Raw genomic sequence first — 72,089 nt, 5'->3', positions numbered from 1 at the left:
ATGATATCATGGTGAAAAATCATATCAAACAAAACCTTAAGACCAACCATAAACATACCATCACAGGAAAACTAATTAATGAACAAAAATAATGTGTGAATTCAGTTGCTTCGGAAGGGCAGGTAGGTTCCTGCACAATAAATTATACCAATTATTTCGTTCAATGAATTATTCACAACGGCAAGGATGTTGTTGTTTCAATAACTTCAATGGTTACTGGTTTGTTGATATTGATATTTTTATTGAACTTATATCAAACTGGTTCTTTTCTATCGAGTTATTAGGTATATATGTGACAGTGAATTTGTAAAATCAGTGATCATGTAGAATCACTGGACAGTTTAGGGCTAATATATTATCACTTAAATTTTCAGGGATTATGTATATTCACTAGAAAAAACGTTAGGGATCATACATAATAACTGAAATAAAGAATAAGTTTTATTTACAAAGAAAATGAACAAAAGTTAAATAACTATTTTTGTAAAATCATAATAAAACATCATTATATAAAATGTAAAATGTTAAGCATAATACATTAAAGCATTCCTATTGGAACGAACTGTGCGCCTCTCCTTTATGACCTCTTCTTATTTTTACTGCGCTGAAGTACGTCCATTATTCATAGTTCATTATTCATTATTCAATAATGAATAATGAAATAGTTCACTATTCACTATTCAATATTGAAAAATGAATAATGAATAATGAAATGGTTTATGTTTCATTATTCAAATTGAAGCGGTGAATAGTGAAGAAAATATAAAAAAAATTGACTGTGACACTATAGCTATATTTGATTCGAAATGACCATAAGACGGTTTACGGAGGACCTAAATGCCACAATATGCGTAAAAATGAGGAAAAATAAAAAAAGATGTGGTATGATTGCCAATGAGACAAATATCCAGAAAGACCACAATGACACAGACATTAACAACTATAGCTCACCGTACAGCCTTCAACAATGAGCAAAGCCCATACCGCATAGTCAGCTATTAAAGGCCCCGATAAGACATTGTAAAAAAATTCAAACGAGAAAACAAACGGCCTTATTTATGTAAAATAATGAACGAAAAACAAATATGTAACACATAAACAAACGACAACCAATAAATTACAGACTCCTGACTTGGAACAGGCACATACATAAATAATGTGACGGGGTTAAACATGTTAGCCAATTTTGAATAATGAAATGGATATTTTGAATAATGGAATGGACTGCTGTGACCCTTCAGCCCTAATTACAGATATATATTCTACCTCAATCGAAAGGTTATTAATATTAAGAGAGGAACAAAATGTATATAGTCAATATGTTCCGCAACCAATATTAGAAGACCTAAATGCCAAAATACGCGTGAAAATTAAGAAATAGCCAATTTTGAATAATGAAATGGATATTTTGAATAATGGAATGGAGTGCGGCGACTCTTTAGCCCCTAATTGTAGATAAACTTTCTACTTCATTCGAAAGCTGATTACAAGAGGAACAAAATGTATATAGTCAATATGTTCCGCAACGAATATTAGAAGACCTAAATGCCAAAATACGCGTGAAAATTAAGAAATAGCCAATTTTGAATAATGAAATGGATATTTTGAATAATGGAATTGACTGCGGCGACCCTTAAGCCCCTTATTATAGATAAACCTTATACCTCATTCGAAAGCTGATTACAAGAGGAACAACATGCTTATAATCAATATGTTCCGCAACGAATATTAGAAGACTTAAATGCCAAAATACGCGTGAAAATTAAGAAATAGCCAATTTTGAATAATGAAATGGATATTTTGAATAATGGAATTGACTGCGGCGACCCTTAAGCCCCTTATTATAGAAAAACCTTATACCTCATTCGAAAGCTGATTACAAGGGGAACAAAATGTATATAGTCAATATGTTCCGCAACGAATATTAGAAGACCTAAATGCCAAAATACGCGTGAAAATTAAGAAATAGCCAATTTTGAATAATGAAATGGATATTTTGTATACTGGAATGGACTGCGGCGACCCTTAAGACCCTTATCATAGATGAACCTTATACCTCATTCGAAAGCTGATTACAAGAGGAACAACATGCTTATAATCAATATGTTCCGCAACGAATATTAGAAGACCTAAATGCCAAAATACGCGTGAAAATTAAGAAATAGCCAATTTTGAATAAAGAAATGGATATTTTGAATAATGGAATGGACTGCGGCGACCATTAAGCCCCTATTATAGATAAACCTTATACCTCATTCGAAAGCTGATTACAAGAGGAACAAAATGTTTATAGTCAATATGTTCCGAAACGAAAATTAGAAGAGCTAAATGCTCAAATACACGTGAAAATTAAGAAATAGCCAATTTTGAATAATGAAATGGATATTTTGAATAATGGAATGGAGTGCGGCGACTCTTTAGCCCCTAATTGTAGATACACTTTCTACTTCATTCGAAAGCTGATTACAAGAGGAACAAAATGTATATAGTCAATATGTTCCGCAACGAATATTAGAAGACCTGAATGCCAAAATACGCGTGAAAATTAAGAAATAGCCAATTTTAAATAATGAAATGGATATTTTGAATAATGAAATGGACTGCTGCGAGCCTTTAGCCCCTAATTATAGACAAACCTTATACCTCATTCGAAAGCTGATTACAAGAGGAATAACATGTATATAGTCAATATGTTCCGCAACGAATATAAGAAGACCTAAATGCCGAAATACGCGTGAAAATTAAGAAATAACCAATTTTGAATACTGAAACTGATATTTTGAATTATGGAATTGACTGCGGCGACCCTTTCGCCCCTAATTATAGATAAATCTTATACCTCATTCGAAAGTTGATTACAAGAGGAACAAAATGTATATAGTCAATATGTTCCACAACGAATATTAGAAGACCTGATTGCCAAAATACGCGTGAAAATTAAGAAAAAGTCAATTTTGAATAATGAAATGGATATTTTGAATAATGAAATGGACTGCGGCGACCCTTAAGCCCCTTATTATAGATAAACCTTATACCTCATTCGAAAGCTGATTACAAGAGGAACAACATGCTTATAATCAATATGTTCTGCAACGAATATTAGAAGACTTAAATGCCAAAATACGCGTGAAAATTAAGAAATAGCCAATTTTGAATAATGAAATGGATATTTTGAATAATGGAATTGACTGCGGCGACCCTTAAGCCCCTTATCATAGATGAACCTTATACCTCATTCGAAAGCTGATTACAAGAGGAACAATATGCTTATAATCAATATGTTCCGCAACGAATATTAGAAGACCTAAATGCCAAAATACGCGTGAAAATTAAGAAATAGCCAATTTTGAATAAAGAAATGGATATTTTGAATAATGGAATGGACTGCAGCGACCATTAAGCCCCTATTATAGATAAACCTTATACCTCATTCGAAAGCTGATTACAAGAGGAACAAAATGTTTATAGTCAATATGTTCCGAAACGAAAATTAGAAGAGCTAAATGCTCAAATACACGTGAAAATTAAGAAATAGCCAATTTTGAATAATGAAATGGATATTTTGAATATTGGAATGGAGTGCGGCGACTCTTTAGCCCCTAATTGTAGATAAACTTTCTACTTCATTCGAAAGCTGATTACAAGAGGAACAAAATGTATATAGTCAATATGTTCCGCAACCAATATTAGAAGACCTAAATGCCAAAATACGCGTGAAAATTAAGAAATAGCCAATTTTAAATAATGAAATGGATATTTTGAATAATGAAATGGACTGCTGCGAGCCTTTAGCCCCTAATTATAGACAAACCTTATACCTCATTCGAAAGCTGATTACAAGAGGAATAACATGTATATAGTCAATATGTTCCGCAACGAATATAAGAAGACCTAAATGCCGAAATACGCGTGAAAATTAAGAAATAGCCAATTTTGAATACTGAAACTGATATTTTGAATTATGGAATGGACTGCGGCGACCCTTTCGCCCCTAATTATAGATAAATCTTATACCTCATTCGAAAGTTGATTACAAGAGGAACAAAATGTATAAAGTCAATATGTTCCACAACGAATATTAGAAGACCTGATTGCCAAAATACGCGTGAAAATTAAGAAAAAGTCAATTTTGAATAATGAAATGGATATTTTGAATAATGAAATGGACTGCGGCAACCTTTTAGCCCCTAATTATAAATAAGCCTTATACCTCATTCGAAAGCTGATTACAAGAGGAACAACATGTATATAGTCAATATGTTCTGCAACGAATATTAGAAGACCTAAATGCCAAAATACGCGTGAAAATTAAGAAATAGCCAATTTTGAATAATGAAATGGATATTTTGAATAATGGAATTGACTGCGGCGACCCTTAAGCCCCTTATTATAGATAAACCTTATACCTCATTCGAAAGCTGATTACAAGAGGAACAACATGCTTATAATCAATATGTTCCGCAACGAATATTAGAAGACCTAAATGCCAAAATACGCGTGAAAATTAAGAAATAGCCAATTTTAAATAATGAAATGGATATTTTGAATAATGGAATGGACTGCGGCAACCCTTTAACCCCTAATTATAAATAAACCTTATACCTCATTCGAAAGCTGATTACAAGAGGAACAACATGCTTATAATCAATATGTTCCGCAACGAATATTAGAAGACCTAAATGCCAAAATACGCGTGAAAATCAAGAAATAGCCAATTTTGAATAATGAAATGGATATTTTGAATAATGGAATGGAGTGCAGCGACCCTTTAGCCCCTAATTATAGATAAACCTTATACCTCATTCGAAAGCTGATTACAAGAGGAACAACATGCTTATAATCAATATGTTCTGCATCGAATATTAGAAGACCTAAATGCCAAAATACGCGTGAAAATTAAGAAATAGCCAATTTTGAATAATGAAATGGATATTTTGAATAATGGAATGGACTGCGGCGACCCTTTAGCCCTTAATTATAGATAAATCTTTTACCTCATTTGAAAGCTGATTACAAGAGGAACAAAATTGATATAGTCAATATCTTCCGCAACGAATATTAGAAGACTTAATTGCCAAAATACGCGTGAAAATTAAAAGAAAGTCAATTTTGAATAATGAAATGGATATTTTGAATAATGGAATAGACTTTGGCGACCCTTTAGCCCCTAGCATAGATAAACCTTATACCTCATTCGAAAGCTGTTGACAAGACGAACAAAATGTATATAGTCAATGTGTTCCGCAACGAATATTAGAAGACCTAAATGCCAAAATACGCGTGAAAATTAAGAAATAGCCAATTTTGAATAATAAAATGGATATTTTGAATAATGGAATGGAGTGCGGCGACCATTAAACCCCTATTATAGATAAACCTTATACCTCATTCGAAAGCTGATTACAAGAGGAACAAAATGTTTATAGTCAATATGTTCCGAAACGAAAATTAGAAGAGCTAAATGCTCAAATACACGTGAAAATTAAGAAATAGCCAATTTTGAATAATGAAATGGATATTTTGAATATTGGAATGGACTGGCAGGACCCTTCAACCCCTAATTACAGATATATATAATACCTCAATCGAAAGCTTATCAAGAGAGGAACAAAAGGTATATAGTCAATATGTTCCGCAACGCATATTAGAGGAGTAACGACGGACTTAAATATCGAAATACACCTGAACATTGAGAAATAGCCAATTTTAAATAATGAAATGGGTATTTTGAATAATGGAATGGACTGGCAGGACCCTTCAACCCCTAATTACAGATATATATTATACCTCAATCGAAAGCTTATTGAAAGAGGAACAAAAGGTATATAGTCAATTTGTTCCGCAACGCATATTAGAGAAGTAACAAAGGACTTAAAGATCGAATTACGCGTGAACATTGAGAAATAGGCTATTTTGAATAATGAAATGGATATTTTGAATAATGGAATGGACTGGCAGGACCCTTCAACCCCTAATTACAGATATATATTATACCTCAATCGAAAGCTTATTAAGAGAGGAACAAAAGCTATATAGTCAATTTGTTCCGCAACGCATATAAGAGGAGAAACAACGGACTTAAAGATCGAATTACGCCTGAACATTGAGAAATAGCCAATTTTGAATAATGAAATGGATATTTTGAATAATGGAATGGACTGGCAGGACCCTTCAACCCATAATTACAGATATATATTGTACCTCAATCGAAAGCTTATCAAGAGAGGAACAAAAGGTATATAGTCAATATGTTCAGCAACGCATATTAGAGGAGTATAGAAGGACTTAAATTTTGAAATACGCGTGAACATTGAGAAATAGCCAATTTTGAAAAATGAAATGGATATTTTGAATAATGGAATGGACTGCTATGACCTTTCAGTCCCTAATTACATGTATGAAGTAAACCCCAATCGAAAGCTTATCAAGAGAGGACCAAAAGGTATATAGTCAATATGTTCCGCAACGCATATTAGATCAGTAACGAAGGACTTAAATATCGAAATACACGTAGACATTGAGAAATAGCTAATTTTGAATAATGAAATGGAAATTTTGAATAATGGAATGGACTGGCAGGACCCTTCAGCACCTAATTACAGATATATATTATACCTCAATCGCAAGCTTATCGAGAGAGGAACAAAATGTATCAAGTCAATATGTTCTGCAACGCATATTAGAGGAGTAACGAAGGACTTAAATATCGAAATACGCGTGAACATTTAGAAATAGCCAATTTTGAATAATGAAATGGATATTTTGAATAATGGAATGGACTGGCAGGACCCTTCAGCCCCTAATTACAGATATATATTGTACCTCAATCGAAAGCTTATCAAGAGAGGAACAAAAGGTATATAGTCAATATGTTCAGCAACGCATATTACAGGAGTAACGAAGGACTTAAATTTCGAAATACGCGTGAACATTGAGAAATAGCCAATTTTGAATAATGAAATGGATATTTTGAATAATGGAATGCACTGCTAGTGACCTTTTAGCCCATAATTACAGATATAAAGTAAACCTCAATCGAAAGCTTATCAAGAGAGGACCAAAAGGTATACAGTCAATATGTTCCGCAACGCATATTAGATCAGTAACGAAGGACTTAAATATCGAAATACACGTAGACATTGAGAAATAGCTAATTTTGAATAATGAAATGGAAATTTTGAATAATGGAATGGACTGGCACGACCCTTCAGCCCCTAATTACAGATATATATTATACCTCGATCGAAAGCTTATTGAGAGAGAAACAAAATGTATATAGTCAATATGTCCCGCAACGGATATTACAGGAGTAACGAAGGATTTAAATATCGAAATACGCGTGAACATTGAGAAATAACTTATTTTGAAGAATGGAATGGACTGTTGCAACCCATCAGCTCCTAATTAAGGAAAATAAATATACACCAAGTTAAAGCTTATGGATGGAAGAAAAAACTCTGTATAATCTATATTTGCCGAAATGACCATTACAGCGGTTACAGAGGACATCAATGCCAAAATACGTGCGAAAATTAAGAAATAGTCTATTTTGAATAATGAAATGGATATTTTGAATAATGGAATGGACTGCTATGACCCTTCAGCCCCTAATTACAGATATATATTATACCTTGATCGAAAGCTGATTACCAGAGGAACCAAAGGTATATAGTCAATATTTTTGGCAACGCATATTAGAGGAGTAACGATGGACTTAAATGTCGAAATAATAGATGAATGAATTGAGAAAAAAATAATATGTGCCGCAATGACCATTTAAGGGGTTACGGGGACCTAAATGCCAAAATTCGTGTGAAAAATAAGAAACAGTCAATTTTAAATAATGAAATGGATATTTTGAATAATGGAATGGAATTCTCTGACCCTTCAGCCCTTTATTACAAATCTACCTTATACCTCATTTGGAAGCTTATAAAGATAGGAACAAATGGTATATAGTCAATTTATTCCGCCGAGTAACGAAGGACTTAAATATCGAATTACGCGTGAAAATTTTGAGGGGAATTTATGCTAGGACCTGACCGAAAAATCCGAAAATCTTGCACGCTCGTTGACGAGGTTAAGAAGGGAAAACGTTGGTGGTTTGGGTTGAAGGGGAAAAAGTGGGGTTGTGGTCCTGGTAAAATGTATCTTTGTGGAAGAAAGAAAACACACCAAGAAACATCCGCAGATAGTAAACACAATGGATTGTAAGATTACAAATATGTCTGATTAGAGAGAGAATATGGCGCAAGAGGTAGAAATTTTGGAAAATACTGATGAGGAAACTCTTAGAAGTAGGTCAGGACTCACCCTGGATTGTCAAAGACATTAAAGATGTTAACACGAAGTGTGGGTTTTCAAAAATTATAACCTTGTGCTGGAAAGGGGAAAATATCCGCACTTGGGGATGTGAAAGACTAAACAAACAGCTGACCACCGTCGGGGAAAAGAGAGAGACTTATGGAACTGTGCAAATCGTGAGCTATGGGATGAAAAAAAAACAGGCGCACCGGCTATGATTACCACGACTTTTATATTTTTGATAAGGACGGTATGATTGGAAGTGTTAGGATGTGTTGTTTAAGCCTGAAAATCGGGTCTAAAACCATTGAATTTGAGATGGTGGGAAAAACCTAAAAGGAACATTTTGACAGATCCTCGCTGAAATTGGACACGGGTTGCTGCAGCTAATCTTTATGGTCATAGTAGTTTTTGAGGCAGGTGACGACTTTCCCAAACTCGACATCATAGATCTGTTCATCATTAGCTAAAGCAGAGCTCAACCAAGGACTTTTTGGACTTTGGCAATCGCAAGGTATCGTGGTCTTTCTTTTTTATTATTACATTCATTACGGTGGTAGCATTCAAGCAAGCTAAAAACCCCAGAGGAATTGTGGCTATAACACCTGTACCGGTCAAAGCTGAACCCAGGGTACTGCTGGTTAACACCAAACTAACCACAGAACAAGCACCCAGTGCTACAGATACAGCTTTGTCCGAACGTTTATAGGCATTCAAGGTATTTTGATACCTTCAAATTTCTGCATCGAGTTGATTCCACACACATTGACTATAGTCTGTCGGTACCAAGAATCTAAATCGTTCATTTATTTTATAGGAGCATACCGAGGAGGGGAATGTTTTTAAAGGGACTGTAAGCATCTAAATATAAGATCAGAACGGCTCCGTCGTGGAATTGCTGACAACGCTCCAATTAGAGTCCATACCCATAGGTAATCCGGGCGTTTGAGGATTTGAGGTAGAGACCGTTGCCACTGGGATTCACTGTGCAAACGCAAGAAGATGAAAACGGATAGTGAGATGTTCACCTCTGAGATCGATGAGCCTAGCGATTGCTGGTTCGCAAGATCACTGGCACGTATACTACCAATAGGTGCTGGGGGGTTTGAATGATTTTCATACCAGGACCGTCTGCGGGAACAAAAGCTGTAGATTGAAGACTGATGTGTACCATTTACATAACTTCATGGTTGATATCACTATTCACCAGAATGCTGTTGATTCTGATGATATTTACAATGTGCTACCCTTCTGTATAACCGTTTGTGATCATACCGAACGTGTAAATCTGCCACTTGAATCCCAAGACGGTGTTGATGTTATTGACAACTTTGAAGTCTACTTGAAAGAGTTTGGCGAGGGTCAGCGTTGCTTTTAGGGTCGCCCAGTTGGCATCGATGATGATCTTCGTTTTGTGTTTGTTGAGCCGTAGCTGTTGCTGGGTTTCATTGTTGATGTCTTCGATGTCATAGGAACCTGTGCTCAGTGCGATGAAAAATCAGTTGGCACCATCATCGGGAGAGTAGCGGAAGGAATGGTTACCTGTATGCATATGAATGTTAGGGATGGAATTATTGGTTTACCAGGTTTATCAATGCCATCTCGTAGGTCTTGGATTCCTTGAGTTGCAGTGGGGGTTGAACCGGGTAAGGATTTGGCTATCATTTCCAGAAACGATGAAGGAAAACCCATGATTGGGGTTGGTGATTTTAGCAATTTGCTGCAACCATGTGTTATCCATTTATTTATGGTACACCATTGTCACATATTTTTGCTTCCACTCTTCGATACCGCCATACTTCTCAGTTGTTTAATTAACTTCACCACGATCGCGTAGACTTCGGCATGGCGGCTGGCAAAGAGGAGTAGGTGAATTTTATCCATTTTTTTACTTTTTGTACACGACGTTCATCTTCTGACCATCGGATTCAAACTGCAGGATTCTGTCGGAAATCACAAGTGCAAATGCCTCGGTGTTTGCAGGTACTTTGGGCTCGAACTCGATCAGGATCTGAATGTCAACGGTCGACTCTTTAACCACTTGGACTGGTGACTCACATCAATGACAAACAGTGGATAAAGATCGACGAAATCGGAGGGGTAAATGTTGCAGTTGCTGATGAAACGGTCCATGTTGAACTAGTTAGAACTCTGCGACATTCTTGTACACTCTGGCGATCTTGGTTTGCGTGAAACTGGCATTGAAGTCTACCGCCGGGAAGCATTCTGCGTTGAGAGTGACGAAGATAATTCGCAACCGGTAGTGGTCGAACACGGCTTCATTTTGAGTCCGATCGTACTTTTATCGGTCTGAAAGGCAACAATGATGTATCTCGGTTTCTCCCGACCGCTCTTGGCAGACAAACGCCAGTGGAACTGTAAGGTTTAGGTAACACTTGTAGAATCACACTGTTGTATTCAGAAACCACAATCGATCTTACTCTTGATGGTCTTTTACAACCGCAGTTTTTTTTTCATCGGAAGGAAGGACGTGAGGAACAAACCTAGAGGTCTTACTCAGGTTTATTTTCGCCACGTCCTCAGGTTTATTTTCGCCACGTCATTGATGGCAGCAGCAGGATGGCATTGTCGTCCGAGTCGCGTACGAGTGACAATTCGTGCTTGAATCCATACACAATCTTGTTGTAATCGTCTGCAAAGCCGAAAATATATACTAGTATCAGGGGTATGGTGAATGAAAACGATCCTTTTATTGGCGGGCTTGGTGATAATATACCCATGACGTGCTGCAAATCCTGTGTTTTCGGCCTCGGTTTCGGTAGATGAATCTTTGTACCACAGACCTTGGGATTTGGGAGAAATTGTTGGGATCAATCACATTCCCAGCATAGTGATGGCAACGACTGGGTCGTTGATATGTTTGATCAGCTGGCCTGAGAGCTTGCATTAATTGTAACTGATAGTCTTGAAGAGATACATGATTCCATTGTGAATGAGAGACACTAGATTTGCATTAGCATATGCACTACCGTGGTTCTTTTACAGTCGCCACTCTACCAAGAGATAACTTTCAGCGGGATGGAGGAACAAGTCTTGGGTTTCGATGTTGATTCGGATCTCACCTGGATTATTCAGATTGGCACCAGCTTGAGGTTCGTATTCGTGAACCTTATATTCTTGGAGACTTTCGTCGAAGGTCAACCCTTCGGTGATTATAAGGATGTTGGACATTATGTATTTATTTATAGCGCTGCACAAAGTCGTGGATGGAAGCAATGCCAGAACCGGAGATCAGATTGTTCAACTGGGTTTGCTGCGGTTTGCTGCTTTGAACATTGGACTGTTGAGTGGACATTCTGCGTTTTCGGGGGCGGGTCACTTTATTAACCACATTATAGACGGCTTTGTGGCCCCTTTTTCAACACCTCTCAAGGCTGAATTGGTGTTTGCACTCACGGCCTTACTTCCTATGGTTTTGGTGGCAGAGGAAGTAAACATGCGTCCAGCCAAACTGGCGATTGTGTCAAACAGTCCTCTACCACCGTATGCGTACTTTCAGGCGTAACCTTTCTTGATTTGCAACATTCACTTATAGGATACTATGATGAAGCGCCATATTTTCTTCGATGCTGATATATCTACCCTTTTGCATAGCATGGATAATCGACACAATTTCGTTGCGCAGACCATTATTTCCTTCTCGGTATGCTGCAGCACACAGTTCCAAGCGATCGAGAAGCTGCTTGCAGTTGAAAAAAAAACACGGTTTGCAGATCACTGCCAAACTTATACTTCTGGTAGATGTGGGACACGATTCCCTTTCACTTGTAATTCTTATTCGCCTTCGGGGTTCTTGAAAAGATGGAATTGCTTTTATACATAGCACCCTGCATAGTCGTCAAGGTCGTTGTGCTCGATTCTGGTTTCTTTTTCACAATGACTTCCCAGAGGCCAAGGGTTCCCTTGTACTTCACAATATCCATGAACAAATTATCGCCGTCAAAAGTAACTGGTGAGCTTCCGATGAAGATACCATCGTTTTCAGATCGCAATCCAAAGGTGTGGTCAGTGGAAGTAGTCAAACTGAGCTGCAAATACTGCTGTGCTCGAGCTCCAAGGACGGTTTATGCAGGTGATGCAATGAGTAGTGGGTCGGCAAACTCGGGCGGCCGAGGAGGGAGGGCTGGCACTGTTGCAGGAAGGTCTGCGATCTGTTTGGTGATCTGTGAAGCTGCCTCTCGCTAAGCCTCAATCACAGGCTTGAACACCTTGTAAAGGTCCCGGCTAAGTTCAATCTTGTCCAGGCGATGCTGCATATTACATGTATTACTGGCTTGAATCTTCCGTTTGGTGTCTTGAAACTCCCTGACAAGTGCCTCACGCTGCTTAGGGTTGACAATCTTGATAAACGTCATTTATCTAATAGGATCGAATGCTGTTGATCGCCCCTAATAGTGGAAGATATTATGGACATAATTGTGCAAATCGTGATACAAGCATGAAATTTACTATAAAGGTTGACTAAATGCTACTTAAAAAAAAATCCGCTGCTGGCCAGAAAAAAAATCATTTTTTCAAAATGTCAACCACACATTTCGGAAATGGCGTCATTACAAATTGGCACTAATTCGTTAATCCTTTGAAAGGTGTGTTATATGTAAAATCAAATGTTAGATTTGATAAAAAAGTAAATGACAGTTCCTAAATTACGACTAGACAACACATGAATGAAACTAAAGGTGACTTCCGGTTTCAAAATGCCGGCAAAAAAAGTCAAAAATTTCAATTTTTATACTTTCAAGCAACTTCACAAGGGAAGTAAACCCTTGAAAGATGTGTTATAGGTATATTCCAATGTAAGTTATGATAAAACGTTAAAAGCAGTTCCTAAGTACGACAAAACAACACATAAATGAAAACAAATAGTGACTTCCGGTTAAAAAATGGCGACAAACACGTAGATAATATTTTTATAATTTCCATCAACTTAACAACTGATAACACTCTTTGTTAAGTTTAAATGCCTAGTTTGGCTAGAAAGACAGGTTGCTTATCTTATAATTATCTGATAGTTGCCTATACAACAACCCGTACAAGGAAGGCCAGAACGGTAGCATCTACAGTTACCAACACAGCTGGATTTTCGCCTCTGCATTTCAAAATTTCCTGACACGAGGATGCAACGGCAGTCAAAGAAGTCTAATTTTGGTTTCCAAATATCATTGATTCTTTCTTTCATCCAATCCCAATGTTTATGACTTGGTACATGTAGTACATGTACCTGTCGAATACATGAATCAGACTGAGCCCAAACAACTCCTCCTTGATATACTTCTCTTTTGATGTGCTCTGGAAAAGAACCTCTTGTAGGCGGAATTGCATCACAATGCCGCTGCCTCCTGGCAAACAATTCACATTGTGCCTCGCTTCATACTTCAGCCAAAAAAAAACGTCCTTTACATCTGGAGAAAGTTCCATTAGCCAAGCTGACCTCTTCCCTTTCTCAAGACAACTCGACAAAGTGCCACATCCAGTGAATGCATGGACGAAAGTAAGAACAGCTACACAAGGACCAAACTCATTTAATATGTCACGTACAGAAAGCCATCAAAAGTCGTTATTCCTCCCATAACCTATCCACAATTTGTTCTACCTAATTTTCCGATTGCTGCAATTACTGATACTATTACATCTGTGTCAGTACTACCTAAAATTACATTTTACAACACTTTTCATAATCATGACGAACATGGACAAACATTTGTGTATGTGATTCTTCATAATTACAAGGGGATAGATAGGAAGTATCTTCATTGAAATTGCAAAGAATATTTTCACCATGAGTAACATACACATTTGTATTGGTCTCTCAAGAAGCAATTTTGTCAGCAAAAACTTGAACAATTTCGTTTTGTTGTCATCTTCACAGAGACAACTACTACAAACCATTAGTGTCTACCAGAACCAACACCTTTCAATCTGCCACAAGAACCTTTAGTAAACATCAAATACAATGTCTACTTTTGAATATTTATCGATGCAAGATTTTATATAAGGCAGTATGACATCATTAGTATAATCATCAAATATTTTTGCCCAAGCTTGTGACCTGGAATTAACCATTGCTACCCCACCGACGATAAATGCTTCCGAATTTGGATCAGCAAATCGCAGAATGTTTCAAGTAAACCCATTTGCAGCGATTCAATACCACTATGTCAAGTGACATCCTGAGATAAAGACGGAGGAGCAGTTTAGTTTTTATGGATAAGAAATATTCCAAGTAAAACTGTCTACTGTGACAAGAAATGAAAGTCTAGAAAAGATATCGCAATCACTTTAAAGGTTCTCTAGCTTTGTTTTTGACAAAAGACATTTTGCATTTACTTCAAAAGATCTTCGTATTGTTTGGACCAATATCTTGGAGTTTATTTACATATCTTACCTGTTTCCGAATCAACAATTTCCTAGATGGAGTAAGTTTTTTAAAGATCTGACGACTTTTCTAGAAAGGAATTTCCAGACTCGGTCATCACTTTACAAATCCTTTAAAGCTGTTCAAAGAAATCTTTTTGTGTTTTCGTCGAGCCTTCATTATGTCGTTCATCTGTTGTAGAATGACCCAAACCACTAGAACTTTCAAATTCATATTCTAGTATACTGACTCCTGGTCCAGCTACCATCCATTTGTCTAAAAGTGATCTTTGGTTAATCCTATGGCACCAACATCGCCCTTCACAATTGCATTATTCTGTTTTTGTGCCTGATCAATTGTGTAATAAGAAAGAAATTTGCTGGTCTTACGTACAGTGAAATTATCATTTTCAAACTCCATCGCCACCTGTGGGTGATGTTCGGGGAGGGAAGTCATATCTCGGAGACGGGTCGGTAACGATCGAGCATAATTCACACGATCAAAACCTAAAACAATATGTTATCATGCTTTATATGGACTGTTTGAAAAGTACGAAATATCACTCATAAAATGAGCATTATACCAAAATCAAAAGAAGTTCTTAATTTATAATTGAACACCAGGAATTAAACTGTGGTCGAGATGACTCTATTTCCTTACACCATGCAGTCTTTTTAAATCACTGAACGCCAAAGAGTCATGACATAATTATATATTCTGAGTTTAGCTTTCATAATATGAAATTAACAATTCAAGCAAACTACTGCGGTTGTCTGTTGGGCCTGTCTAGTTCTAGATACATTTGAGCATATACATAAAAAGAATCTGCCGTTCTTGGTGTTGCAATATTGGCTTCAGTAAGACAACATGTCCATCCCCTATCACGAAATATATCACCCAGAGTTTTATAACAAGACATTTCAATGCGCAATTCACCAAACATGACGATACACTTATCTTTTCCGTACAAATCAGGCCATTCCCACTGAATTTCAAAAAGTGGCTCATCTGCAGTTACAATTGATGTTTTTTTCGGGATGAACCACATTTTCGCCTTAACCATCGAATACCTGAGAATTGCCTGGTAGTGCATACAAATCGCTCTTGATGTCTATAAATAGTTTGCACATGCTCAAAAGTGTTAAATAAAGGTGTATAATAAACTTGAAAAATGTTATTAAACCAATTCATAATATTATTAGAAATCCAAAAACACTAAATATATGGTAAATAGTTCAAATGTTTTTGAAAGAATTTTGTTACATTTTAGCGCATGCGCAAATACTGGATATGTCAAATATTCATTTTTAATAAATATGTGATGTTAAGAAAGTATCCACCGAACCTGGTAATTGTTTTTTACTAAAAAGAAGTTCAAAGAAAAGTTTTCCAGAAAAATTAGTATTTTCAAACTAAAAAAAACAGCCATTTTAGAAAATGGCCGTGGCCATCTTGAAAAAATCATTTTTTTTAATGGCCAGCAGTTAATTCTTAAAAATTATATGATAATGATGCTTTGTGGTAATTTTCATGCTTGTATCATCATTTGCACAATTCCCTCGATTTTGCTTGCTAATATCTCACTATAAGCGTTGGTGTGAACGCCTCTAATCAATGAGTTGCGCATGAAGGTATTACACAGCTGATATGGATCCCTGTTCTTCGAAAGATTCAAGTGTCATGAGTATATGTGCACTGGTAGCCTCAAATCGTCTTGGCAGGGCATTGGGGTTGAGAAAATCGCTCCACCTTACCACAATGGTGGAGTTCCATGCGTTGAAATCACCTCCACTGCTTTAGATAGGTCGAAGGATCACGCAACTGCATTTTCAACCTGGAACCCACTCAAAATTGCATTTAAAGGGCCATTCGAACTTGCAGGGCTGGGGTTCCTCTGTGTCCAGATATTCTTCATACTTCAGTTCCCTAAAGAAATCTCCGGGCTGATCATTCTTTATCTTATACCTCAAAGAACTCATTTAATTTGCAAATTTTCCATTGCCTTGGTGCTTGTAAAATCGATGGTTATAAATCCATGGGGCTTGGACCAGCAATACTTACACAGAGCGTCAAACTGTACTGTTCCCTGGTGAGATCGTTGCAGTGATCGCGTCGGTTGTGGTCGATATTCTTAGCATTCTGCTGGAAGAGACAGGGGAAGTTGGCATTCTCCCGGATCGACTGACTGGGCAGTGTGAAGTAGTTCTGGCACAGGTAGAAACAATCGACGTTGTCTTCACACGTGTTCTGTTTTCTCAGCATCAAGTCGTCGAACACCATGAGGATCACCATGAGGTTCTTGCGGCTTGTAGGAAATATCTTCAACGTTCATTTATTAAAATAAAATAGCAATGATTCTCTGCGTGAAAATCAATGATTCTCTGCGTGAAATTCATAGAAAGACGGACACAGTTAACACAAGCGAGGTAATGACCAGCAACGGGCGACGGAGAAAGTTGGCAACTGCAAGGTGTGCGATGCCAAGAAGTCTCAGTTTTTTGCTACAACCGGTACAGGGTTCATGAACAAACTAATCAACCGATTACCGATGGAAATGCATCTATACGGACACAACTTCACTGGGCGAGGGCCTAGACTTAGCAAGCGACTACTTCCCGATGGCACCCGAAGGCTTGGTCGAAACCCATTAATCAGGTTGACCAGGCAGCATATCACCACGATCTTTGTTACTGTGAAAGTACTTTAATTCGTGGGTATCAATTTTCGTGGTTTGAGCAATATTTACATGTTCGTGGTTTTTTAAATTCGTGGATTTTAGTTTTCTTAAAAAAAATAAAATTGAAAAATTGAAGCCTTTAGAAACGAGGGTTACAAATAGTCTAGATTGAAGGAAAGTGCAAAGTAAACATTGACCCGATTTACGTAGTGATAACACTAATTAACCCATGATACAGTGATCAACAGATTAAAGACCATCAAAGGTGTTAATTAGGCCATTAACATGTCACCTAAAGAAAACAGTAACATAAACAAATGCTATGAATTGCCAAATAATTCTTATCAAAATAAAGACCAGCAAAATTTTTTTATTTCTTATATGTACGAGAACTATGAGGATATAAAATGAACACTTTATCATACTAGCATATCAATACCGGAAATCTGACTTTCATTGATCAAAAACAAAAGTTGTACATTTTAGGTTATTAAAGATTAAATGGGTATAATCCTGCATGCGGTTGTAGTTCTGTGCCTGCTATTAAAGTATTCTCATAGTTGGTGCTATTCAATATCTTCTCTTAGACTAGATCATACATGTCATATCAGTAGTCAAACCTACCGATTGGGATCTTTCCAGGTCTTGATTTAGACAATGGTTATTTTATTTCGTTGGACACTTAAATTCGTGGATAAAGTCATCAACGAAAACCACGAAAATTGGTACCCCACGAATAAAAGTACTTTCACAGTATACCCAGCACAAGGATGCAACCGCACGCAACACCATCTGTGACGAAGCTATGCTAGCCTCGCTTAACACCATTCCCAACTCTATCACACACGAATGCTTGGACTGCAGCATCGTCGGACCCATCATCGGTACCAAAGTTCGATTCGGTCTGGGTGTTAAAAAACTGTTCGCTGGACCGATGAGCTAGCTGAGTTGCACAAACCAGTTCGACGCTAGTTTCATAAATAAAGGCAACAGTAGTATACCGCTGTTCAAAACTCATAAATCTATGGACAAAAAACAAAATCGGGGTAACACACTAAAACTGAGGGAAACGCATTAATATTAGAGAAGAACAACGACAAAACATTAAAATGTAACACACACAGCAACGGACTAAGCATTAGACAAAATCCGATGGAGAATAACCAATATAACATCAAAACCAAATACATTAATTTGGGATAGAAAAGTTCCGTGACACGTCTTATAGTAATGTGAATTCACACTCAAATATAGGAGAAAACAAACGACACAACGGTCATAAACGCTGTGTAGCGGTAGGTGGTGTTGAAGAGACCTGGGCGGCCGAACTCGTTGATATGAGTGACTTCTCCAGGGACAACCAGGGAAATAAATTTATCCTGAGCATTATCCATGTCTTCTCGAAATATGGCTGGCTGATACCACTCAGGAACAAGAAGGGGTGCGGTGCGGGATGCCTTCCAAGTGGTATGGTATGGTATCGATCTCTACTCCACCGAAGAGAAGTCGAGTATTGTCAAACGTTGGAACCGCACCATGAAAGAGAAAATGTTCAAATACTTTTCAGCAAACTCCACACGCACCTATATCGATGTCCTGGACGATCTTGTTCGCCAGTGCAATACCACCAAGCACCGCTATCAAGATGGCCCCTGTTGCCGCAAGTCTTAAGGAGCATAAGTTGTATTGGAACCTTTACGGCAGTATACCTCCCATTAAACCAATGCGATTTTCCGAATCACCAAGAAGAAAGGTACATTCGAAAAGGGATATACCCCCCGCTGGACCGAGAAAGTATTTACAATTTCACTAGTTTTGTCAGAGGTCCACCAGGCAATCTTTTCTACGATCTTTTCATTTATCTCCTCAAGGCTTTCAATCAAGTCCGTGGCCGCGGTGAAAATCTAGTTTCCAGAGTGAAAGTATCTTGTTCTCATCATCCGCCTTATCTGTTGGATTAATCTTTTCAAAGGTACAGTGCATGATCACATTGGTTTGCCCTTTACAATGCCCAATCTTCTATAAGTTCCACCCGTGACACCCGAGAGACCTTAAGGGAGGTCTGCACATCCAGGCCATGATGGGGGTCATATTCCAGGTAGTGAATACATCTTTAAAGGCTTTCTTCGGCGAATGTACCTCAATTGATACCCAATGGCTTTCCTATCTTCCCAAATCTTTTCCTGTACTTTCTTTAGCAGTCGATCTATCGACAGCCTGCTAACCCCTTTCAACCCAAGTTGTTTTATCTGGGTGATAATCTCCTTCCTCGTATGAGGTTTGGGACGACGATGAAATTTAAGATTTGTCTTCGTTTCTATTACCTCTCCACCAACTGATCTTTCCTCAACCGCGAATACCCTCGAAGGTGGTTCATTTTGGCTATACCTCTCAGGGCTTTGACGTTTTCAACTACTAACTCTATGTTCACTATTGGATGCATGTCTTTGTTCTAACAATAAAAAAAAATCAATTTAGGTCACCCCAAAACCACCATCCCCAATTCACTGGTTTTCAGACCCAGTTTTCGGGCCTACAAAACATATCCTAACACTCTCGATCCTACAATCCTTATAAAAAATAAGAAAGTCGTAAAACGTACCCAGTGCATCTGGATTTTTTTAATCCCATAGCTCACAAATTGCACAGCTCCATCGGTCTCTCTATTTGCCAAGACGGTAGTAAGCTGCTTGTTTAATCTCTCACATTCCCATGTGCGAAAGTTTCCCCTTTCGAGCACAAGGTTATAATTTTGCAGACCTTTACTTCGTGTCAACATCTTTAATGTCTTTGACAATCCAGGTTGAGTCCTGTCCTACTCCTTGCCATTTGAGAATTTCCTCATCATTGCAGCGCTGTTCTCGATTGGCCTTAACAGTGTCCACTTTTTTCAGAATTTCTACCTCTTGCACCGTATTCTATCTCTGATCAGACATATTTGTAATCGTAAAATCCACTGTGTTTATTCTATCTATGAATTTTTATTGTCGAGCCTGCAAATTTGTTGCAGAAAGCTCGACATAGGGATAGTGATCCGGCGGCGGCGGTGTTAGCTTACTTCTTAAAAGCTTTATATTTTAGCAGGTAGAAGACCTGGATGCTTCGTTCTTTATATATAGATGCCTCATGTTACAAACTTTTCGTCAGTCACATGTCCAATGTCATTGACCTCATTTTAATGGTTCAGTGACTACTTGAAAAAAAGTTCAGATTTTTTGTAATGCTAAATTCTCTCTTATTATTAGTAATAAAACAACTATATTTGGTATGTGTATACCTTGCAAGGTCCTCATGCCCGTCAGACAGTTTTCACTTGACCTCGACCTCATTTTATGGATCAGTGAACAAGGTTTAGTTTTGGTGGTCAAGTCCATATCTCAGATACTATAAGCAAAAGGTCTAGTATATTTCGTGTATGGAAGGACTGTAAGGTGTACATGTCGAACTGGCAGGTGTCATCTGACCTTGACCTCATTTTCATGGTTCAGTGGTTATAGTTAAGTTTTTGTGTTTTGGTCTGTTTTTCTTATACTATATGCAATAGGTCGACTATATTTTGTGTATGGAATGATTGTAAGGTGTACATGTCTAACTGACAGGTGTCATCTGACCTTGACATCATTTTCATGGTTCAGTGGTCAAAGTTAAGTTTTTGAGTTTTAGTTTATTTTTCTAATACTATATACAATAAGTTTACTATATTTGGTTATGGAATGGTTGTAAGGTGTACATGTCTAACTGACAGGTGTCATCTGACCCTGACCTCATTTTCATGGGTCAGTGGTCAAAGTTCAGTTTTTGAGTTTTGGTCTAATACAATATGCATTAGGTCAACTATATTTGGTGTATGGAAATTATTTGCATAATTATCTATAATATGTCAGTCGCGCAGGTTTTATTTGACCTTGACCTCATATTCACGGTTCATTGCTAAGTGTTATGTGTTTGTGTTTTGGTCTGATTTTCTTAATTTATAAGCAATAGGTCAACTATATTTGATGTATTGAAGAATTGTTAGATGTACATGTCTGCCTGGCATGGTTCATCTGACATTGACCTTATTTTCATGGTTAATTGATCAATGTTTCATTATCTTGGTTTATGTTGAGTTTATGTGACAGTTGTAATAAAGCTTTATATTTGAGACTATCAACATAATATCAATGATTAGTAAAGAAGGCGAGACATTTCAGCGTTTGCACTCCTTTTTTTTTTGTTGTGTGTGTTTCTTTCTTCCACAAAGACACATTTTATCCCGACCCCAACCTAAAAATGGGGGTGTGGCAGAACTCTCATACTGTTACTCACTTAATAAGCTTTCAAATGAGGTATAAGGTATATCTGTAATTAGGGGCTTAAGGGTCACAGCATTCCATTCCAATATTCAAAATATCTTTTTTCATTATTCAAAATTGGCTATTTCTGAATTTTCACGCGTATTTTGGCATATAGGTCCTCCGTAAACCCTATAATGGTCATTGCGGTACATATCGTTTACGCTCAGTTTATTCCTCTATCAATAAGCTTCAATTTGGTGTATAAATTTTGCCTTTATTTGGACCGAAGGGTTGCAGCAGTTCATTCCATTATTCAAAATAAGCTATTTCCTAATGTTCAAGCGTATTTCGATATTTAGGTCCTTCGTTACTCCTCTAATATGCGTTGCAGAACATGTTGACCATATACCTTTTGTCCCACTTGTAAATAGCTTTCTAATGAGGTATAAGGTTTCTCTATAATTTGGGCTAAAGGGTTACAGCATTACATTCCATTATTCAAATTATCTATTTCATTATTCAAAATTGGCTATTTCTGAATGTTCACGCGTCTTTTGGCATTTAGGTCCTCCGTAAACCCTCTAATGGTCATTACAACAAATATCATTTATACTCAGTTTATTCCTCTATCAATAATCTTTAATTTGGTTTATAAATTTTGCCTTGAATATGGACTAAAGGGTTGCAGCAGTTCATTCTATTATTCAAATTAAGCTATTTCTTAATGTTCAAGCGTATTTCGATATTTAGGTCCTTCGTTACTCCTCTAATATGCGTTGCAGAACATATTGACTATATACCTTTTGTTCCTCTCTTGATAAGCTTTCGATTGAGGTATGATATATATCTGTAATTAGAGGCTGAAGGTCATAGCAGTCCATTCCATTATTCAAAATATCCATTTCATTATTTAAAATTGGCTATTTCTCAATGTTTAGGCGTATTTCGATATTTAAGTCCTTCGTTACTCCTCTAATATGCATTGCAGAACATATTGACTATATACCTTTTGTTTCTCTCTTAATAAACTTTCGATCGAGGTATAATTTATATCTGTAATTAGGGGCTGAAGGGTCCTGCCAGCCCATTCCATTATTCAAAATATCCATTTCATTATTCAAAATTAGCTATTTCTTAATTTTCAAGCGTATTTCGATATTTAAGTTCTTCCTTACTCCTGTAATATGCGTTGCAGAAAATATTGACTATATACATTTTGTTCCTCTCTTGATAAGCTTTCGATTGAGGTATGATATATATCTGTAATCAGGGGCTGAAGGGTCATAGCAGTCCATTCCATTATTCAAAATATCCATTTCATTATTCAAAATTGGCTATTTCTTAATTTTCACGCGTATTTTGGCATTTAGGTCTTCTAATATTCGTTGCGGAACATATTGACTATATACATTTTTTTCCTCTTGTAATCAACTTTCAAATGAGGTATAAGGTTTATCTATAATAGGGGCTAAAGGGTCGCCGCAGTCCATTCCATTATTCAAAATATCCATTTCATTATTCAAAATTGTCTTTTTCTTAATTTTCACGCGTATTTTGGCAATTAGGTCTTCTAATATTCGTTGCGGAACATATTGACTATATACATTTTGTTCCTCTTGTAAGCAGCTTTCTTCCATTATTCAAAATATCCATTTCATTATTCAAAATTGGCTATTTCTTAATTTTCACGCGTATTTGGCATTTAGGTCTTCTAATATTCGTTGCAGAACATATTGACTATATACATTTTTTTCCTCTTGTAATCAACTTTCGAATGAGGTATAAGGTTTATCTATAATAGGGGCTAAAGGGTCGCCGCAGTCCATTCCATTATTCAAAATATCCATTTCATTATTCAAAATTAGCTATTTCTTAATTTTCAAGCGTATTTCGATATTTAAGTTCTTCCTTACTCCTGTAATATGCGTTGCAGAAAATATTGACTATATACATTTTGTTCCTCTCTTGATAAGCTTTCGATTGAGGTATGATATATATCTGTAATCAGGGGCTGAAGGGTCATAGCAGTCCATTCCATTATTCAAAATATCCATTTCATTATTCAAAATTGGCTATTTCTTAATTTTCACGCGTATTTTGGCATTTAGGTCTTCTAATATTCGTTGCGGAACATATTGACTATATACATTTTTTTCCTCTTGTAATCAACTTTCAAATGAGGTATAAGGTTTATCTATAATAGGGGCTAAAGGGTCGCCGCAGTCCATTCCATTATTCAAAATATCCATTTCATTATTCAAAATTGTCTTTTTCTTAATTTTCACGCGTATTTTGGCAATTAGGTCTTCTAATATTCGTTGCGGAACATATTGACTATATACATTTTGTTCCTCTTGTAAGCAGCTTTCTTCCATTATTCAAAATATCCATTTCATTATTCAAAATTGGCTATTTCTTAATTTTCACGCGTATTTGGCATTTAGGTCTTCTAATATTCGTTGCAGAACATATTGACTATATACATTTTTTTCCTCTTGTAATCAACTTTCGAATGAGGTATAAGGTTTATCTATAATAGGGGCTAAAGGGTCACCGCAGTCCATTCCATTATTCAAAATATCCATTTCATTATTCAAAATTGGCTATTTCTTAATTTTCACGCTTATTTTGGCAATTAGATTTTCTAATATTCGTAGCGGAACATATTGACTATATACATTTTGTTCCTCTTGTAATCAGCTTTCGAATGAGATATAAGATTTATCTATAATTAGGGGCTAAAGGGTCGCCGCAGTCCATTCCATTATTCAAAATTGGCTATTTTTTAATTTTCACGCGTATTTTGGCATTTAAGTCTTCTAATATTCGTTGCAGAACATATTGATTATAAGCCTATTGTTCCTCTTGTAATCAGCTTTCGAATGAGGTATAAGGTTTATCTATAATAGGGGCTAAAGGGTCGCCGCAGTCCATTCCATTATTCAAAATATCCATTTCATTTTTCAAAATTGACTTTTTCTTAATTTTCACGCGTATTTTGGCAATTAGGTCTTCTAATATTCGTTGCGGAACATATTGACTATATACATTTTGTTCCTCTTGTAATCAGCTTTCGAATGAGGTATAAGATTTATCTATAATTAGGGGCTAAAGGGTCGCCGCAGTCCATTCCATTATTCACAATATCCATTTCATTATTCAAAATTGGCTATTTCTTAATTTTCACGCGTGTTTTGGCATTTAGGTCTTCTAATATTCGTTGCCGAACATATTGATTATAAGCATGTTGTTCCTCTTGTAATCAGCTTTCGAATGAGGTATAAGGTTTATCTATAATTAGGGGCTAAAGGGTCGCCGCAGTCCATTCCATTATTCAAAATATCCATTTCATTATTCAAAATTGGCTATTTCTTAATTTTCACGCGTATTTTGGCATTTAGGTCTTCTAATATTCGTTGCAGAACATATTGATTATAAGCATATTGTTCCTCTTGTAATCAGCTTTCGAATTAGGTATAAGGTTTATCTATAATTAGGGGCTAAAGGGTCGCCGCAGTCCATTCCATTATTCAAAATATCCATTTCATTATTCAAAATTGACTTTTTCTTAATTTTCACGCGTATTTTGGCAATTAGGTCTTCTAATATTCGTTGCGGAACATATTGACTATATACATTTTGTTCCTCTTGTAATCAGCTTTCGAATGAGGTATAAGGTTTTTCTATGATTAGGGGCTGAAGGGTCGCCGCAGTCCATTCCATTATTCAAAATATCCATTTCATTATTCAAAATTGGCTATTTCTTAATTTTCACGCGTATTTTGTCTAATATTCGTTACGGAACATATTGATTATAAGCATGTTGTTCCTCTTGTAATCAGCTTTCGAATGAAATAGAAGGTTTATCTATAATTAGGGGCTAAAGGGTCGCCGCACTCCATTCCATTATTCAAAATATCCATTTCATTATTCGAAATTGGCTATTTCTTAATTTTCACGCGTATTTTGGCATTTAGGTCTTCTAATATTCGTTGCGGAACATATTGACTATAAGCATAATGTTTCTCTTGTAATCAGCTTTCGAATGAGGTATAAGGTTTATCTATAATTAGGGACTAAAGGGTCGCCGCAGTCCATTCCATTATTCAAAATATCCATTTCATTAATCAAAATTGGCTATTTCTTAATTTTCACGCGTATTTCGGCATTTAGGTCTTCTAATATTCGCTGCGGAACATATTGACTATATCCATTTTGTTTCTCTTGTAATCAGCTTTCGAATGAGGTATAAGATTTATCTATAATTAGGGGCTAAAGGGTCGCCGCAGTCCATTCCATTATTCAAAATATCCATTTCATTATTCAAAATTGGCTATTTCTTAATTTTCACGCGTGTTTTGGCATTTAGGTCTTCTAATATTCGTTGCCGAACATATTGATTAGAAGCATGTTGTTCCTCTTGTAATCAGCTTTCGAATGAGGTATAAGGTTTATCTATAATTAGGGGCTAAAGGGTCGCCGCAGTCCATTCCATTATTCAAAATATCCATTTCATTATTCAAAATTGGCTATTTCTTAATTTTCACGCGTATTTTGGCATTAAGGTCTTCTAATATTCGTTGCAGAACATATTGATTATAAGCATATTGTCCCTCTTGTAATCAGCTTTCGAATTAGGTATAAGGTTTATCTATAATTAGGGGCTAAAGGGTCGCCGCAGTCCATTCCATTATTCAAAATATCCATTTCATTATTCAAAATTGACTTTTTCTTAATTTTCACGCGTATTTTGGCAATAAGGTCTTCTAATATTCGTTACGGAACATATTGACTATATACATTTTGTTCCTCTTGTAATCAGCTTTCGAATGAGGTATAAGGTTTTTCTATGATTAGGGGCTGAAGGGTCGCCGCAGTCCATTCCATTATTCAAAATATCCATTTCATTATTCAAAATTGGCTATTTCTTAATTTTCACGCGTATTTTGTCTAATATTCGTTACGTAACATATTGATTATAAGCATGTTGTTCCTCTTGTAATCAGCTTTCGAATGAAATAGAAGGTTTATCTATAATTAGGGGCTAAAGGGTCGCCGCACTCCATTCCATTATTCAAAATATCCATTTCATTATTCGAAATTGGCTATTTCTTAATTTTCACGCGTATTTTGGCATTTAGGTCTTCTAATATTCGTTGCGGAACATATTGACTATAAGCATAATGTTCCTCTTGTTATCAGCTTTTGAATGAGGTATAAGGTTTATCTATAATTAGGGGCTAAAGGGTCCCCGCACTCCATTCCATTATTCAAAATATCCATTTCATTATTCAAAATTGGCTATTTCTTAATTATCACGCGTATTTTGGCATTTAGCTCTTCTAATATTCGTTGCGGAAGATATTGACTATATACATTTTGTTCCTCTTGTAATCAGCTTTCGAATGAGGTATAAGGTTTATCTAAAATTAGGGGCTAAAGGGTCGCAGCAGTTCATTCCATTATTCAAAATATTCATTTCATTATTCAAAATTGGCTATTTCTTAATTTTCACGCGTATTTTGGCATTTAGGTCTTCTAATATTCGTTGCGGAACATATTGACTATATACATTTTGTTCCTCTTGTAATCAGCTTTCGAATGAGGTATAAGATTTATCTATAATTAGGGGCTAAAGGGCTGCCGCACTCCATTCCATTATTCAAAATATCCATTTCATTATTCAAAATTGGCTATTTCTCAATGTTCAGGCGTATTTCGATATTTAAGTCCTTCGTTATTCCTCTAAAATGCGTTGCAGAACATATTGACTATATACATTTTGTTCCTCTCTTAATAACCTTTCGATTGAGGTAGAATATATATCTGTAATTAGGGCTGAAGGGTCACAGCAGTTCATTCCATTATTCAAAATATCCATTTCATTATTCAAAATTGGCTAACATGTTTAACCCCGTCACATTATTTATGTATGTGCCTGTTCCAAGTCAGGAGTCTGTAATTTATTGGTTGTCGTTTGTTTATGTGTTACATATTTGTTTTTTGTTCATTATTTTACATAAATAAGGCCGTAAGTTTTCTCGTTTGAATTTTTTTACAATGTCTTATCGGGGCCTTAAATAGCTGATTATGCGGTATGGGCTTTGCTCATTGTTGAAGGCTATACGGTGAGCTATAGTTGTTAATGTCTGTGTCATTGTGGTCTTTCTGGATATTTGTCTCATCGGCAATCATACCACATCTTCTTTTTTATATTTCCTCATTTTTATGCATATTGTGGCATTTAGGTCCTCCGTAAACCGTCTTATGGTCTTTTCGAATCAAAATATAGCTATAGTGTCACAGTCAATTTTTTTTATATTTTTTTCACTATTCACCGCTTCAATTTGAATAATGAAACATAAACCATTTCATTATTCATTATTCATTTGTCAATATTGAATAGTGAATAGTGAACTATTTCATTATTCATTATTGAATAATGAATAATGAACTATGAATAATGGACGTACTTCAGCGCGGTCTTATTTTTATATGAAACAGAGTTCCTTCCGACACATGTCAAAAACATGAAGAACAACGAAGTCAGGTTATTGAATTTCACTTATATTAAATTCTTTACATTAACAATCCGAACTTTTTCTGATTGGTTCCATTAATATATCCCCAAGAACTAGAAATTAAAGAAACAACAGACACGGCTTCCTCCGCTTCTATATAGATTTATACCTCGAATTTGACATACACAGTCATCTCAGTACCAGAATCTATGAAAACGAAACGATTTTAATTTTGAAATTATCAATTTCCCCCACCTTAGTAGCAATATACCAACTTCACGTGCATATGAGATATACATGTCCTAACTAATTCAGTATTCAAGAGCTTGAATAGCTCCTACCCACACTTTGTAAAACGTCACCAGTGTCTGAGCAGAAAGTTGATGAACCAGGGGTTTGTCAAAGAACGTCTCGTCCTTTTTCTAAAAAAGTTCATCGTAAGGTACCAAGACCTTGTTGATAAATATCCATTATCACCTTCACAAATAATACATGAGATGGTCTTTAAGTATAAATTTCTGCGTACTGACGTTATTTATCATCTTAGAAACGTGTTATAGTGTTCTTTTCTTTGTTCTATTATTAATATTACTTTTACTGTTTGGTCTGTTTTAGTGATATCCATTTGATTGGCTCTGTATTTATACATTACGTCATTGTGTTGTTTGTGTTGTCTTTCATGTTTGCTTTTGTGCTTTGCCCGTGTGCATTTTTGTCTATATATTGATCAGCGTGACATGTTATACTCAGGTCAACGTATGAAATATGATCGACTTCTACCGGCCGCGGGTTCCAACTGGCCACTCAAAAAATGTATAACAGTTCAGTGAAAACGGACGTCACACTAAACTCCAAAACATATATATGAACCAAAGTATTCTACAATCTCATACAAGTAATAAATGAATAAGCTAAATCCTAACTTTTTCAAATTATCATAAATATAGTCCGCACATCGAATCAATTGACTATATCGACCGTCTACTTGAATTCACAAGGCTTATTAAATATTTGCAATGAAATTTCAGCAATAGTAAAATAATAAAACGCTCATCTAAAGCGACATTCATTTATTTTTTCTATTAATAGCCTTTGAAAAGTACCATTCTTCTAAGCAGTCTAAAGTAAGTGGTTGAAAGTCGAGATAAAATTTGTTTGCAAACATATGAGGTAATCCAACTAAAGTCGGTAAATCTTCAATTCCGAAGATGCAAATGTTTCTCACGATTTTTCCATGACATCTATTACTATTCGTGTGAGCTCCACTTCCCCAAGATATATATACCACGAGGAATGACAGGTCGTTAGGATCTCCTGGAAAATAAAGAGCAGGAACGATTATTTTTTGTTTTTTAAAGTTTTTAATCCTCTAAAAGGATAAGTTATGATAAGTTTACTTTTCGCCATCTTCAAGTCTAAAATGAAAAGTATTATAAATCTACCATATAATATTCTTAAGGTTTTAATAAATTTTAAGTCTGGCAGACATTACTATCGACAGCTTTGCATGTTGTCCCACATTATTCATTAGATTCAACTTCTAAAGTTGAACTTCAGCAGTTGAATGCCAAACTGTAAAACGTTTGAAGTACATGTAGACCCATTTTGAGAATGGATTCCATCATTAATATTTAGCAATGAGCAAGGCTTTACACTGAAAGACAATTTGCTACAAATCGTTTTCTGTAAACATGGTTATGTTTGTAAAATATCTAATCTCAAAATAAAAAGTCTTGATGCATTTTGATATTGAATCAATTTCACGGGTCAAATGATTTTGTGACAGATATTTGTTTTTCGATTTTGTATTGTTTCACGACAATCCAGTTCTGAATATTGAAGAAAAAAATATATGATGTTTTTATGCTCGTTTTAAATATTGACGAGAGAAAAGATACCTCGTCTTCGTGCCGATTGTGTCAGTTAGTTTAATTCTTGAGTTACCTCTCGTTGGTTATGTTACAAAAATATAACAGAAATTTTCATTACAGTTCCAATTCACCAATTATAAGTTGAAGAAAAATGTTCTTAACGTAATGAGTATATCCTTACATCGCTCTACACGAAACACACATTTTCAATCGTCTTAAAAGACAACTACTTACTATTTAATGTTTGGTCAGAAATCAGCCGGTCTGTTATTTGTTCTGTCCTGTTGGACAGGACTTTCTTAGTCGGTTAACGTAATAGTAATCTAAACGTGGTATGTAAGTATGCTTATTTCAATTCTCAATTTTACTGTTTACGATGTTGTTACAATAAATAAATGTGTGTTCTGTTTTTATTGATATTTGATCGTGGTTTTTTACTCGATTGTATTGGCTCTAAGATGTCATTTAGTTACTGAGTGTACTCTTTAATCGTTGCTTTTTTTCATCTGTATTTTTGTTGTTATGTGTATTTTTGTAGTGTGTGCCAATCTGAAAAGTCATATCATCTATATATGTGTACTGTGTTGTGCTATTTTGCTGTTTGTCTTATTTTTTTGACGTTTACTTACTGTTTTGCTATACATCAGGTCGTTTTGTCTTATCTTAATTAGACTCTAAGGTATGTGTTTTATTTATTGTTGAAGGTATTGCATAGACCTATAGTTGCTTAAATCCGCTTCATTTTTGACTGACGGTTTGTAAAGTGTTGATACTGGTCAAATCATAAATGTAGCAGAAGAGCAAGGAAAATCATAATCTACAGTTTCACTAAATAAAATACTAATGACAATCAACAACACATTACGACATACTTACCAATGTATCGTCCAGGAGCTGGAATTGCTGCATTATAGTTTAATGTTGCCCAATAATATTCATCTGGACTATAGATATCTTTCATCCAAATTAACAGTTCTCTTGCAACTTTGTTTTCCAGTACAAATCTGACAAAATTATAACTGAAAGCTCCAATGGCCAATCCTTTCACAATTGCAATGTTTTTATTATGGAATGGAGTCTTTTTACCAAAGCGATGCAAGTCGTTCCTAAATGCAAAGAATCGATGTTGGTATCTGTCTTTGATTGTTCGACTTTGGTTTAGGATTCCTTCTACAATGTTAGAGCCGTTTAATTTTGTAAGCATTTTCACAATCTCAGCGTTTGTTTTTAACGGGTACTGTTGACTTGGTATATTAAGCACGTATTTCCATGAGGTGCTTCTTTTAGCAAAATCGGACATACAATTAATTTCTGCATTAAGCCTGCTTATATGTCCATATATAATATCAACTTTTTTGGATACTACAAAAATGTTGCCATAGCAACGAGCTATAGAATCGATAGCTAGGTGAGTTTCTTTAGGTGCACTTAGGTCAACATGAATACAATAATAATTTTGCGGTCTGTATATTGCTCTTAATAATCTTACGACTTGCTCAACATCTTTATACATTAATACAATGAAGGCAATTGGAAATTTTAATTCCTCTTCTGTAATTGGGAATTTATAGTTAAACATAAAATCGTTTAAAACAGAACAATTAGTTGCTAAATACGTGAAATAATTGTCAGGCGATATGTGGTATATATATTTGTACATGTGAGTATAGGCGAGTGTTATCTCGGCACGGTCTCTTTCAATTAGCTTTTTACAGGATACTTCATTTCTCCCTCGAAATTTTGGAACTCGTGTCCAACTTTCATTGTCTGTTTTATCATTCGTAATATTAAATATAATACTGTAGATATCAAAACACTTCATAATAGTTAAGATCAATAACAAGATAGTAATAGATTTATACGATCGTCGAAGTTGTAATGTTAGTCTGTTCATCATCTACAAAAAAAAGTTAAGCAATGTAAAATGATGTGTATCATACTAAGTACATGTCAATGTGTTTATAGTGTAGTTTTCTATCATTTGCCGGTCTATATATCATGCTATTTTTCCATGAAAGCTACAATTAAATAATTTTGTCAATAAAAATTTATAACAAACAAGACTGACCTATAGATGTTAATGTCTGTGTCATTTTGGTCTCTTGTGAGGACAGTTGTCTCATTGGCACACATCTTCTTTTTTATAAGAACAGATATAGATCTTTGTTGGCTTTTGCACTTTTCTAGTGTAATGCATTCGAACAAATTTCTGCTAATTTTCAAAACTTTCCTATTCCCAGTTCTAGACACACTTACAGATTCCACATTTAATAATAATAAAAAATAAAATCAGATGATACAGTTATTGGTTTTTTTCTCTCATTTGGTTCAGTGCAGTCATCTTTTTGATAAAAAAAAATGTGCTCACTTACAGATCTAGAGTGTCAGAGTGAAATTTTCTCCTACGAAAGCCATACAGATTGAGATTAGATCAAATTAAAACATCAATGAACTTAACCTTTGCATAAAAAACCACAAAGGATCTATATATAATACCTTCAATAAATAGGATATATACATTTTGTTCATGTAGGTTTATGAAGTGATTACTCTATATATAGAACCACGTGTATGAATCTGTTAAGAATGTATCTTCGCAAATCGTTTGCTGACTAGGGGACGCGAGTATACTTCACCATGCAGTTGTTCTGTTTTTCATTTTTTGTCATTTTCTCCCATAAATAACATGTTTATTGATAACGTACTAATACAATGGTGGCTTTTTCGTTTTTGAAATCAGACCCGACATATACTGTAGCCAATGATTAGCATGGTATATGGTGATACAAAAACAATTCGGTCATGTCAAAGTGAGACTGCTTTGATCATTCTATTTACTTTTCTACATTGGCTAGAGGTATAGGGGGAGGGTTGAGATCTCATAAACATGTTTAACTCCGCCGCATTTTTGCGCCTGTCCCAAGTCAGGAGCCTCTGGCCTTTGTTAGTCTTGTATTATTTTAATTTTAGTTTCTTGTGTACAATTTGGAAATAAGTATGGCGTTCATTGTCACTGAACTGGTAATATATTTGTTTTTGGGGCCAGCTGGGGGACGCCTCCGGTGCGGGAATTTCTCGTTACATTGAAGACCTGTCGGTGACCTTCTGTTGTTGTTTTTTCTATGGTTGGGTTGTTGTCTCTTTGACACATTCCCCAATTCCATTCTCAATTTTTTTTTTTTTTTTTTATTTATGTTTGATAAATTTTGATGCCTTCCTCTCCCACTTTTGATATTTAACTGAATTTTGTCTACTAATGACCTTCAATAACAAACATAATTGTTAATGTCTGTGTCATTTTGGTCTCTTGTGGACAGTTGTCTCATTGGCAGTCATACCACATTTAGTCATCTTCTTTTTTATATTAATCTGCCTAGAATAACCATATATATGATGTCAAGAAACAATCACTTTATTTATTGTGACGTCAAATATTTTGAATTGGGATGTCAAAATTTACGGGAACCTGTTTGTTTTTACATAATGGCGAATAAATTTGCATACAAGTGTATTGTCTATTGTAACAGTGATCCAACAATGTGTAAAATGTGATAGTAGTTTGCACAGGGACGTGCTTATTGTTGAAGACCATGTAGTTGACTATTATATGTTTTTTTATGTCGATTGTTTGCTGTCACATTGAGCAATGAATCATATTTATTGATACTGATAGATTATATATTTGTGAAGTTTATAGGAATACTTTCCATTTGTTATTCTTTGTTTCTTGTTTTCCTGCCTTAATTCAAGATTAGTGATGTGGTGTACAATGTATCTTGTTGTGTCGTTCTGATTCGGTGATTTTCGTTGTATCTCTTCTTGTACAATGGAGAAAAAAAAAAACGTAAAATAAACCTAATGGGCCAATGATGTATGGACACCAATCGATAAGGAAACCAGGGAACTAGAATAGAAGCTTGAATACACTTTATTTTTATGTAAAACATGACAAAATCTATACAAAGCCTTTCTTACCCAATATAATACTGAAGAAAATTGAGAATGGAAATGGGGAATGTGTCAAAGAGACAACAACCCGACCATAGAGCAGACTACAGCGAAGTACGCAGTTTGGTATTAACGTCGGAAAGCAATATTTGTCCTAGAATTTAAAATCAAGAATACGAATTAATGTGAAACAAATGGCGGAAAATTAGTAGCCTACATGGATATACGATTTGTACTGTGCCCATACCAAGTTAGTCATTTTCATTCAATATCAAATTGTCTACACCCCTTTAAATATCATGCCGCTTAATTCTTCTCTAAAAATTCAATCCCTCTCATATAGTCGTGATTTTGAATTCATAATATTACAATTTAAAATAGTGTCACTCATTCAGTATGATGTTTTACAATATATTTTAAAACATTAAAAGATAGGAGAAAGATACCGAAACAGAACTCACAAGTCGAAAATAAACTGACAACTCCATTATTAAAAAAAAAACAAAATAAACCCCCCCCCCCCCAAAACAATACACAAACAATCGTGCACAAAACACAACGTATTTATAAACTAAAGGCTGAGCAACACGAATCCCACCAAAAACTGGGGGTGCATGATCTCAGGTGCTCCGACAGGGTAAACAGATCCAGCTTAAGATGTGACACCCGTGAACATAGGCCTGAACTTATAATTATTCACAACAAATGAAGGTTGAAATTTGAAAGTTACTTTGAGTTGTATTGATAGTTTTAAAAGATTTTGATGTTATGTCAAAACAACTGAAAACTAATACTTCTCTGTTATTTTTTTGACGGAAATACACGAAGAATTGTTCAAAATGAAATATCACCGTATTTATAGAGCTACAATGTACCAATTGATTTTTATTGCGGAAGGAGGGTTGTAGTATAGAAAATTTTGTCCTCCATTTGATTTTATGTTTGTACTTACTTTCCTGCCTTTTTATTGTTCAATCTTTTCGTTCCTGCATCTTTTATTAGTTTATACTGACTTTTTTTTTACATAAACCAACCTAACCCTCCCCCCCCCTCATAAAAATCAAATGGTAGTTTCCTTATTACAGCTAAAAGAAAACACAAAATTGAAAAACTCACATCTACAGACTAGTTCTTTTACTTCTGCATTAACTGCTGTATGCTTTGAGTAATGCCCTGGATATTATCCTTTAAATATCCAACACATGTTTAATTAACAGATATTTTTGTATCCATATGAAAAATGAAAAGACACAAGTTTTAACGTAATCAGACATAACTGTAGTGCATATTTCATATTTATACACAAAAGATGAATAAATTGATTTTATCGATAACACTATTAATTTCTGTTCTATGTAAATATAAGTGAAGGCGATATCTTTTAAAAGTACCAAGCTGTTTAAAACAAGTCGTGTTGGGTTTTATCTAAAAGGGAATATCTTTGAACAACTTGTTTGAGATAAAATGGTCAATGACATGCATTTATTGAATGTGAAGTAGCAAATAATCAATACACTGCATTGTTGCCATCAAAAATGGGACCATGCACAATCTCATTTATCTTTTTACAAGTTTTTGCATTACGATGTCAAAAGTATTGTGTTCTAGTGACCCAATATGTTAAGTACGGGGTTAGCTAATTCTATACTAGAACACACCCGCGAAATCGCGGGCATATACAGCTTGTAAACTGTTGTAGGATGATTTTTTGTAAAAAGATATTATTAATGGAGAATTTCATAAGAGGTATCAAAAGACCTCTCCCTTTTTCCAAAGTCCTATATTTGTTTCCTTTCTGTTAAAATCAATTATTTTCGTGTTTCTGGTCTCAGACCACAATTATTCTTCTTCTTTGCTACAATGCATCTTTTGTTATAAGTCAAATTAAGTTAAAAAATTTGCACCGCTTCAAACATTAAATAAATCTAACTGCTTATATATAGACCATTATTAGTCTAATAAAATATGCTTCTAGGACAATTCATCAGTGCTTTTTTTCTTTTGAGAGCCTTATTAACATGCCAATGGTAGGATATGAATCTTATATAAATGACTAAGACCGACTAAGGCTAATTTGAGGGGTGGTCGAAGGGGTCCTGATCCCGAAATCCCGGGCTAAAAAATATGAAATCCCAAGATGATATCCAAGATGCAGAATTTAAAGAAACTCGTATCCCGAAATACCGAAATCGAAAATTATATTCCCGGATCCCGTAAGGATCAATCCCCAAATCCCGAGCTTAAAAACATCCGATCCTGACGTCCCGAAAAAGGTCTTGCCTCCCTCTAATCGCTACCCTACTTTCATTTTGCCAAATCACTACTTTCACTTTCAACAATAAATTTGTATGCCCCGTTTATGGGCATTTCTAGTCTTTGCCGTTCGTTCGTTCGTTCGTCCGTCCGTCCGTCTGTCCCGCTTCAGGTTAAAGTTTTTGGTCGAGGTAGTTTTTGATGAAGTTGAAGTCCAATCAACTCGAAACTTAGTAAATATAGTGCCGATACTATGGACACATTCTTGTTTCCACATTTTTTACTTGTATGACCCCTTAAATAGTAAACATTTCAAAGAAAACAGTAGACAGAATTCAGAGTTGTATAATCGTAGTTTACATGAAAATAAACGCGAAAAATAATTGTCATCACTTAGGAGGTATATTTGTTGTGGTTCTTGCGATCTAAAAACCATGATATAGAGAACGCTCTGATTGGCTCATTTATTTTTCATTTTGGTTATCTATCATACGATTGGTTGTACTTGTGCAGGTTTTAAACCGGAAGTCTTATCTATGACTAAAATTCAGTCTGATGACGGAATCAATATCCGGACTCCTGTTTTGTCGTTTTTCTCCAAAAATAACTCAATCTGAATAATCATAAGAATGGATGACAAATGCGTCTATGCATGTTACCTATAGAACACAGAGACATGATGATTAATTTATCTTGGAAGGAAGAGAAGCGACACACAAAATGAGGTCTTCTCGTTTAATAGTATAGATAGATGGGCTGAGATCGAGCCAACGAATATCAATCGGCAAACCTCGGGTGACTCCGTTTCTCTCCGTAGTACGGAATCGACCGAGTTGTGACGAATGGACATATGTTAATCTTCTTCGATCTTTAATATTAATTCCAATAAACTTCGTTTCTTTAATAATATTCATTTCATGTACCCTTACTTCTATGACAATTGTAGTGCTAAAATATCAATAAACATGTTCTTGGATTTATTTGCACTTTGGAACCACACTTTTTTATCGGTAGAATCATCAATTTTGGCTATATTGTACCTCTGGAGGATAGGTAAATATACATATTTTATTTTAGTGTAGCTCGCCTGGTTGGGCAACTGGAGTGAAAACAATGACAAAATCCTTTAGGATATTATTTTTTCTTCCATAGGATTCTATAGCTTAAAGTCATAATCTAGTAGGTTATTTTTTCAGGATATTAAAATTCTGCGGAATTTATAATTGTTGTTAATTGACGGACATACATACATACATACATACATACATACATACATACACACAAACATACATAGACAGACATACATACATACATACATACAGACAGACAGACAGACAGCTGAACCATATTTATTGATACTGATAACGTAGTTCCGTAAGCACACGTCGCTGTCATTGATATGTGGTCCTAGATCCAGAACTCTTGTCGCTGTGAGATAGACAGACAGACAGCTGAACTATATTTATTGATACTGATAAAGTAGTTCCGTAAGCACACGTCGCTGTCATTGATATGTGGTCCTAGATGCATAGCTCTTGTCGCTGTGATATTTATTTTGGTCAAGTTGATTACAGAGATCTTTTTACCATTTGAAAAACGAAAATCTACTACATTCATTCACATCTTTTAAAAGAAAATTCAGGGTAATCAAGATCTTACAATTTTGAGTATCATTACTGATCGATGTCGTTTGTTGGTTTTGTCTTGGGGGGGGGGGGGGGGTCCAGTTAAATTTTTTTCTGACGGACGTAAAGGTTTGATCAACGCTAACTCGCAATTGATTCGTTAATTTCTTTAAATGTTACGATAAGGACTTCCGTGTGAACACCTCTTATTGACGGAATAACCATATGCATGCATACACAAAGAAGTGTTCAAAAAGAAACATATTAACCGTATTAATATAAAAAAGAAGATGTGGTATGATTGCCAATGAGACAACTATCCACAAAAGACCAAAATGACACAGACATTAACAACTATAGGTCACCGTACAATTAAAGTACAATTAAAAAACCCAGAGTAATGAAAAAAAAACATAAAATTGAAAAACTCACATTTAAGGACTAGTTCGTACACTTCTGCACCAACTGTTATATGCTTTGAGATATCCCCTGGATATTATCCTTTAAGATCCTTTAAATATCAAACATATTAAAAGATATTTTTTGTATCCATATAAAAATGAACAGACACAACTTTAAACGTAATCAGACAAACATGTAACTTGAGTCCATATTTTATATTTCTACAAAAAGCTGACCGATAACACTATTTATTTCCTTCCCTATGTAAATAAAAGCGAATGTGATATTTTTAATATTAAGCTGTTTTAAACAAGTCGTGTTGGGTTTTATCTAAAAGGGAATATTTTTTAACAACTTGTTTGAGATAAAATGGCCAATGACATGCATTTATTGAATGTGAGGTAGCAAATAATCAATGCACTGCAATGTTGTCATCAAAAATGGAACCATGCACAAGATCATTTATCTTTTTAAGTTTTTGCATTACGTTGTCAAAAGTATTGTGTTCTAGTGCCCCAATATGTTAAGTATCGGTAAGTTAATTCTACATGGGACGAGATTGAACCAACATATGACAATCGGCAAACCTCGGATGACTCCGCTTCTCTCCGTGGTACGGAATCGACCGATTTGTGACGAATGAACATATATTAATCTTCTTCGATCTATACTATTAATTCCAATAAACTTCGTTTCTTTAATACTAACCTCCCTTTGACTGAAAGAGCATGGTGAAAATTCTGCGATAAAAAGTACATTTTCCTGCAAGAAGGGACCATTGAATTGTAAGCAAAAGATGAAATTATGACGCAAAAGTGATTTGATTTATAAAAAAATGATTTATTTGACACTAGGGAGAGAAAAATACACTTTAATTTAATAAAACGTAAAAATGGGGAAAACCGGAAGTCCCGCAAGTAAAAAGGTACAACTGAAAACCGACCCCAGGCAGATAACGTTTAAGGCAAATAAATCATCAATCGCTATATGGCGAAGAATGTTTCTTCTAAAATACTTTGTAAAGCTTGGAGAGAGTGAACTTATCACGGTTTCGGGGAGTGATTTTGATATAAAATGTAAAAGAATAACCCTTGACGATGAACAGAAGCCATTTAGCTCATCACTACCATCAACCCTATATAAATCTGTTACCCAGATATTTGTGAAGGGCAAAAAAACTTATCACAATAACAATATTTTATACAACACTAAACTGCTTAGTACAGGGCAGTGTCACACAGAAATGGGTAGAGACAGAATTTAACTTACTTAGTGAAACAGTAGCAGATAGTTTTGTGCAAAACTAGGAAAATAATCCTGATGAAATAATAATCAATATGACATTAGTCCTACCCTTACAGAATGAAGCTGAACAAAATGAAAACATTCAAAACTCAGATAAGAAATCAAGAGAATCAGATGAAAATGATCATATCCCAACACCAGAAACTGATAAGGGAGGTGAAACAAAATGAAAAACAAGGAACCATGTGTGATGATGACATATTACATGCCATACACAGTATTGAATCTGATCATATTGATAAATCCATAACACTACAGATCTATCCAAATAGTTGCAAATGAAATGCTTTTAAACACTACAATGTTTATGTACAAAAGTGGAAGCTCTGGAAAAAAAGGTTAATCAAGATAACAATAATGTTGTTGATCAAAGATTGAAAAAAATAGAAGAGAAAATAAGTACAGAAAATCAAAATGAAACGAAGTCGAATGATTATAATACACATTTTATTGATACATTGGTTGAACTGACATCACAAGTATCTGGTTTGGAAAATAAAATTGATGAGATGGCAAATATTTCAAAAATAAAGCAAATAAACAAAGAAATTCAAATTGAAGATAGTATGAAAGAACCTATTACACACAGTGAAAAAATGAGGAAAAAGAACTACAAATCAATGTAGAAACATATAATAATTTTGAAATTTTACAAAATTTTAGGGAGGATAATGTAAACACAGAAAGTTAATATAATCTAGATGGACAACAATATGATAAAAACAAATCTAATCCTGCCATGATACAGAGACAGGACCATCACAAACTGTACTGGCCTGACCAGTGAGTGTAACCAAGACGACTGGGTTTAGGTAAAGATAAAACAATCAAGAGCTGACTTTTATTTCACTACCAATCCAAATGGTGAAAAACTGAAAATACAAATATAAATACAATTTTACAATGTTTTCAATGATAATTAAAGTCCATTAAAAATACGGATAAACAGTTCGTAGATATATAAAGCTATTAAAGTTCTTTATAATTATGAATAGATGAATATTCTTGCACACGTCGGGTTCTGTCTTGAATTAAATCGTGTAATCGCAGATACGAACAGTTTGAACGGTAAAATGTTCATAGTTTCTTTATAACATAGGGAAATATATTAAAACAGTTCATCGCTAATGTAAAGACATCTTTTGTAATGTTTTAAAGGTAACTCACGTTGTGGTTAGCCACGAATTGTTCTTTTGGACAACGTGTCCGCTGAATGTTCTTTGCAGTTGTGCACACGACTCGCTGAGCAGTTTACGTCATTAGAAGAGAGGGGAAAGTAACGCGGATTCCTACACTGTCCTGTATAAAACTCCTAAAACTGGCGCACATAAAGCGATGTACGCAATGAAATGTTAACAATATGAAACGATGATCAAATGAAGAATAAATGATGAATAAGTTTCAGAACACTCCCCGTCTGAGGTCTATCTGACATCACTATTCCATTATCGAAAACAAATAAAATGTTAAATATATAAAAACAGTACAAATATTCACTTAGAAGTAGTCCAACGAGAGGCTGGGTATTTCACAGCTTCTATCCTAGATATGGCGGTGTTTCCGACGAGATCGCGGCGATCTAAGATCCAACTCCATGGCTGTAGTTCTGATGGAAGAATCTCCTTTCGACATGGATATGCAATCTAACGAGGACGTCTTGCGAGACGGATGCTTTCCTTGACGTTTACGGCGTACAGTAGACCATCCGGTACCATGTTCCTTTTCTCTGTGACTTAAGTTGGAATTGGTTATTCTGCTTTCCTCTTGTCCTTGTGTATCCAAAAGCGAATTGAAGCTTTCCTTGGGAATTGAGTGTTTTCGGATGTACTTTTCTTTCTTGGCATTCACTTTTGGTGGCGTTGCTTCCGAAGTGAACTTTTCGGCTTCTGCAAATCTGACGATAGAAGTCGTTGATTTCGTTTTCGGTTGCCCATGTAAACGGGGATAAAGTTTAGACGAATCAGTTTGAATTTCATTTGACTGGGTGTTGGTTTTACACTCAGGTAATTTCTTTGTCTGTGGTTTCACAACACTGCAAGTTGGATTTGTTTCCTTTGTAGTGAGTTCAAGGTGAACATGTTGCTTATCGGAGCGTATTTCTCCAACGATAATCCAACCAAGGTTTAACTTTTGCGCAAATGGAGCCTTTGGTGGTCCTAGACGTTGATCAAGGACATGATGTGCCTCTATAAGGTCTCTTCCAATGAGCAATAGGATTTTGCATTTGCCATCGATCGGGAAGATATGTTTTTGTAGTTCTTGCAAGTGTTGATATTGCAATATATCCTCAGGTGTAGCAATTTCGTTCCGATTATTGGGAATGTTATCGCATTCAATCAGTTCAGGCAGATTGAATCTAGTATTGTCTTGTACAGACTTCACGACAAAGCCGTTTCCTCGTTTACCGGAAGTAACCTTGCTGCCGGAGCATGTGGATAACAAATAATCTTTTGTTTCTGCCTGTACGTTGAAAAGGCTGACGAATTCAGGAGCCACGAGAGACCGGTTGCTTTGGTCGTCAATAATTGCATACATGCGAATTACTTTGTCCTGATTATCTTTGTGAAAGACATTCACAGGAAGTATCTTGGCACAAGATTTACTGCTGTTGCCGTCTTTGGAGATATCTGTGCAAGTTGAACTAACAGAGGTTAGCTTGGTTTCAGCTAACTCAAGTTGCTCCCCGCCGTCGACTGATCTAGGCGGTGAAGGCGGTGCACCTTTGGTTTGGTACACTCGATTAGTGTGTAATGTAGGGACTCTGTGGGATTGCGACGTCAAAGACGTTATATCTGCCACTGGACAAAAAATGAAAAAATGAACTTTCTTTAAACTGCCGAAGTAATGTTTTGGAGGCAGAACATGTGAATAAAAGTAGATATTTAGGAAGAAAAGATTCTATTTTGTTTCAAACTGTAATATATGTGCATGAAATAAAATATTTTTTCACCTTTATTTACGTTTACAAAAGAGTTTTTTTCGCGACGTTCGGGAAAGACGGCCGTTTTTTAGCAGCACTAGACATATTTCGTCTGTTCTCGCTTCAAGCCAAGCAATCAGAAATACACCAGAGATAACTTATAGTAAAGTTTTTTAGCTCATGAAGATTTTTAGGTAGGTATAAAGCTTCTAATCAACCACTAACTACCTTAAATTTTATATTTTTACAGGATTACGAACAAAATGTTATATTCCCTTATCTTTCCGTAGCTTATACCTAGTTCATTCGATTGTGTGAAAGTTTTTCTTTTAGAAACCGGTCTTTTACAGTAATAAAATTTTAAAAGATAAAAGCGATTTTTGTTTTGAAGTACCGCATGTCACTCTAAAAAGGTGAACGTTTTCGCTATAAACGTCGTCCAGATGTAAACGTAAAAGATGGGGGGAAATGACATTATCGGACATTTCGCTTGCACAAATAGGTCTAAAAGTTGTTCAATTACAAGCACGGAAAAATAATAATGCAAACAATAAAACTTCCCGATTTAAAATTGAGATAAATTCGACAATAAAGTAAAGCATTAATAAGGTACGGCATTTATTTACATATTTTTTAAACAATCTCATCCTTTGTATTGTATGCAAAGTACTGCAAAGGCAAAGTGTCGCGCAAATCGATTTGTTTACGATAGCTTAGCAACCAATAGATAAAATAAATCTTGCTTCCCCGATCAAGACTATTTATAGACACGAAAATAATAAATTGTATTCATACATTTATATCATGAAATAAATAAAATAAAGGATATTAAAGCATGTTAAATTGTTTTACAAACATGTAACAGCTGTTTCAAAACTGTACTGGTTAGTTGTAATTAAAATCTGTTTTTTCAAGAACACGAAGAAAAAGAAAAATGTTAAATAAAAAAAGGCAAACCAGAAACTTTTTTTAATTGAAATACTTATTGAAAAAATAAGAAATTATAAAAAAAATTATATCGATCTGTACATGTACTCTATAAAAAGGTATGTTTATAGAATATGTAAATATTTATTTCAGAGAGCCGAAAATAAAATGAAAAAAAATATGGGATGCTTAAGAACATTGGATTTAATACTGAAAAACATGAAGCATTAACACTGAATGAAATAAATTTTAGCCAAATTGAAATCAACTTATTTACAAATGGGGTTTTGTTTGAACTAGATCAGTTACGCAGACAGCATGGAGCGTCACTTCGCTATCTTCTTAAATGGTCATTTCAGCTTCTGTCAATTAAAGACGACCTATGTGATAACAATATTCGAAAGCTTAACTTTGGTTTGCGTAAACTTTACAAAGTAAAATTAAACCTGTCCAAAACAAGAAACGGGACTTACCACAACAGAAAAAATGAGTTCCTCAATAAAGTTTACTGTAACTATCCAAATGAAATAATTGTTGACAGCAACGAATCAACAGAAAATAGTACTGTAAATAAGGAAACTCTTACGAAATTAGAAAATGCTTTCAATAAAGTAACAATACAGAGCAAAGTTACAAAAACAGAGAATACAAAATTAAAGATAGAAAATATCAACCGAGAAAAAATAATACAAAACCTAGAGAAAAAGTTGAAAATGTCTACCAATGCAAAAAAAAATAACTATGGATCTACTATGAAAAGAGACGCAAAAAAGAATATACACGTCCTAAAAACAAATATAAAATCCTTAGAAAAAAGGTTGCTGCTTGAAAAAATGCATATTAAAACAGTTAAAACCATATGCAGAATGGAAAAGAAAAGGCTGAATGGAAAAATAAAGTATTGGGAAGGTATTGCCAATAAAACCCGTCACGAAAAATTAACAGCAATCAGCACTCAAGAAATACAGATACAAGAACTCAGAAAAAAAGTAAAGGTTAATGAAGACGAAATTAAAAAATATTCAAAAATAGTAAATGAGCAAGCAGAGCAGATTGATTATCTTACAGATTTAAATGACCGTACAATTGATCTTACTACTGAATCCAAAAATGGTCAATATACTTTTAACTGTCAAACAGATCAGTGTGTAATGGACCTTCTTGACTGTGGACTTTCATTTGAGAAAGTTGGACCAGCAATTAAAAATGTTTTATGTATGTGCGGATTAAGATCAAAAGACGACCGATATCCTAAAAAGGATTATGTTTCTAATTGTAATATGCGGCGTTTAGCAATATCTCAAGTACAGACTGCAGAAATTTGTACAGCAGCTGCTAATCAGACATTGTACACCGACGAAACTCGAAAGTTTGGAGAAACATTTTCTTCTTTCATTACAACGGATGAGAATAAGACTCCTTTTCTACTCGGCCTAAAGCAGATGTCAAACAAAGCTGCCCAGACACAATTAGATACTTTAAAAAGTATTCTTAATGACATTGAAACCAGGATTAAGTGTCTAGTCGATCAGAACTTACAAACATCCACATCATTTAATATACTAAAAAACATTAAATATACAATGTCTGATAGAGCTGCTACAGAGATAGTTTTTAACCAGCTTTTAAAGGACTACCGAGAGAAACTTTTGAAGGAACATGTAGAAAAGTACGATGATTTGCCTGATGTTGAAAAAGATATTCTATCGCGTATGTACAACTTTTTCTGTGGTCTACATCTAACAGTTAATATTGCAGATGTTATAAACAAAGTGTTCATGCAAACCAAAAATATCGAAGATTTTGATAGCGATTTCAGTCATGAAAAAGCAGGTGAGGCCGATATTCTTAGAGCTTTAAGATGCGTTTGCAAGGCTTTCGCAGTTGGTGGTGATGAAAAATGCGGCACATCTCTTGAATTCAAAACTTATCTGAATCGTAATGATATAAAAACTGTAGATATCAAACCATTTCACGGAAATCGTTTTAATATTGTTTTTCATAATGGTGGTACAGCTTTTCATTTACGAGATTACATTCATAAATTTTTGACAGAAGTCAAGTCTGAAGGACATGTATCCAAGTTAAACGGTTTGTTGAGAGCTGTTCTGAAATCCATCAAAGTCCCAGAAATAATTACAGGATTTCGTGCACTTGGTATATTCAACAAATTTATAACTACTCCTCTATTGAAAGTTCTAGAGAACAAATCTATCCATATCTTTGATATGAACCAACGATACCAAACTTTGGTCACTTATCTTGAGAACGTATCTGTTGACCTTGAACGTACACAGGAACTATTGACAGGAGAGTATGTACCTTTCCCAGATATCGCCATAAAAAAAGATGATGTTTGGGCTTCTTTGGTGCATAGCGAAAATGATGCGCCCTGCGCAGCTCTTCTTGTTGAAATGTGCTCATCTGTTTGTAAGGCTTTGAAAGATAAGGTTGCTGACCATTTAGAAGATGGGCAATTTTCCGGAAACCACGAAACTGACCGTGAGCAATTTTCATCAGTTTTGCCCCACAATAAATTGCCAGAGAGGGTGTTTGGTCAGTTAGACTGGTTACTGAGACACCGACCTAACGCAAGTAAGATAGCAAATGAGGCACATATTATGTACAACATGAATCGGACAGCCAACTGGTTGCAACAAAAAGATGACGAAAAAGTCGAGGAACTAATTTCATGGTCCAAAAAAAATTTGAAAAGTATGAAAGAAACTGAAAAACTAAGAATACAAGAACTCGATTCAAAATTGCGACAAATCAGCATCGATAAGGAAAACAGAACCAAAGCTTTGGCAGCAAAATCAAAGGAAAGAAAAGAGTCTTTGACACAGGAAATTGTGAAACTTGGCTTTTGGGATAAAAAGGGTGTTGTAAATGCTAAGTTAAAGAAATTAAAGACACAAACAGCTAAACGTAATGCGTTAAAAACTCAAATCAATTTCAGGAACTATGTTTTGGAACAAAAAGCAGACATAAAATATTTCCGAGTCACCAAATACCAAAGACAAACTGTAACAATTAATCAGTTGAAAACAAACTTATTGACTCTGATTTCCATGACAACGAACAACTGTGAAAGTAGAGGTAAATATATATTTTGTTTTTCGTTTAAAATGTTTAAAACATTTTTTTGGAAATTCAAATTTCAAAAATAAAATCAAATCTAAACAAATACTTGTAAAAAAACATTACGACTTTAACATTGGTGTTTGCTGCTTCGCTGCCAAGTTAACGAATATTAAGAGACGGACCAATTACAGGATTAGGTGTAATTCATCTAGCACTATATAAATCAAACTTAGTGTGTCGTGTTTATCGAGTACACCGCAGGTTTCATATCCATGTTTATGTTTTTTATATATATATTTGTAATAGTTGCCACTGTTCGTTAAACATTCCATCATTTTCAGACCTGCATATATATTGGTAATCGCACTTTTAACTAGATTGTACCTGATGAATATTATGTCACAATCTCAAAGGTGTCACGAAATACAGCGATCAATGAAAAAAATATATATATTAGATAGATCTTCTACGACTTGACAAATAATTGAAAATGACGACAGAAATATGTTAATCTTAATCGAGTATTACAATTTTTTTTGTAGAAAACAGAAGTGAGGAATAAAAGTGAACGAGCGAGAAGAGGAATCTGCTAGTGATTTTAGACAAGGTGTAAACTCAAACAATATGTCATTGAGTAAATGTGATCTTAATTTTCCAGAGTCAATAAACTCATTCATTCAAATCACCTAATATTAGTTGAAGAAGTCGCTATGTTTGACCTTGGTTGTTTGTTTTTAGTTTGTTGTTAAGCCATGGCCTTGTCTTGTTTATCCATTCGTATACCCGGTACACTTATATTGAGAATTGTTCTCCATATGTTACTTAATAAAGTGAGTTTAATAGTATCTTCTCTAAGTAGATAAAGTTGTATTCTGTCTCCATAATACAAACGTAATGAAGATATTGCATCTTTTATAACCCTGCCAAATTGTTATATAAAAATATGGAGCTATCCACCAAAGTCCAAATGAAGTGGATGTAAAAATAATAGACAACCGTAAGTCCTTCAACAATGAAGAAAAACCCATAACTTATAGTCGGCTATAAAAAGCCCAACATCACAGTAATAGGAAACAGATAGATTGAAAAAAACAATCCAGATGTATAATTTACTTCATAATTTTATGTAATCAATTTCACGATTTCATGGACCATTCATGGAATTAAAATGAAAAGAGTTACTTCCCATTCAAGAAATGATTTTGGTGAAAGTTATGCACATTTGAAGTTGTCTATATATAATAATTCATATTATACACGTCTCAAAACATGAACTAATAAATATTCAAGCAATGCTGTTTATTATTATAAACATGTCTAATTATTTGCAAATGCCAGTTTTTCACATCCTTTTAGCGTTTTTGGAAAGTCAGTATTTCTTTAAAGTATATCATTTTTTTCATCGTTTCAACAAGACCATGTGTACAAGAAGTATCCTCAATAAGACTACGGTTGGTATTCCATATTCCATCGTATTTAATGCATGATCGGTAATGATGTAGTCATATAAAAATAAAGTAAAGCATATTTTTCAGAAAATAGAAATATGGCAGAAAAAAAATGCACTTGCATGAAAATCATACATATGCTTAAGGTCAAAGGTCAAACAAGAATATAAAAATGTATGCCTCATTAAATTTGTACTATGGGGTACAATCAAATAATAAATACTTTATGTGTATTTATTGCTTATGAAAAATATCCCACAGAGTCCCTATACTGTAATGCGGTGGTGTGTTGTTTACTTCCGCATTCATCGCAACTGATACTCGCGTTGCAATCACGACTTGCCGTTCAACAACCGTCTTATGGATGTTGACTTTAGAGTACGTCTGAGGTGTGAACCTTGGCGTAGCGTCTTTTGTATTTGGTGCTACCTTTGAACCAAAGATGAACCCAGGATCGTTCTTAATTTTGCTCATTTCCCTGATGAAGGCAGAGAATTCTGTAAAAGGTGGAAAGGCAACTTCATATTTAGACTTGTATCTTGAAGCTCTTGTTATCCACTTTTCTTGGAGTCCGTATGGTAGTTTTTCCACAATAGGATTTACCCCCTTTGACGAGTCGAAGTAAGCTAGCAAACATCCCAGCTTGGGATTTTCCTTGTGATATTCTATTTCTGATAGAATGTCAGACAGTTCGTAGAGACGTGCGTTGTCCTTATTCGTCAAGGTTGGGAATTTGGCAAGTTTACTCATGAGAGAGGCTTCCAACATTTCTGGAGCACCATACCGCTCGTCAAGCCTCTTCCATAATCTCTGTATACCTATGGTAGGATTATTGGCGTTCGACGCTCTTATGCTAATGGCGTGTTTAGCAGACTCTGGACCGAGCCACTTTTTCAGTAAATCGATCTGTTCGGAGTCAGAGACTTGTAACTCATCAGTCACGTTCTTGAAGCTTGCTTTCCAAGTATGGAAGGATTCTGCCCGATCATTGAAGCTTGTTAACCGGGAGAAAAGCAGGTCCTTACGTAAGAGGAATCTTGTTATCTCCGATGTAAGGTTGATTTGTTGCTGGTGTGCAATAGGGATCTCTTCTTTAACTCCCTGCTTTTGGTGTTCAGCAGGGATCTCTTCTATGACGCCTTGATTTTGCTGTGAGACAGGGATCTTTTCTGAAACGCCCTGTTTTCCTATGCCAGTTATAGTTCCCAGATCTGGGAATACATTCACATCTGGTGACTTAGTACGTGTAGGCAAGACCTCAGGTGTTTGTGATGGCAAGTTCAGTGACACAGATGGCACGAACGCTGGTGCTTCATGACTCAGCTCAATTTTAACAGCAATTTGTTTTTTCTTTTGAGGTCCTGTTACTTCCTTTACAGCGGTTGATACAGGAAGTTTATTGACGAAATCTTGCACACGCTGGAGCGGGTCTTCCTTTTCGTCAGGGAGATCGCTAAACGTTTGGCTGTCATCGTATTCCAGGATACGAGCCTCTGCTTCTGCGGCTGCAGCCTCTCTGCGTGCTTCTAGAAGGTTTAACTTGGCCTTCAGCTCGGCTTTTTCTCGGATTACACGTGCAGCCTCTTGTTTGATTTGTGATTTTCTGCGTAAAGCCTCTTGTTCTACCTCATGTTCCATTTTAGCCTTTGAACGTGCGGCTTCTTGTTCCATTTCGGCCTTTTTAAATGTGGCTTCCTGTTCAATTATAGCTCTTTTGCGTGCAGCTTCCTGGTCCATCTCAGACTTTTTGTGTGCTGCTTCTTGTTCCATTTCAGCCTTTTTGCGTGCTGCTTCCTGTTCCATTTCAGCCTTTTTGCGTGCTGCTTCCTGTTCCATTTCAGATTGTCTGAACAGGGCTTGTTCCTCTAACATTGCCTCTTGTTGTAAGATAAGTGAATGTTGTTCAACAAAGGCTATTTTTGATTTAGCCGCCTCTGCTTTGGCACGCTTCCTCCGTGCTAGACTTGACATGTCTGACACGTTAGAGCTACCACTGCGTGAGGTTTTCTTACCTTTTGACCCTGAGGTCCTTGTTTTAGTTGATTTAGCCTTAGTGAGTGTTACGGCCAGAAATCGCCTTTAAATTGTAGCCAACAAAAGACACAAATCAATGGTAAAATTTAACAATATTTATTATACAAAAGTTTACAAGAGGTATTACACAAAATTTACTGTTAACTTAACTGTCAAAATATGAGTCCAATCTGTTATCTTTATCTGTATCCGGAAATCTTTCGGAATCCAATCTGAATATTATGTTCACTACTAAGGTCACAATCCAGTATGATGTTGTTTGTAGAATAAAAGTGTCAATCCAAATGCTGTGAATACTAATGTCTATCAATGTCTATGTCCAAGTTTAATTATCAGAGTTTAACTTTAGTGTCTGTATATATAGTGTTGTCATGGAAAATTCTAGAACACTCTATAATGGAACATTGTGGAAAATCCTGGAAAGTTACAACGGAAGTTTCTAGAATAACGTAGAAGTTTAAATTACGCATCGTTTATAAGGATCATTCTAGAAAGTTCCAATCATTCTGTGAATGTTCCAGTGATTCCTAAACTGCACAGTTATAAGATTATTTGGTAAACAACTATCAGGCCATACAACACAAATTAGGCCAACATAAATAACATAATAATTACAATATCATAACACCTCCCCCCTTAAAAGAAGTTTTAGTGTAACAAAAACTTATCATGAATAATATGAACAAAAATACATACTACATACAAAGTGATTTAATAAGCTCTAGATAAAGCATCAGCTATTACATTATCTTTACCCTTAATATGTTTTACAATTACATCATATTCCTGTAACAATAAACTCCACCTAGTCAACCTCTGATTCTTGTTTCTCATTTTATGCATGAAGGTGAGAGGATTATGATCAGTATAAACAAGAATAGGATATACAGTGGGATTCAAATATACATCAAAATGTTGAAGTGCTGACAACATTGCAAAACACTCTTTTTCAATAGTTGAATAATTTTTCTGATGTTTATCCAATTTCTTAGAAAAATATGATATAGGTTTTTCAACAAGTCTGGAGTAATCAGAACTGGACTATTAATTAAAAGTGATTTGCTATTTTCAAAAGCTTTTTGACAATTTCCGCTCCAGATAAATTTAGAATCTTTCCGTAAAAGATGAGTCAATGGTTGAACAACAGTAGCAAAATTTGAACAAAATTTTCTGTAAAATCCAATCATGCCTAAATATCTCATAAGTTGTTTTCTATTTGTAGGAGGTGGGAATTTGGAAATAGCTTCCACTTTAGCCATAATAGGTTTTACTTGACCTTGGCCAACTGTATGCCCTAAATAATCAACAGTGGCCTGACAAAATTCACTTTTACCAAGATTAACAGTCAAATTTGATTTTGACAATCTATCAAAAGTATCATATAAATGTGTTAAATGCTGTTCCCAGCTATCACTACATACAATAAGATCATCAATATAAGCATAACAACAGTCTAAATCTTTTATAACATTATTGATCATTCTTTGAAATGTAGCTGGAGCACTTTTCATGCCAAATGGCATTACAGTATATTGAAATAAGCCATCTGGTGTAACAAAAGCTGATATTTCACGAGCTCTCTGTGTCAATGGAACTTGCCAATAACCTTTCAATAAATCAAATTTGCTCACAAATTTTGCTTGACCAATATTGTCAATACAATCGTCTATCCTTGGAATCGGATAGGAATCAGATTTTGAGACTGAATTTACTTTTCTGAAATCAGTCACGAAACGAAAAGTTTTATCTGGTTTTGGCACAAGGAGACAAGGAGAGCTCCATTCACTGTTACTCGGCTCAATAATATCATTGTCAAGCATATATTTAATTTCTTTTCTCATAACTTCAAGTTTGAGTGGATTGAGCCTGTAAGAATGTTGCTTAATTGGAGAAGCATCTCCGACATCAACATCATGACAAACAGCAGTGGTTTTGTTTGGCACATCTGGAAAAAGATTTTTAAAAGAAAATACCAAAGTTTTTATTTCTTCTCTACGATCAAAAGACAGATGTGCAAGTTTTGAATCTAAATTTGACAAAATTTCTGAATTTTTCAATCTAACTGTCTCTTCCATAGTTTTACAACTAAAAGTTGGTTCAATTACATCTGGTTTGTCATGATTGTTCTCAAAGTTAACCATGCCTAAAGTGGCAACTGGTTTACTATCACATAGTACATTAGTACGCTCAAAATATGGTTTTAACATATTAATATGACACACTCTATTTTGTTTGCGCCGACCTGGAGTTTTTACAATATAATTCAAATCATTAATTTTATTCTCTATTGTATAAGGACCACAATATTTAGCCTGTAAAGGATGTCCAGGGACAGGCAGAAATACAAGTACCTTATCACCAGGCTCAAAAACTCTGTCCCTGGCATCTTTATCATACCATATTTTCATCTTGTTCTGTACATTTTTTAAGTTTTTCTGAGCAATTTGACAAGCAGTATACAATTTTTCTTTAAATCTAGATACATAGTCTAAAAGATTCAAGTCAGTATGTTCAGTAAGCCACTTTTCCTTAATCAATTTTAACGGTCCCCTTACAGTATGACCAAATACCAACTCAAAGGGACTAAATCCAAGGGATTCTTGAACAGCCTCTCGAACCGCAAAAAGTAGAAAGTGAACTCCATCATCCCAGTCTCTGTCAAATTGAAGACAAAAAGTTCTAATCATGTTCTTCAATGTTTGATGAAAACGTTCTAAGGCACCTTGAGATTCTGGATGATAAGCACTTGATCTGTACTGAGCAATCCCTAACTGGTATACGACTTGCTGAAATAAACCTGACATGAAATTTGATCCCTGGTCGGACTGTATAGACTTAGGAAGTCCTACTAATGTGAAAAATTTGATCAAAGCTTTGACGATAGTAGGTGTCTTGATATTTCTGAGCGGAATAGCTTCAGGAAAGCAGGTAGATGTACACATGATTGTCAATAAATATGCATTTCCAGTCTTGGTCTTTGGTAAAGGTCCAACACAGTCAATTAGAACTCTGCTGAAAGGTTCGTCAAAGGCTGGAATAGGCAGAAGTGGTGCTGGTGGTATTTTCTGGTTAGGTTTACCAACAACCTGGCATATATGGCATGATTTGCAGTATTCTGCGACATCATTTCTAAGTCTGGGCCAGTAGAAATGTTGCAATATTTTTAGGCAAGTCTTCCTTATACCTAAGTGCCCAGCCAAGGGGGTGTCATGGGCAAGACCAATAATTTCTTGCCTATAAACTTTAGGCACCACCACTTGGTATAGCACTCTCCATTCCTCCTCTGGGGTGGCATCAGGAGGGCTCCACTTCCTCATTAAAATGCCGTCCTGATGGTAATAGCATTCGGCCACTTTGTCTGCTTCCTCCTGTGGTTGAGCTCTCTGGCTGAGCTGAAGAACCTCAGGGTCTTTATGTTGTTCTTCAGATAAATTCTTTCGGTCTAAAGAATGGCTGTTAACGTCTGGCCATGGCATAATAACATTCTTGTTAACACTAGGTTGTCTTGTAATGGCCTTTTCTGAGCTACCAGGACCTTCAATGTCAGCTATAAAAGTGTCAGAAAGGTCCATGTAATCAAACTTGTCTTCTTGCAAATTCTGATTTTGTTGTTTTCTAGCCATCGCCCTAGTAACAACACAAGCTGGATACAATTCAGCATCATCTTCAGGTGATTTAACATCCACCACCGGTTCACTGGTAACAATTGGTTCAGCAACCACTTTGTTCCTAGCTAGATCATTTCCTAGCAATAATGTAACACCCTCAACAGGGAGATTAGGACGAACACCTACAACAACTGGTCCAGTTATCAAATCTGACTTCAGATAAATACGATGGAGAGGAACATCTATACAACCTAACTCTACACCTTGTAACAAAACGGAGGCACCAACAGAAGTATTCTCGGACAAAGGCAACACACCTTCTAACAATAAAGTCTGAGAAGCTCCAGTGTCCCGTAAAATCTTAATAGGCTGAAGAGTGGTATCATCAACAATAGAAACAAACCCATCAGACATAAAGGGTTTGTATTCCTCCATGTAATCACAAAAACTGGACTTAAAAGCCTGACGCGCAGGGCATTCCAATGTACTGGTATTATAAGGTGTCGTACAAGCACTGGTCTTCGGCTTATTATCTCGTTCATTCTTCTTCTGGAGTCTAAAACAATCAGCCATCAGGTGACCAATCTTCTTACAATAAGCACAAGTCAGTGACTTCTTCTCAAAAGTATCAAATTTTGGACTAGACATATTATAACTGGACTGACTCTTATTCTGTGCAACAGACTTACTATCAGTACGCTCATTGCTTTGATTTTTGTAATTTCCACTGGAAGTATTGACATTTTGACCCTTGAAACTTCTTTTATGTGAAAGAGTATAATTATCTGAAATGACAGCTGCATCATGTATCGACTCAACAGTTTTGTCGTCTAAATGTGTTTTTAAGTCTAAATAAACACATAGTTTGAACTCTTCTAATAATATCAATTGTCTTAGGTTATCAAAATTGTTATCTGTTTTCTTTGACGTAAGCCATTTGTCAAATAGATCTTCTTTTTCCCGAGCAAATTCCACATATGTTTGTGAATCAAACTTTTTATAAGATCTAAATTTCTGTCTATATGCTTCTGGTACTAGCTCATAAGCTTTCAAAACTTCCTGTTTTACCGTGTCATAATCAGAACTTTTTTCTGATGGAAGTGCGGAGTATATTTCAGCGGCCTTCCCCTCAAAAACACTTTGCAGCATCGTAGTCCAATACGGCATAGGCCATTTCAAATTGTTAGCAATTTTCTCAAACTGTGGAAAATATTTATCAACTGTTTTTTCACAAAATTTTGGAACCAAACGTATGTTTTTTGCTGCATCAAAATAATCTGATTTCGAGTGAACTTTAGTGTTGCTTTCTTCTTTGACCATTTCAATTTTCAGTTTCTCCATCTCTAGCCTTTCCCTCATTTCAAGTTCTTTTAATTTCTCCCTCTCCTTCATTTCCAGTTCTTTTAATTTAAATTCATCTTCTTTTCTTATCTCCAGTTCTTTTAATTTGAGTTCATGTTCTAATTCAAGCTGTTTTAATTTAAAGGCGTCAATATTTTCGACCTTAAGTTCAAGAGCCTCTTCACCTAAAATTTCTGCGTCAACTAATTTGTCTATAACCAAATTTTTTATAATTTGTTTTCTCATAGATACTTTAAAATCTAATTTCAGATGTTTAGCAAGCAACACTAATTCCTCTTTCTTTAAATTATCAAACCCCTCCAGGTCTGGCGTTTTCAAAAATTTACCAGCATCAAATGCCATTTTGTAGAATTTTGTTGGCTAGTTATAATAAAAATATTAAACAAATTTTGAATAAAATATGTTCAGTCTCCCGGACGAGCCCCCAATTTCTGTTACGGCCAGAAATCGCCTTTAAATTGTAGCCAACAAAAGACACAAATCAATGGTAAAATTTAACAATATTTATTATACAAAAGTTTACAAGAGGTATTACACAAAATTTACTGTTAACTTAACTGTCAAAATATGAGTCCAATCTGTTATCTTTATCTGTATCCGGAAATCTTTCGGAATCCAATCTGAATATTATGTTCACTACTAAGGTCACAATCCAGTATGATGTTGTTTGTAGAATAAAAGTGTCAATCCAAATGCTGTGAATACTAATGTCTATCAATGTCTATGTCCAAGTTTAATTATCAGAGTTTAACTTTAGTGTCTGTATATATAGTGTTGTCATGGAAAATTCTAGAACACTCTATAATGGAACATTGTGGAAAATCCTGGAAAGTTACAACGGCAGTTTCTAGAATAACGTAGAAGTTTAAATTACGCATCGTTTATAAGGATCATTCTAGAAAGTTCCAATCATTCTGTGAATGTTCCAGTGATTCCTAAACTGCACAGTTATAAGATTATTTGGTAAACAACTATCAGGCCATACAACACAAATTAGGCCAACATAAATAACATAATAATTACAATATCATAACATGAGGGCAAGGCGATGCTCGTGTAAAGAGTCCATGGCCAGTTCCACTTTGGACAGACGGAGATCCAATGTAAGGTTACATGCGTCTATGTCTTTTTGACTGTCCAACGTTCTGGTCCTTTTTAGAAAGTCCAGATATTCGTCTGTGAGCCTACGATAATTTGTACAGGCTTTTACAAGATTGTCCTGAGTTGTTAAGACTTGCAGAAGTTCATTGGGAGGTGTGGTGATTTCCAATAACTGGGTTGTTATATCTGACCAAAGGGCCTCTTGTTCATCACAGAACTTGTTACGTTTTTCTGTGTAAACGCCTTTACCTTTTTCTGTGAGGTCGCGTACTCGCCTCGTCTCGGGATTTTCATCTACATATGTGGTTATAGACGGATTCTCTATAGGTTCTTCAGTGACATCTCCCTCTGGGGGCTGAACCTCTTCTTCCTGTTCCGCGTGACTGGGATCCATGATGTAAATCGGCAATGTTTGTTCAACGTTGTTGGTTTGCTGCCTAGGACGCACAAGTTGTGTTGCGTAGTGTCGATGTAACAGCTACGAACGATGCTCCGTTGTATTTCCTGATCAGGAGATGTGTAGACAAGTTGTTGTCAATTTACTAGCAAGAAACGTTGTCGTTGAAACTACGTTGTTGGTCTGTTGACTGTCGTGGAGTGGCGTACGTTATCCAAGAAAAACAACAGGCAAGTTGTAGCTTTTTCACTGTACTGGCCTGACCAGTGAGTGTAACCAAGACGACTGGGTTTAGGTAAAGATAAAACAATCAGGAGCTGACTTTTATTTCACTACCAATCCAAATGGTGAAAAACTGAAAATACAAATATAAATACAATTTTACAATGTTTTCAATGATAATTAAAGTCCATTAAAAATACAGATAAACAGTTCGTAGATATATAAAGCTGTTAAAGTTCTTTATAATTATGAATAGATGAATATTCTTGCACACGTCGGGTTCTGTCTTGAATTAAATCGTGTAATCGCAGATACGAACAGTTTGAACGGTAAAATGTTCATAGTTTCTTTATAACATAGGGAAATATATTAATGTAAAGACATAATTTGTAATGTTTTAAAGGTAACTAACTCACGTTGTGGTTAGCCATGAATTGTTCTTTTGGACAACGTGTCCGCTGAATGTTCTTTGCAGTTGTGCACACGACTCGCTGAGCAGTTTACGTCATTAGAAGAGAGGGGAAAGTAACGCGGATTCCTACACTGTCCTGTATAAAACTCCTAAAACTGGCGCACATAAAGCGATGTACGCAATGAAACGTTAACAATATAAAATGATGATCAAATGAAGAATAAATGATGAATAAGTTCCAGAACACAAACACACAAAAAATTCGTAAGGGTTCCACGGAACCCAGTGTCTCGCCTACTTTTGCTGTTAATTGCAGACTCAACAAAAATGAGGAAAAACATCAATAAAAATTTCCCTCTCGATACTGTCTTTTGATTGAAAGAAGCTTCCAAGTTTGGTAAAAAAATCAAGAATAGTTTATGAATCTAATAAATGTTTTATAAACTTTAACTGCAGACTGTATGTAATGTTAACCGAAAGAAAAACTAAGTCCATTTATAAGTAAAATACGGAAAAAGTGAATTTTTTTTCACAAAAAATACTTCTGAATAATATCTTATGATCAGAAACAAGCTTTTGTCTAAGTTTGGTAAAAAATCCAGGATAGTTTAAGAACATTATAAAAATTTTAAAAACTTAAACCACAGAGTGAATGTTTTGTTTCTGGCAAAAAAACTAAGTCCATTTATAAGTAAAATACGGAAAAGTGGAAATTTATTTTTACAAAATTTTCTTCTTGATACTATCTTATGATCATAAACAAGCTTCTGTCCAAGTTTGGTACAAATAAAGGATAGTTAATGAAAGTTATTAAAATTTTAAAAACTTTAACCACAGAGTGAATGTAATGTTTCCTCGCAGAAAAACTAAGTCCATTTATAAGTAAAATACGGAAAAGTGGAAATTTATTTTTACAAAATTTTCTTCTTGATACTATCTTAAGATCATAAACAAGCTTCTGTCCAAGTTTGGTACAAATCAAGGATAGTTTATGAAAGTTATTAAAATTTTAAAAACTTTAACCACAGAGTGAATGTAATGTTTCCTCGCAGAAAAACTAAGTCCATTTATAAGTAAACTACCGAAAAAATGGAATTTTATTTTTACAAAATTTACTTCTGGATACTTTCTTATGATCATAAACAAGCTTCTGTTCAAGTTTGGTAGAAATTCAGTATAGTTTAAGAAAGTTATTAAAATTTCAAAAACTTTAACCACAGAGTGAATATTTGTGGACGCCGCCGACGACGACGACGGAATGTAGGATCGCTTAGTCTCGCTTTTTCGACTAAAGTCGAAGGCTCGACAAAAAACGCCGATAAAAGTTTGCATGAAGAAAGTGCGTATTGCTTTGCGTTTACTTTTCTGCATTGGCTAGAGGTATAGGGGGAGGGTTGAGATCTCATAAACATGTTTAACCCCGCCGCATTTTTGCGACTGTCCCAAGTCAGGAGTCTCTGGCCTTTGTTAGTCTTGTATTATTTTTAATTTTAGTTTCTTGTGTACAATTCGGAGTTTAGTATGGCGTTCATTATCACTGAACTAGTATATATATTTGTTTAGGGGCCAGCTGAAGGACGCCTTCGGGTGTTATAAAAAGCCTGTTCTTTAAAAAATTAAATTCTTTAACAGAAAATAATAAATTATTTATCTAAAGTAAATTCAAAAAGAAATATGAAACTGAGCTGTATTTACTTAAAGAGAATAACTTTGAAGTAAGGAAAAAAAATTACTAAATTGAGGGTAAGTGACCATATTTTAGAAATTGAAAGGATACAAAAATATAAAAAGGGAAGAACGTTTATGTCAACATTGTTGTCTAAATAAAATAGATGACGAAGAACATTTTTTATTTACATGTACAAAAAATAAAGATTTGAGATTTGAATTTTTGCAGAAAGTTAGAAATATCTATTCCAATATAGATAATATGGATAATTTGGATAAATTGGTTTTATGTCTTTCGTGTCCGTCAATTAGGCAGTATGCAGCATGGAAAAGTCATGGTCACTGAGGAGGGTGGACTCATCAACTGCATGATAGATACATATATGTATATAATGTTTTGTTCTTTTGTTATTTGTTTTTGTATGATGTATTGTAAAGTTATTAATATGTTGATTTGTGTATGCCTTCAACCCATATGGGTAAAAATGTGCATTTACTCAATAACATATTAACTTTAATAATATTCATTTCATGTATCCTTTTTTCTATGACAATTGTAGAATTGTAGTGCTAAAATATCAATAAACATATATGCATGCATGTTCTTGGATTTATTTGCACTTCTCAGGAGTTTAAATTGGAACCACACTTTTTTAACGGTAGAATTATCAAATTTGACTATAGTGTACCTCTGGAGGAGGGGTAAATATACATATGCTTTTTTGAGTGTAGCTCGCCTGGTTGGACAACTGGAGTGAAAACAATGACAAAATCCTTTTGGATATCATTTTTCTCCCATAGGATTGATTATATAGCATAAAGTCATAATCCAGTAGGTTATTTTTCAGGATATTAAAGTCCTGCGGAATTTATAATTGGGATTAATTGACAAACAGACAGACAGACAGCTGAACTATATTTATTGATACTGATCAAGTAGTTCCGTAAGCACACGTCGCTGTCATCGATGTGTGGTCCTAGATGCAGAACTCTGGTCGCTGTGAGATTTCTTTCGGTCAAGTTGATTACAGAGCAATTCTTTTTACCATTTGAAAAAAGAAAATCTACTACATTCATTCACATCTTTTAAAACAAAATTCAGGGTAATCAAGATCTCACAATTTTGAGTATCATCACTGATCGATGTCGTTTGTTGGCTTTGTCTTTGGGGGGGGGGGGGGATTTTAGTTTCTTTCTGAAAGACGTAAAGATTTGGTCAACGCTAACTCACATTGATTTGTTTAATGTTACAATAATGACTCCCGTTTGAACCCAACCTATTGACGGAATAACCATATGCATTCATACACAAAGAAGTGTTCAAAAAGAACATAATAACGGTATTTAGTAAAAATAAAATAAAAAACCAGACAAATGAAAAAAACATAATTGCAAAACTCACATCTAAGGACTAGTTCCTACACTTCTTCACCAACTGTTATATGCTTTGAGTGATCCCCTTTGATATTAGTATCCTTTAAATAACCAACACATATTTAATTAAAAAATAGTTTTGTATCCATATAAAAAGGAAAAGATACAAATGTTAAAGTAATAAGACATACATGTAACTTGAGTCTATATTTTATATTTCTACAAAAAAGCTGACAAAATTGATTTTATCAAGAACACTATTTATTTCCTTCCCAACAACAGGTGATATCTTTAATGTTAAGCTGTTTTTAACGAGTCGTGTTTGATTTTATCTAAAATGGAATATCTGTGAACAACTTGTTTAAGATAAAATAATCAATGACATGCATTTATTGAATGTGAAATAGCAAATAATCAATAGTTTAAACATACTTTATTGTTCAAAAAACATTGACAATAGGATTAGACACAAGTTTTGCAACTGCACTGCATTGATGTCATTAAAAAAGGGACCATTCACAATCTCATTTATCTTTTTACAAGTTTTTGTATTACCTTTTCAAACGTATTGTGTGCTAGTGACCAAATATGTTAAGTACGGGGTTAATTAATTCTATATGGGCCGAGTGATACGATGCTTTTTGTCCGCAATTTGCTTTTTGTCCGCTTTTGCTTTTTGTCCGATAATTTTGCTTTTTGTCCGACACTTTTGCTTTTTGTCCGTTGCTTTTTGTCCGTTTTGCTTTTTGTCCGATAATTTTGCTTTTTGTCCGACACTTTTGCTTTTTGTCCGTTGCTTTTTGTCCGTTTTGCTTTTTGTCCGATAATTTTGCTTTTTGTCCGACACTTTTGCTTTTTGTCCGTTGCTTTTGGTCCGTTTTGCTTTTTGTCCGCTGATTTTGCTTTATGTCCGATATAAAAACGTGTATAGTTTTGCAGGTTTTATTTTGAACTTGGAAGAATCATCATTAGGGTATCTTATTTGAAAAGAAATATGTCTGATTACCTCACCTACCAACCAAGATGGCCAACATGACTGAAATAGAACATACGGGGTAAAATTAAAGTTTTGTCTATTATTTTGAAAACCACTAAAAAGAGAGAAAATCTGACAACAGCAGGATGTTGAGCTCAACCAATTGTCAAAACTGTCAGATGACGTCCGAAATTGGTTTCCATTCTTTAACTATAGTTCGCCCCAAACCAATGTTATGGAACTTAAACGCAATGCTTATTACCACACATTCCAGATCAAGTTTGAATTTTGATGGCGTCACTTTTACTGCTCTAGAGTTTGGAAATGGAAAAACTGCTGAACTTTTTATATCCGTTCTTTAACTGCAGTTTGCCTTAAAAAAAATGGCATGACGCTTATACGCAATGAGTATACCACAAAACACAGGTCAAGTATGAATTTGTATGGCCTCACTTTTCCTCTTATGCCCTATATAAATGGGGAAAATACTGACTTTATCGTTTGTGTTTCTTAACTTAATATAAAAAAGAAGATGAGGTATGATTGCCAATGAGACAACTCTCCACATGAGACTGAATGACACAGGAATTTACAACAATAGGTCACCGTACGGCCTTCAACAATGAGTAAAGCCCATACCGTATAGTCACCTATAAAAGGCTTCGAAATGACCATGTAAAACACAATGTAAAACAATTCAAACGAGAAAACTAACGGCCTTAAGCAAATTTTTTGAAACTTATACACAATACTTATTACAACATACGTTAGATCAAGTACAAATGTGGGTAGTGTCACTTTTGTCGTTATCAAGTTATGTCCCTTTCTAAAGTAATATGCGAGCGGGGGCATTATCTGTGTTCCATGAACTCATTTCCCATTTTAATATAGGATTAATTGCCCTAAAATGACAGATTGTTTTGCCTACTATCTTGAAAATTATAATAGATACAGAAAAACTTAATGGTGATCAGCAAGATCAGTTCTACAAATGAGACAACATGATCGAAGTCGTTAATCGACTCCTTAATACAGATAATGTCCATTGATGATGATTTTGACCATTTTTTGTTGTTTTTTTTGGGGGGGGGGGGGGTGAGGGTGGGGGTGGGGGGCTTTTTTACCTTATATCTTGGATTGTAAATAACAAGAAAACCTAAGGTCTAATTTTTAATCATTGTAACAAAATTCAACTGATAAATATTAATATTTTTACAAAGTTAACGTAGATTTTATTTGTTTCATTTTTAATGTTTTTAAATTGGCATTTTTAGGGGACATAATGCATTTTTGAAAGAATCTACATGAACTTTTGCCATCTTAAATTTTAGCAGGAAAAACGCACTTTGACCCTATTGTATCTATTGATATTCTCAAAGCATTTTCTTAAAGCTATCTTCTCGCATTTTGTTTTCAATTCTATAACTTAGATTAGCTTCTGATCACATAATGCTGTTTTTCTCCGTATAATCCATACAAATACCGCGCTGAACTTAAGTACGTCCATTATTCATTTTCCATTATTCAAATTGAAAAGTGAATAATGAAATAGAATTATATTATTTGACTGTGACACTATATCCCGTATTACAGAATTCGTTATTTTCGTATGATCTAACTAATTTTCAAATTAATATACAATTTTGTAAGAAATAAATCAAAACACTATGTGAAATAATGCCGGATCTTTTTAATTTATTTATTTTGTTTCAGGGGATAAATTAGTGGGTTTTCCTAACTATTTTTAACAGAAATTCCTTGGTTTAATATATGGACGACCTGAATACCAAAACATATATAAAAATTAAAATACTAAACATTGTCTTTTTAGCTCACCTGGCCCGAAGGGCCAAGTGAGCTTTTCCCATCACTTTGCGTCCGGCGTCCGGCGTCCGTCGTCGTCCGGCGTCCGTCGTCCGTCGTCGTCCTGCGTCGTTAACTTTTACAAAAATCTTCTCCTCTGAAACTACTGGGCCAAATTAAACCAAACTTGGCCACAATCATCATTGGGGTATCTAGTTTAAAAACTGTATCCGGTGACCCGGCCAACTAACCAAGATGGCCGCCACGTCTAAAAATAGAACATAGGGGTAAAATGCAGTTTTTGGCTTATAACTCAAAAACCAAAGCATTTAGAGCAAATCTGACAAGGTAAAATTGTTTATCAGGTCCAGATCTATCTGCCTTAAAATTTTCAGATGAATCGGACAACCTGTTGTTAGGTTGCTGCCCTTGAATTGGTAATTTTAAGGAAATTTTGCTGTTTTTGGTTATTATCTTGAACATTATTATAGATAGAGATAAACTGTAAACAACAATAATGTTCAGCAAAGTAAGATTTACAAATAAGTCAACGCGACCGAAATGGTCAGTTGACCCCTTTAGGAGTTATAGCCCTTTATAGTCAATTTTTAACCATTTTTCGTAAATCTTAGTAATCTTTTACAAAAATCTTCTCCTCTGAAACTACAGGGCCAAATTAATCCAAACTTGGCCACAATCATCTTTGGGGTATCTAGTTTAAAAAATGTGTCCGGTGACTCGGCCTTCCAACCAAGATGGCCGCCACAGCTAAAAATAGAACATAGGGGTAAAATTCAGTTTTTGGGTTATAACTCAAAAACCAAAGCATTTAGAGCAAATCTGACATGGTGTAAAATTGTTAATCAGGTCAAGATCTATCTGCCCTGAAATTTACAGACCAATCGGACAACCCTTTGTTGGGTTGCTGCCCCTGAATTGGTAATTTTAAGGAAATTTTGCTGTTTTTGGTTATTATCTTGAATATTATTATAGATAGAGATAAACTGTAAACAGCAATAATGTACAGTAAAGTAAGACCTTAAAAGAAGTCAACATGACCAAAATGGTCAATTGACCTCCTAAGGAGTTATTGCCCTTTATATAGTAATTTTTTAACAATTTTCACAAAATTTGTAAAATTTTACTAATATTTTCCACTGTAACTACTGGGCCAAGTCCATTATAGATAGAGATAATTGTAAGCAGCAAGCATGTTCAGTAAAGTAAGATCTACAAACACATCACCATCACCAAACCACAATTTTGTCTTGAATTCATCTGTGTCCTTTGTTTAATATTCACATAGACCAAGGTGAGCGACACAGGCTCTTTAGAGCCTCTAGTTTATTTTAGCTATAACATGTCGATTGTGCCGCAATGACCATTAGAGGGATTACGGAGATTGAGTTAAATGCCAAAATACGCGTGAAATTAAGAAATAGCCAATTTTGAATAATGAAATGGATATTTTGAATAATGGAATGGACTGCTGCGACCCTTCAGCCCCTAATAACAGATTATACCTTATGACTCATTCGAAAGCTAACGTATTGCTACCTTATACGTCATTCAAAAGCGAACCAACAGAGAAACAAGAGATAAACATGTATACAGCCTATAGCTATACAAAGAGGAATAAAATGGTTACAGACAGTATGTTCCGCATTAACCATTAGAGGGGTTACGGAGGACGTAAATGCCAAAATACGCGTATTTTTTTGGTAAAATACTTCGTGCGGAAAAAAGCGTTTGTAAACATTTATTTACATTAATTTCCGGACCTATATGGCCAGTCTAGCTATGAAAATACGGAGAGTCAAGCAGTAAATAGGCCATAAAACATGTAAAAATAATTTCCATGTTCTTATTTACCGTATGTGAAGGCTAAATTAGTACTCAGCTGTCTAAAATGAATTTTTCTGCACTATAACTTTCATATCCACCCGGTCCAAAATACGAAACCAAACTCCTTACTGTGTATTGCTACCTTATACGTCATTCAAAAGCGTTCCAACAGAGAAACAAGAGGTATATAGCCTATAGCTATACAAAGAGGAATAAAATTGTTATAAACAGTATGTTCCACAATGACCATTAGAGGTGCCAAAATACACGTTGTTAAAACAGTTTTTTTTACTCTATCAAGGTTTCAAATGATGTATTAAGGTTTCTTGAATTAGAGGCTGAAAGGTCGCAGCAGTCCATTCCATTATTCAAAATAAGTTATATCTTTTAAGAGTCACATGCATTTCGATATTTAGGTCATTCGTTTATCCTCTAAAAGGCGACGAGGAACACACTGACTACATACCTTTTGCTCCTCTATTAATCCTTTCGAATGAGGTATAAGGTATAAGTGTAAATAGGGGTTGAAGGGCCGCAGCAGCCATTCTATTATTCAAATTATCCGATTCATTATTAAAAATTGGCTATTTCTTAATTTTCACGCGTATTTTGGCATTTTGGTCCTCCGTAAGCCCTCTAATAGTCATTGCTGTACAATTAGCATATCATATCTATAATCAAGGGATGAGGAATAGCAAAGGTCCAGTGAAAATAATAAAAGACAACGTGAAGTTTTTGAGTTTGTTTTTTTTATATTTATGGTATTCAGGTCGTCCATACATTAAACCAAGAAACTTCTGTTAAAAATAGTTAGGGAATCCCTCTAGTTATTCCTCCGAAACTAGATAAATAAACAAAGTTAAAAATTTCAAAGAGTGTTTGATTTTTTTGTCTGATATTAATTTGAATATTTGTAAGATCAAAATTACGAATTCTGTAATACGAGATATAGTGTCACAGTCAAAAAGTATTATTCTATTTCATTATTCACTTTTCAAATTGAATACTGAAATAAAAACTAGTTCATTATTCATTATTCATCACTTAACGTATAGTGATTAATGAACTATTTCATTATTCTTTATTGAATTTTGAATAATGGAAAATGAATAATGGACGTACTTCAGCGCTGTCATACAAATTGTGTCATTTTGTCACAACCTGTAACTTGCGAAAAATGCTCGGTGACCTATCATATTTATTAAATTTTTGAACATTACACAGTTCATATATATACATTTTTGTACTACGTTTTGGCAAATTCTAGCATTTTTAATCTAAACTTCCATACCACCTTAAAGAAGATTTTCATCTATCTTTTTTTAAGTTTTGTCATATATTATAGAAAATTATAATAGATTAAGGTACACTTTAAATCACAAAAATGATCAGCAAGTTAAGATCTACTAACAAATCAAATGGTGTCGACAAAGTTAAGTAGACTGTGAAACTTTATAGAAGTAATTGCACTTACATGAGGATTTTTTTTTATCCACTTTTGTGTTTTGAGCAAAACTAAACAAGATAGAAGGAATCTAAACAGCACATGATCAGCAATACAAGATCAACAAAACAGATTTTGTCATGAATTATATTCTTGTGTACAATGTTGAAGAGTGTCCTTTGTTGAATATGCACATAGACCCAGGAGATCACAAAGGCTATTTAGAGCCTCTAGTTTATTATTATTAGAACTATGCATAGTTGGTCAAAAATGACTGTTAAGACTAATGTCGAATACTTTTCGCTTGATAGATTTTTGAAACATATGTGAGGGACAAGGGTTATTTGAACGGACGTAATTCGAGTTCGAACGTTTCTAACTCACGTATGACTTTTTTCTTGCTTTTACTTTCGACATGTTAAGTTTAGCTTATGTCATGAATGTCACGCCCTTATGTAAAAACACTTCAATAAACAGCAGACTATATGCCAGGTCTTTCTAACAACTAATGACTAACAATTTGGGGTGTAATTTAAGGAGGCTTTTCCAAGGATGCAATTGCTTGTAGACTGTATAATTATTTACCCTCTACAGTATACCAAATAGTCCACAAATCCTCAAAAGGGACCTTTTAATGATAGGCCATGTCAAGGGAGATATAAAGCAACAAACGCCCAGCAGGATCGATGCATTTGTCTTAAACATCTCCGACATTGATTCCGCGTGGCTTTCAAATTGACACGAGTATACATTGGTGTTCATGTAAAACCTTTGGGGCTATATCAGTTTCATGGAAATTAACAAAGAGCATGACAACCTTTCCTTGGTGATGTTTTAATGGCTGTCCGGCGTATTAAAAAAAATATCTGTTAACCAATAAAATAAAATATCTTATGTGTACCAAAAGCCGTCAGCGATGGTCACACAGACAATTTGCTACCTTCGTGGACCTAAGTCAGACTTTTCGCGGGATCCTATTAAACATCTAGTGTTGTCACTACATGTACCATGTGCTGTAGAGATTTCGTTGCACAACATAGCCATCAACGAATAGCTTTTCAAGAGATGTTTTCGTTAAAGTATAAATCCATTATTTTTGTGCAATTTTAAGTCTTGGCAATCATACCACATCTTCTTTTTTATATAAACGACCAAAAAAAAAAAAGATAAACAGCACATTACGTAAAGCATTAAGTATTACCTATAGTATTTTATAACCTTCATTGGTGGTAGTTCATATATATTTCTGCTGTTATTTTTGGATATAAGTTATTGTCCTGAATAAACATCTTTATGCGTTTGTGTGTTTTTCCGCATGCGTTTCAGTTTTTATCATGAAAATTTCTTCTATTAACCAAGACAAAACTTTAAATTCGGCCGTTATAAATGTTTTCGCCAGAAATCCATGCTAAACTAAAAACTAGCCAAGGAATTTGTTTTTCTCCCGGCTGATATAGACGCTAAAAATATCATTATTGTTTGACGTAAATTTTACAATGAGGTTCTGCAAAAGGAAATCACGAATTCACCAACATTCCAACTGACTTCATTTTCAGAAAACGATATCTGTAACAAACACAAATTTTTAGCTACATAACAACCAAATACAATGAAAGTCCCAACTACAAATGTATGTACTGGCTTTCAAAGCTACACAAAACACATTACAAGTATAGATTTATTTCATCTTCAAGCCATTGTTGCATTTCTAAATTGTCTATTCTACTTACAGATACACTTGGTACAATCAAAAACCTGATAATAAATTGTTCAAATAAGGCCTTTGAAAATAGTGGAATTAATTACTTTTGGAGTGTCAAAAACTCGTTGGAAGTACTTGATAAATTGCATGCATATATTGGTGATTTTGAATCTGTTCAAAGTTATGATTTTTCTACCTTATATACCACTTTGCCTCATATTCATATTAAGAAAAAAAATCACATCCCTAAATAATTGGACATTTAAAAAGTCAGAATACCAATACATATGTTCAAACTCTTTTCGGTCATGTTTTAGTAGCAACAAAAAAAAATGAACTATGTATACTATATTTGCGCTTGAATTTTTACTTGATAACATTTTTGTTCGCTTTGGAGATTCCCTAAATCGTCAAGTTATTGGAATTCCAATGGGGACTAACTGTGCACCACTTATTGCGGACCTGTTTTTGTATTGTTACGAGTTACTAACTATGACTAAAATCAGCAAATACCCATCGAAACAACATTTGATACAAAAATTTTACAATACTTTTAGATTTTTCGATGATATATTGGCTCTCAATAATGACGACTTCAGTATGTATACTAAAGAAATTTATCCTGTTGAACTTACTTTAAATATAGCTTATACTAACAATGACCAATGTCCTTTCCTCGATCGTGATATCTATATCATTAACGGGAAGCTTAATACAAAAATTTATGATAAAAGAGATGAATTTTCATTTCCTATCGTTAATTATTCATTTTTAGATGGCTACGTTCCCTTGTCACCATCTTATGGTGTTTATATATCTCAACTTGCACGATTCGCTCGTGTATGTAACGACATGTTAGATTTTAGCGAGAGAAATTTATGTATTACTGAAAAATTATTACACCAGGGTTTTCGATATCACAAACTAGTCAAAACATTTACTAAATTTATTATCGGTACAAGGAAATAATTCGTAAATATAACTCAACATACAGATATCTTATACGTTCAGGTATTTCACATCCAATGTTTTATGGTAATATTCTTTACAAAGCACAAAAATGTCAGTATTCACCCCAAAAGCTAACAAAACCTTTAAACAGACTTATTAAGGAGGGATATAGTTACGATACTGTTGTCAGGTCATTAAATATTGCATATTTTGGCTTTAATATTGATTCACTTATAGGGTCTTTGCATCGGATTTAAACACATTTATTCTAAAACCAGTTGTTGGCATGTTCTTCTCATATGTTTCATGATGGTATAATACTAAACCCCTAACAGGAGGGATTGTACCTGATATTCATATGATGAAGACATAATCTTTCAATCAGTTTAATTGAGGTCTAGAGCTGGCATGTCAGTAACTGCTAGTAGTCTGTTGTTATTTATGTATAATTGTCATTTTGTTTATATTCTTTTCTTTCATATTCTGACATCGGACTCGGACATCTTAAACTGAGTTTTACTGTGCGTATTGTTGTGCGTTTCATAGGCGGATCCAGGGGGCCCGCCCCCCCCCTTTTGTGGGAAAAATTTGGTTGATTATATAGGGAATTATTGAAGCATGACTGGAGGCCCCCCCCTTTAGGAAAAGTTCTGGATCCGCCACGGTTTGTTTTCTACATTGGATAGAGGTAAAGGGGTAGGGTTGAGATCTAAAAAAAAACATGTTTAACCCCGCCGCAATTTTGCGCCTGTCCCAAGTCAGGAGCCCCTGGCCTTTGTTAGTCTGGTATGCTTTTTAATTTTAGTTTCTTTTGTATAATTCAGAGTTTAGAATGACGTCCATTATCACTGAACTAGTATGCATATTTGTTTAGGGGCCAGCTGAAGGACGCCTCCGGGTGCCGGAGTTTCTCGCTACATGGAAGACCCATTGGTGGCCTTCGGCTGTTGTCTGCTGTATGGTCGGGTTGTTGTCGCTTTGACTCATTCCCCATTTCCATTCTCAATTTTATTTATTATCTGATAGCAACACATTTAATCATTATATTGTTATCAAACATCACATCAAAATTGTGTAGTAGTTTTTAAGTAAACAAGTTAATCAAGTGATTTAAACGAGTTAGTTAAGTCGTTAAAACAAGTTAGCTGTGTTGTTAGTTAAGTCGTTATAACAAGTAAGCCTACTCGTTATAATGATTTTAAAATAAAACTTCAATCAAATTAAAACTATAAAATGCTAATTTACCTTAAAATTAAAATATCAAGGGCAGCAACCCCAAAACGCGTTGTCTAATGTAACTGAAAAATCTCGGGCATATAGGTTATGACTTGATGAATATTTTTATCCCAGAGCTAAATGCTTTAGTTGTAGAGATATAAGCTAAAATCTACATTTTACCACAATGTTCTATTTTTAGACATGGCGATCATCTTGATTTTTTGGGCGGTGTCATCGGATACCTTTTGTAAACTACATACCCTAAGGATGATTATGGCCATATTTGCTTTAATTTTGCCATTAGTTTCAGATTTTCTGAAAGTTATCGACGACGACGGATGCCAAGGGATGAAAAAAGCTCACTTAACCCTCTGGTCCAGGTGAGCTAAAAAGGCAAAACGGACAAAAAGCAACGGACAAAAAGCAAAAGTGTCGGACAAAAAGCAAAATTATCGGACAAAAAGCGAAACGGACAAAAAGCAACGGACAAAAAGCAAAAGTGTCGGACAAAAAGCGAAAATATCGGACAAAAAGCGAAACGGACAAAAAGCAACGGACAAAAAGCAAATGTGTCGGACAAAAAGCAAAATTATCCGACAAAAAGCAAAAGCGGACAAAAAGCAAATTGCGGACAAAAAGCACCGTATCAGCCGAGATCGAGCTATCATATATAAATTGGAAAACCGCGGGTTAAACCGCTTCTCGCCGTAGTACGGAATCGGCCGAGTTGTGACGAATGAACATAAATTATATTAATTTTCTTCGATTGATACGGTGCTTTTTGTCCGCAATTCGCTTTTTGTCCGCTTTTGCTTTTTGTCCGAAACTTTTGCTTTTTGTCCGTTGCTTTTTGTCCGTTTTGCCTTTTGTCCGATTATTTTGCTTTTTGTCCGAAACTTTTGCTTTTTGTCCGTTGCTTTTTGTCCGTTTTGCCTTTTGTCCGATTATTTTGCTTTTTGTCCGAAACTTTTGCTTTTTGTCCGTTGCTTTTTGTCCGTTTTGCTTTTTGTCCGATAATTTTGCTTTATGTCCGATATAAAATGTGTATATTTTTGGCAGGTTTCATTTTGAACTTCAAAATACCATGTCCTTTTAGGAGTTAAATACAGACCATACTCACATTATAAATGATTTGTACATGAAATTTCATGTCTTTTACAATATATCGCATTACCTCTAAAATGGCTCGAAGCACTAATATCCTAGACCCGTAGGTGTTGGTCAACAGAGGGCAAGGGGAATACTCTTGTATATCCCTAAGTCTAAAAAACAACTATTGAAAGCTGGCTAAACTAAGACATACTCCAGGTAGGCCATTATACCAGAAGAAGAGGTAGTCAAACCCTTATAAATGGCTTATAGCACTTATGGGGTTCGTGTTGTTTATTTCTTTAGTTTTCTATGTTGTGTCATGTGTACTATTGTTTTTCTGTTTGTCTTTTTCATTTTTAGCCATGGCGTTGTCAGTTTGTTTTAGATTTATGAGTTTGACTGTCCCTTTGGTATCTTTCGTCCCTCTTTTATGTCCTGGATCTACACGAGTTTATCAGCAACGAATTAAAAGGGGCATGAGTTTCGCCGGTATATCACGAAGTAAAAATAAACCTCATTATTGCCAGCTCTTCAAACTAAGAGATTCTCCACGTTGGCCATTATACCAGAGGTATAGGTAGGCAGTGCCTCTTAAATGGTCCATGGGCCATGGCACTTATGTCCTCGACCCGTACGAGTTGGTCAGAAGAGGGTAAGGGGAATACTCTAGTATATCACACAGTCCACCAAAAATAGTGACGGCTGCCCAAACTAAGACATTTTTAGGTGCGCCCTTATACTAGATGTTGGAGTAGTCATTCTCTTAAAAAAATGGCTCATAGCACTTATGCTATAGACCCGAACGAGTTTGTCAACAATGAGTTAAAAGGGGGATGAATTAGCCCGGTATATAACGAAGTTGAAATAAACTGTTGCCCGCTGGCTAAACTAAGAAATTATCCACGCGGGCCATAATATGAGAGGTAGAGGAAGGGATTGCCT

At 35.0% G+C, this 72,089-nt stretch overlaps 1 long non-coding RNA gene across 3 annotated transcripts; it reads right to left on the bottom strand.

Annotated features, from left to right (window-relative positions):
• Positions 1–28,123: 28,123 nt before the first annotated feature.
• LOC143044237 (uncharacterized) lies at positions 28,124–60,213 on the bottom strand. Of its 3 annotated transcripts, XR_012968603.1 has the most exons (4): positions 38,285–38,431; positions 35,091–35,159; positions 30,903–31,923; positions 28,124–29,469 (listed from the first exon to the last, which is right to left on the bottom strand). It is a non-coding gene; the product is annotated as an uncharacterized LOC143044237 (long non-coding RNA). The 3 variants fall into 3 exon arrangements; XR_012968605.1 differs by lacking the exons at positions 35,091–35,159; positions 38,285–38,431 and adding an exon at positions 60,145–60,213; XR_012968604.1 differs by lacking the exon at positions 35,091–35,159.
• Positions 60,214–72,089: the final 11,876 nt, after the last annotated feature.

The sequence above is a fragment of the Mytilus galloprovincialis genome, chromosome 9 (genome assembly GCF_965363235.1).
Source record: "Mytilus galloprovincialis chromosome 9, xbMytGall1.hap1.1, whole genome shotgun sequence".
Lineage (NCBI taxonomy): Eukaryota > Metazoa > Mollusca > Bivalvia > Mytilida > Mytilidae > Mytilus > Mytilus galloprovincialis.
Note: the sequence above shows the minus strand (reverse complement) of the source record. Positions and strands in the feature narration are given on the sequence as shown.